We start from the raw sequence: 59,599 nt of genomic DNA, 5'->3' as shown, positions 1-59,599 counted from the left end.
GAACTGCGAATTCCTTCGCGGAATTCCGTATCCGTGGAAGGGACGCGCAATGGCGGACGTCCGCCACGGAATTCCCGCACGCCGGAGGGAATTCCGCGTGGACGTCCGCCATTGCGGATGCTCTTAAAGCTATTGTGAAGAACTAAGACAAAGATTGATTATAAAGATAAAGTAACCTTTATGATGATGATCATGTGCACATGAACACAATAATTCAGTAGTACTCCATATGATATCATTTCAAAAGAAATATAGAGAGACAGAGCAAAGATGGATGCAGAAAGCTAGCTATGGAAAAGTATAGGTTTCTGAAATATTAGAGTACATTTCATACATACATATATATCATGTAAAACCCCTCTGTCTTCTCTTTATTCATCAATTTTGATGACAGACCAAACAATTACACCCATTTTTGTGATACAAACCAAACTCCTGAAATGACATTCTTCACCCACTCTTGTTTCACTTGGACAGAGGGAGGGGCCAGGGCCCCCCTCAGTAATTCTTGATGGTAAAACACACCTAGCCAGGCTAGCGCACGGGTGCTTTCACTTTGTATTTCAATCTCGTATTTCATTATCATCATTGTACGTAGTGGACGAGACGCGAGATTGGAGCATAGTAAATGTTGCAGAAGCTATATATGTATAACAAGACATGCATGACAGTACCCACACACACACTTGTGTTAGTATAGTATTGTTGTCCTTAATTACTTAATTGGACTTTGTTATATGATATATAATGAATTTATTGTATACTATGAAGGACCCACTTAAATGAGAGACAAACACATAGGGTTGGGGTATACTTGTATGGTTAGTTCTTGAAAAGTTAACCTATCCTACTTGTATATATACATATGGTTATAAAATTGACCCAAGATAGGGTTGTTGCAAACAAACAACTAATAAAAATTGACCAATAAACATGTTTAAAAATTTTGCTGTGATAACCTAAATTGATGATTTTATTGCAAGAGCCCAGAGAAACAGATGGTTAAATCTTGGGGAAAAATCTAGCTGTGATATTTTTTGAAAAATCAGAAAATTAAGGTCTATTTATTTTGATACAAATGAAACATTAAGAAGTATAGTATATTTGACATAATTAAACCAGATGATGATCATCATCGATGATATGCTTCACTGCAGTTTTTGGGAGTTAATTCTGATGTTATAAATTCAAAGAAAATCACTTAGAATTTACAATAGTTAAATGATTTTGTAAATCTGAAGCATGACAATTAACTCAGAATTATGATAAGGAATGAAAATTCATAGAGTACTTGAAAACCGGAAGTGATTAAATAATTATGTACGTACATAGGTAAGTTTACTATTTATAAACCGAATTATGATATATAATTAAGAGATTAGTTTACAATAAGCATCAGGCTAGCAGATAAACAGAATTACGATTTATTATGAAAAACCCTTAAAAGAATTAAACACCAGATAAACACATTCACGTACTTACATCAAAATTAAGAAGCATTTTAATCATGAGAATCCAAAATTGAGACTTAAAACCATGAGAATATACAAATTTGAGGCTTAAACCAATCTCAATTGTGAACTAAAAAATGAGAATGAAAAATTGAGACTTAAAAATCATAAAGCAATCTTAATTATGTCATTAATTAAATGTAGATGCCTCACCAGAAAACTGATGAAGTAAACAAAACACATAATCATGTTGATAAAAGCTCTTTTTCACCAATTAATAACTATGAAAATTGTACATTTTCTCTGAACTAAAGCAGATATATACTAATAACGCAATATGTTCCATAAAAATACAGGAAAAATGTACAAAACCACAGTAAAAATGTGAAAAAAGAGAATTACCATGTCTGAAGATGGTTGGTCGGAATCCATGTCTGTGTAATTCTCCACTTGTCTCATGAACTTAGAAAATTGAGATGAATTGAGCTTTTTTGAAAAAAAAAGGCACAAAATCCAGACTTTGGCATGTCTTCCCACAGTTTTCTTGAACTTCACTAATTCTTGAAATATTCATCATAAAAGAAGTTCAAGAAAGCTGTGGAAAAGCATGACACGGATTCATTCTCATCATCTACATAAGAAAGAGAGAGAAATAAGCTTCAAGAATTGATTAATCTGCAGAAAGAAAAGGAAAACCCTTGTTTCTTGAAAGGGAGGAGCAAGAAAACAATGGTATTTATAAAAACCAAAAGAAGTGATTTTTAATTAACTGAATATTATTATTATTATTAATATTCTGTAATTTCTGAAAATTATATACTATTATTTATTGAGAGTGAAAATAAATAAAATGGGAGGACCACTCTATATAATTCAGCAAACAATATCTGTTTTAAAAATGCAGCTTTAGCAGAGCGTGGGGAGAAAGGTAGGGTTACCCTTCACGTTCTAGGTATAATGCATACAAAATAGTGAGTGGGGAGGTAGGGTATATTTATATTTAAGAAAATATATTAATTTATTTTTAAAGATATTAAATTTTATATTTTTGAAAAAAAACAAGTTGATAATTTGACACCCCATCACATGTTGACACTTTTGATCTTTGTGCTTGGGAATATGACTACGTGAAGCCACTGTTATTCTCTGTGTGATTGGAACCTCTAATTTTAGTTCAAATTGTGTTTTTACTAATTCGCTTTTATGTGTTTGTAGTTTTCTGCATTTATATTCATCTTACTTTGTTCCTCTCCCAATTATTTCTACTTGTTGTGATTGTGTGATGTGAACTTCACCTAAAAAAAGGAAACAAAGAGCTAGCTCCAATTGCTTCCAGCTAGCTATATTATGATCTAATAAATGTTAAGTGTATGTATTGGTAGATCAAAAACAGAACTTGTGGGGTCGAAGTGCTGGCCTCAGAAGGTAGAGACGGTGCAACAACGTCGCTAACAATGGATGGCAGATGAACACGGGTAAATCCCAACTCTAAAGTTATTCAAATAAATTCAAACCCAATTAGTAAAGAAAGTTATTTTTGCTGTAAAAAAAAGGATATGAAAAAAGATTTACAATAGGTTAACCTACTATTTAAAAGCTTATTGATATTATAATGTATAAAATATTTTAGGACACATACACATCATAACAACTACGTTTGAAAAGTTTAACTAAACGAATAACTAAATAAACTTGATAGTGCAGTACTTCCAAATACCTCATGTCACAGTTATGTCCCATTGTTCATTTCTCTTCTCTCTCTCCTTTTTTTTACCTTTTTTACAAAGTGTCTTCTAATTAACTGCTAGGATTCTTAGAGTACCAGTTACTTTATGAATATTCGAACATATAATGCCACTTGTAGCACAACTAAATTTTAAGATTTTCAGATAATTGCTAGTTATATATCTTTCGATTTTTAAATATTTGGGAATGTTCTATGCCTAATGTTAATAGATTTGCATGGGTGAAATAGGGCGGTAGAACCTTAATTATAGTGTCAACGATGGTCGATGGATATATATCTTTGACACTAATCATACTATTGAGGATTAATTAGTTTAGATGGATAAAAATAGTAATATAGCTATCTATTCTTTTACTAAAAAAGATTGGGAAAATACCATAAACTACTTGACTTCGTATGTGAATATACAGTTATACACTAATACCTTTTACACAAACCCTCCGCTAGACGTGCCATCATGCCCTACTATGCACGGGGTCGGGTTGGCTTGGGACCGACCTGAACCCGCTCCCAACACATTCGCTGCCCAAATTTGACACAAACTCAGTTCATGACTATTTTTCATAACAATAACACTTGTTATGAATAAAAAGACATTCATAATAAACAAGATTACAATTGCGTAGTGAGTTGTACGCTGTTATGAATAAAAGTTATTGTCGTTATAAAGAGAAGTGATGAGCTTAAAATAATTGTTTTTATAAAAAAATGACTATATTATTGAATAAAAGTTACTACGTCAGATCGACTCGATCAGAACTATAGTGTAGCATAGCACACTTGAGTGTGCCTCTACCTTTTTAATTGATAGTAATAAACCATTGAAACATTTTTTTTTCTTTTTAAAGATCAATTATATACTGTCAAAAAAAGTTTTAGTTATATCTAGATTCAAATATTAGTGTGCAACTTATTTTAGAGATTGACATAAATATGAAGGAGTAATTTCTGAAATTGGTGGACAAACTTCGTACTCATGTTGTTGAAGATTCCAATGAACTTGTAATGATAGGCCAACAAAGGATAACACAATTACTAGTACTAGAGTGGGGACTGAAAGAAGACACACAAAACCATGTTTGTTAAAGAAAGAAACAACATATCTGAAAATAGAATGTGATCTCAAGGCTCCCGTTTCATTCATTAATAACTTGCAGCGAGATCCTATTACATATACTACATATTGGAATGATCTAGAATCTCTCCTTAATCTTCATAGTACAAGACTAATCATACTTTATCAACGTTAATCAAAACCAACTATGTTAATCAAAACTAACTTTGCAACGATTCCTTCTTCTTTAATCCACGCATCAACACGTCTCTCCAAGTACAAGTGTGGTCCTCCATCTTAGCTGTCTTGCTTGGCTTGTCCTTAGCTTCAGCTCGTGGCTCTCCTTGTACAACACGTGCTTCAATCTTCTTTGTCGCATTCGCATCGATGCAACGTACAGTGAGGTCCAGTGGCTTGACACCTCGGCCCACAGCTTGATCAACTTGGCCGCCATTACGACCACGATCAACACGCTTGATCGATGGCGTGATCTAGCCATCTCGTTCAACACACTTGATCGATGGCTTGATCAAGCCATCTCTTTCTTGGTTGATCAAGCCAATCTTCTTCTCATGCATCTCTTCAATTTCAACACACTTGATCGATGGCTTGATCAAGCCATCTCTTTCTTGGTTGATCAAGGCAATCTTCTTTCTCCTGCATCTCTTCAATCTTGAAACTTCTAACGGGACAACATAATTTCGTGACTTTGTTCAATTTGATTGTCTTGTCTTGTGACACATAATTTCATCTTTTCAAATTTATCATACTAGTATGCAACAACATGATAAAAATCTTTGAAATATTTATGTGCCCTTAAAAAATCTCAAATGCATAAATAACTAGAACAAATTAAAACTATTCTAATAACACAGGTGGGGACAAAAGAAAATACGATTGAAAAGTTGGACTCATTTATTATAAACAAATCTCATATTTTAGAACGAAAGAATTTGGGAAAATGGATCTAGAAATTTTATTGCCTCGTGCTTGATTAGTTTTTGAGTCGGTAATGAACCAACTTAACAATGATATAACTAATATTTGAAATTTAAATTCATAACGCGTTATTAGGCTCGATCATGTTCAAGTAAGCTCGTGAGCCTCGATGTAAATAAAGCTTGTGGCTCAGCTCGGTAATAGACAAACCAAGCTTGAGCGTGACAATATTCAACCCAGCTTAATTTGATTCCCATTTTTTTTTATTCTTCAAAAGTTTCAATCATTTTGGGAGAGTTCAATTTTACCCACAGTAAATCATAGTTGGTTCGGGTTTATTTGTATTAGGGTTTACCATAGAAAAAGAAAGAGAGAGAAATGGCATATGAAGGGATGTTATGATTGTGATACATATTTTAGTTTTTTAGACTCGCATATATAGTACATTAATCTTTTTAGTGATTCGAACATTCAATGAAAAATAGGGGATTATGATACGAGCCTTTTTTCTATTAAGTATTAATTAGTTTAGATATATTAGGGATTTGCATATCCTTTCTTATATTTGTTTCTTGTTCCCTAAGCTAGTATTCTAGTATTATAAATAGGAGAGCTTGTTATCATATTTATTCATCCAACAATGAATCAATGAATATATTATTTTGGCCAAATGCCTCGAGTTATGCTTTGAATCCGTAATTCCCTACGCTACCTGCTGCCCGACGGAAGGTCTCCGCGCACAGCCGGAACGTATATCTGATCTATAGTCGTTGCCCGACGGGTTGGAACCCGCGCACAGCCGCCCAGATCTTTATCTCCGCCGACCCTCACGGGCGCCGGATTATCTTTATCTCGTTATTGTCCGTTTTATCGGATCGTTAGGGATTTAGGTCCTTAACAGATTACCAACTAATATGCGCTTCATCGTATGTTGTTACTCAAATTCAGAGAAAACAAATAAACTTGTACAATTGAATTAAATACTTAGTTAGGAATAACGTGTGTATATATAAACATATCGTTTTAAATAATAATGAAAAATGGAAATGAGAAAAATAGGATATGATGAATGATGAATGGTGATGGATGGGGATTGGAAGGGATAGTATATGGAAGTGTATGATAACGCAAGCAAAGAATGGGATTGTCAGGAAATGTATAGCCGTTTTAAAACACATTGCATATGCAATTGTGTAATGTACAACCTAACCTTGCTAATCATTATTCTCTGCGTCGCCCCACTTTTCCAACCAAGCGTGCACCTTCTCCATGGTTAATCGGAACCATTGGTTCGACCTAATATTGTAACTGTCTCTCACGTATTGAATAAAAAACCGGCATACTAGTTCTCCCGGTCCGTTTGGGTTCCAAACTGCCAATTTTGGCCCAAAATTGTGGCAATTTAAAAAGAAATTGCCAAATCTTGCAATATTGAGAAAATTTATGATAAAAAAAAATCATTGAAAAATCAGGAAAACAGACCAAATTTGTTGAAAGTCCCTCGAGTAAATCAAAGTAAAATGAAAATAATAAGAGTTGAAGTAATAACGAATATAACAAGATAAGGACATAAATTGTTTGAGCAATGTTAAGCCAATGATTTCACACAATTTCAAGATACAATTTACAATGAGAAAGTAGATATATACAAGCAAAGACAACAAACTCTAATTCAAATAAGAATAAGAATCGCATGCCTAGATATACATTGTTTGAATTACATGTCCCGGTTCACTTTCATTTCGGACTCAATACTCTTATCAACAATCCTAAAAAAGCAGCAATCCAGAAAATAAAGTTTGTTACTATATGGAATCTTTGTTACCAAAATATTTATTCATAAATACACAAGTTATATATCGTATGGGCTACGGTAATGGACTAATGGGCCTAAGCTGCTCATCTGGGCTTTCTTAAGATAGCACAATATTTTATACATACTTCTTCTGGCCCAAAAAATTAGCCCATTAACGTTCATAGGCCAACTTTATTGGTTATCATAAAACTAAAACAAAAAATGGTGCGACATTAAAAGGCTTGCTAAACTGCAACCATTTCAACAAATACCAGTAAAAAAATTAATATGCACTCTAACTTTGTAACACCCCGACTTTTTCTACTCTTTTTATTGTGTTCTTGAAAGGACCGTCGTTTGTACACTTGAAAATTTTTTCGACCTGGTTTCTTTTGTCGAGAGAATAATTTTACAATTTGGCTTTGGGCTATTAATTTTAAGAGTGTTGGGTCATCCAAATTTTCTTATTCTTTAATCAACTTAGCCAAACTCTACAATTTACATGTTGGGCCCAATTTCATCAAAGAACTTTAAGTTTCCAAGCCCAATTCATTTTATTTGGAAACCACACTTTGAAGCCCAAGAGATTAATGATTTCTATACATGCATCCTTTCCTCAACCCCACGACACCTTCCACCCTTCATCTTCCACCTTCCAACTCCCTCAATTAATCCTACAACCAAAAGACACCCCATTTAAACATCCACCCTTTCACTTCTCTTCTCACTTTATACTTTACAACAAGAACAAAGAGAGAGAGGAGAAGAAACCGAGAGATGAGGGGAGAAGAAGAGTGAGGCAGCGGCGATGAGGAAGAGAAATGGCGACGTTAGAAGCGTGAGGGCTCCGGTTCAATCGAACGCAGCAACGTCAGTTCAGCGGCAACGATCCAGCAGTGGCGACGAACAGTGGCCCCCTTGCTGCGTTTTGAAAACTGAAACGAAAGAACATATTTTTGAAGGAGAACTTATCTTTCGGGGCGGTTCGGAGTTGGTTCGGGGCTGTTCGGAGATGTTTCAGGGGCTGCCGTGTCGTTTCGAGGTTGAATCGGTGAGGAACGATGGCTGTCCGAACAGCAAACAGACAATGCAGTGGCTTATTGCGAATGACGGCGACGCTGCGAGACCTTCGACTGCACAGCAGCGACGACGCAGCAGCGCCGAGCGTCTGTGGTGGACACGGGTGACGAATCGGAGTCAGCAGCGGCGACGTCGGCGGCGAACAGGCTGACCAACGGGCAGTAGCCGACGACGACCGATCTGGACCGTGAGTTGCAGAGTTTACAGTGATGGAACAAAACGAATTGATAGAGAGATGAGTGATGGTGGTCGAAAGAGGAAAGGGAGCGACGGCGGAGCAGCAACATTCGTACAGCAGCGTCTCCCGGCTCTGTGCAGCAGCCAACAACAGCAACAACGTGCAGCAACGGGCCGAACAGCGATGGCACCGCTCGTCTGCTCGACGAATTCCGAACAGTAAGTTCCGACACGTTTTTGACTGACCAAATGAACTCCGATTTGCCCAATTCTTTTTCCTGAGTAAACTTCATGATGTATTCTATGTTGTGTGTAAATTTCAACCCTTTTGGATTAAAGATGAATTTTTGGTGAATTTTTGAAGTTAACTGCGCAACTCTGCCGAAAATGTTTTCTCGACCAGTAGGTTACGTGGTTGTTTTGACTGACCTAAAAGGGGTATTTGGACATGAAATTTTAACTGGAAGTCCTTTGATGAGTCTTCTGTATTGTGGTAAAGTTTTAGCCCCAACGGAAGTCGGATGATTTTTAAATGATTTTTATAAAATCGTTGCGCAGTGCTGCCAGTTTTCAAATGAAATTATATATGTGATGAAGTGATAGGATATGCAAAGTTATGATGTGATTTATGTGATTGGAAAATATGTTGATATATGTGCTATGTAAATTTTTTAAAGGTGAAACATCGCAAGTGAATCGTGATCGCAAGGGAAAGAAAGTGTTTTCGGATTAAGCACTCGAGGTGGGCTTTCTAACTAAGTATTTTGTGAGCATTCGAACTAATTTATTTTCAAGAGCTTGCGATTTATTATATCCGGTTTGAGCATCTTTTAAAGTGATGAATTGCTTTCTAAGTGTGATTGCCAAGTATTATTTCATTCCATGACGATGTGATATATGTGTTTAAGGTGTGAAAGTGATGGTCATATGTTGTGAATTGATTGTGAAAGTGATAGCTTTTGAGTGGTTGTGAATTGCTCAACTTTGTGGATGTGATATGATGATGCTCGACCTTGACAGAAAAATGAGTTATGTTTTAAATATGTTTTTGAGGAAAAATAAAGTTTGTAAAAGGAATATCATGCCATGTTTTGTTTTGAGAAATGCCTATCTGTTTGTTTAGCAAGGGAGTTGTCCCTACTAGACCTATTGAAATCGAATTCGGGTCTGACTAGGGAGTGAGTCCCTACTCAGGCTAGTGTACACCAATGGGGATCGTGAGCCGTCTTTTGGGTCGGCCGGTCCAGTGATCGAGTTTGCGGCCACATTCTCGTTCACAGGATGTTGATGTTGATGAGATTGATGTTGATGAGATTGATGTTGATGAGATTGATGATGATGTTGATGATTGCTTAGTGGGGAGTGAGTCCCTACTATGCATTTAATCGAATTCGGGTCCTAGCAAGGGTACGTCCCTACTCGGACTAGTGTACACGATGAGGACCGTGAGTCATCGAATGGGTTGGCCGGTTTTCGTGCTCGTGGAAAGTGGCCCTTACACGGCACCCTAAAGAACATATATGGCAGTTTCTTAAATAAATCAAGGAGAAATGGTTGTGTTTTGAAATGATGAGGAAAAATGATTGGAGGATGAGTTGAAAGGTTGTGATTGAGATATTTTTAGTGTCTCGGGCCTTTTCAAGTTAAAACCCCGAGGTCACACAATGGTGGCATGATATAACTGTTTTGGCATGAGTTCACTGAGTGCATCAAGTACTCAGCCCCTGCATATGTTTTCCCTATGTGCAGGTTGAGCGTGGACGGGGGACGGAGGATGTTGAGCATTGGACAGATACAGTATTCAATAAATGATCCGGTTGCTATTGTGTCTTCATACATAGTAGTAGCTAACTCTCAAATGCTTCCGCTATGCCAAGTTTAGGAATTTCTTTGATTTCCTTTGAATTGTCAAACTATGTCATTCACGTTATGTACCTTCGGGATTTGAAACCTTGTTGATAAACGAAATTTCGTATTTTGATCGATAAGTCGTACTTCTTTGATTGTTTCCCTTTCTTCCCCGCTTCTTAATTCCCCCACTAGTCACGATTCCCCGTGCTTCCTATCCTTAGGAAACGCGGTCGTGACAAACTTAATACTAATACTTATTAATATGTTACTTATTTCGAATTAATAAACTAACACAATCGGCAATCTTTCATCTTTCTTAAAACATATTGCTGCTCATCGTTATGCCATCAGCACAAACATGTCACATAGGAGTATTTTATTGTGCCCTAACAAACAACACCGTTGATGATGTTTTTGGTATTAATTGTTCTATAGTTAGTGTGGGTTGCAAAAAAATTTGGTTTGTCGGTGTAATGTTAAATGTGTATGGATTTTGAGTGATTTTTTTTATTTTATCTGCTTGCTAAAAATAGGAACTTTAGAAACTGCACTAGTTTTAATGCAAATTGGTAAAGTAAGAGTGAAGATTGAAAAAAACTGGACAAAGTAAGAAAGAGAAGAGAAAGAGGTAAAATTAATATTAGTGGATTGTAGGGTCTGTTTTCTAAAATGGAGTTTCAAGAACCAAAAAAGAAAGAATTTTTATTTTTTAGGAAACGGTTGGAGTTTTTTTTATCCATTACTTTTGTTTTTGTTTTATCATATGGTAGAAAGAGCAAGTTTAGATTTCAACCAGTGTTGTTAAGAGCATGGTGCGCACCGAGGCGATAAAAAGAAATTTTGAAATTTCAACCAATGTTGTTAGGAGCGTAGGGTGCTTTGAGACGATCAGAAAAACTTAGGGGGGTAGGATGATCGGCGCAGTAACAACCAAATTCTTTTTTTATCTATCCCCTAGTTAAAATTACTAAAATTAAAATTTAAAATAAATATGATGTAGACATTAAAACTTAAAAAATGAAAAATTGCAAAATTAAATTAATAATTTTAAAATGAAACTAAGAAATCTAAAGTCATCTATGAGATATAAAGAAACAAAAGTATAAAGTCACATAGAAAATATAAAGAGATGTAAATTCACTTAAAGGATATAAAGAGATATAAAGTCACCTAGAAGATATAAAGAGATAATATAAAAAGATGTAAAGTCATTAGAGAATATAAAGCGGAGATAAGTCACTCAAGAAAAAATTGGTATACGGTGGTGAAAAACGTATAATGCAAGGCTAACTCAATTGCGGATCATCTGAGACAGGATGGGACATATATGCTATACATACTTGAGGAGCCACCAATTATGGTATGAAAGAGTGATCGCTTGAGAATTGCACAAGTTCGAATTGGCTAGACTTATAACTAATTTCATATATATGCCATCTCTTATACAAAGAAGGAAAAATTAAACCAAACACACCCTAAATTAAGATTCTTTATTCGAGATGAAGATAAAAAATGAAGAGAAAAAGATGAGATAGGTCGAGATAAAAGGATTGGCACCAAACTCTTGTCGTCAATATACTAATAGCTGTATTTCTTCAACTTAGATTCTAACAGACCTTTGTAATTATTGCAAGAACCATTCACCAACCCCTTTATAAAGTAGGAGAGCCAACCTAACTCAGTCCCTCCCCACCTCCGCCGCTGCCCATTTCTACGCCACTCCACACACAGTTTTGTTTTCAGGTAACAAATTTCTTTCTCTTCACCATGTGATTAATCAATTGACATGTGCTAGCACTACTGCATTGTTCTTGCACAGAATCTTTGTCAAAGATGGTAGTTCTTGAATCCTTGTCATGCATGTAATGAATTCTAATAATAATCTTTAAATTAAAGATCATGTCAACTTCAAATGTTAGTGTTGGAAATAGGAGTCCAGAGGGCGTTTGTGAATGTTTAGCCTTTCTTGATTCAGTGAAGTCATGACGTTTGCCTAAGATTTCTGATTATGTTATTACATCCACATATATTCACTTGACAATTGACATTCCATAAATTTATTCTCTCTCTTGTTTTTCCAGCAAGAAAAGATGTTTGCAGATGCCAAAAAAATCATGGTGTTCATTCCATTACCTATAGTAAGCCACCTGGTGTCAGCTGTAGACACTGCCAAGCTCCTCGCCGATCGAGACGACAGTCTCTTCATTAGCATCCTAATTATGAAACGGACCCCAGATACCAAGATCAGTTCCTACATTACCAAATCACCCCACCCTCGGATTAACTTCCTACCCCTGCAAGAAAACAATTCCATCGCATCAGGGTCGATGGGAGACAAGAACTGGGTGCTTGCTTTGGCGGAGAGCCATAAGTGTCTGGCCAGAGATGTTGTGGTGGAGATGATGGAGAGCCAGAAGGGGAGACTTGCTGGAATTGTGCTCGACATGTTCTTCACTCCCATGATTGATGTGGCGAACGAGCTCGGCGCCCCAGCTTACATCAACTTTACCAGTGGATCGGCTGTTCTTGGGCTTTTGTTGCATCTGCAGAGCTTGAGAGACGATGATGGCAAAAACTTGAAAGAGTATAAGGATTCAGATGTGAAGATCTCTATCCCAACTTATGTTAATCCTGTACCTGCAAAGGTGTGGCCTGGTAAAGTATTCGAAAAGGAAACTGGTTTTCTAGAATGTGCCAGAAGGTACAGAGAGACCAGAGGGATCATCGTAAACACCTTTCTTGAATTCGAGCACCACGCAATTAGCTCGCTCTCTGCTGATGCCAAAATCCCACCAGTTTATCCAGTAGGGCCGATGATTCAAGGGGGAGGTGAAGAAAGTGATGAGAACAAGCGGAAGCGTGAGGAGATCATCGCGTGGCTGGATAAACAACCACATTCATCAGTTGTGTTTATCTGCTTTGGCACCCGTGGAAGTTTCGAGGGCGATCAGGTGAAGGAAATTGCTACTGCGCTGGAGAATAGTGGAGTCCGGTTTCTGTGGTCAATGAGAAAGGCGTCTCCCAAGGAGTCAGTTGCGTTTCCAGGGGAATATGAGAACCTGGAACAAGAATTGCCTGAAGGATTCCTCAGAAATACTAATGGAATCGGGAAGGTGATCGGGTGGGCACCCCAGATGGCGGTGCTGTCTCACCCTGCTGTTGGAGGATTTGTGTCGCACTGTGGATGGAACTCGATTCTGGAAAGTGTGTGGTGCGGAGTGCCTGTAGCAGCATGGCCGCTGTTTGCAGAGCAGCAGGCGAATGCATTCCAGCTAGTCAAAGAGTATGAAATGGCGGTTGAGATCAAGATAGACTACAGGAAGGATAGTGGTGTGATTTTGTCTGCAGGAAAGATAGAGAGTGCAATTAGGCAGCTGATGGAGCCGAAGAACAAGGTCCGAGTTAAGGTGAAAGAGGTGCACGACAAGGCTAGAGCGGCCGTAGTAGAAGGAGGGTCGTCCTATAACTTCTTAGGCCGTCTACTCCAAGATATCATGGATAATGCTCATTGAAGTTTAGCCTGTCTGGTGAAGTGAGAGTTCCCAATAATAGCTTTTGCAAGAAGCTAAAACACTATTTCCTGAATCTCAAGTCTTGTTTTAAATTGATATGAATTGAAGCGAACTTGTTTCTTTTGATTGTCGTATTACTAGTAGAGAGAGAGAGAGTGTGAAAGAGGGTATATCTAACTAAACAAAACAGAAAAAATGAATTAATCGAAGGAGAGAAAGGCGGCGGATGGGGAATTTTCACAAACATGGTTGACATATATATGACATTGATGGGATACGAACTAAACAACTAAACAATAATTGCGAGCCCAATAGCAGTGACGGCCCATCAGCCCAAAACCCAAGAAAGAGTATCAGTTCGGCACAACCAAAGAGTTCGGTCACAGCCTATAGCTCGGTAAAAGCCGACCAATCGAGCTCAACTCTCAGATCGGCAAAAGCTGATCGGAAAAGTCAGTTCGGCACAACCAAAGAGTTCGGTCACAGCCTATAGCTCGGTAAAAGCCGACCAATCGAGCTCAACTCTCAGATCGGCAAAAGCTGATCGGCAAAGTTCAGCAGTTCGGTCTCAGTATTCGACCGAACAAGGAGATAGTGGACCCATGCAGGATCTCCACGACCTCCATTACACCCACGATCTATTTAGTGGTATTAAGCAGTTATCAACCCCCCTACCAGGGCTGCAAACCACGATCTTAGTTCGAATGTATAAATAGAACTTAGATCAGATAGACCAGGGTTAAGTTCTCTAGATCCTGAATCTCATATAGCAAATCAGTATTGTAATCTGTAAGCTAGATCAAGCAATACAAATTTGCCCTCTATTCTTCCCGTGGACGTAGATTTACCTCAGTAAATCGAACCACGTAATTTTCAGTGTTGTGATCTTCATTTATTACTTGCATTTATTCCCATCAAAAATTCGCTAAATCATCACTGGCGCCGTCTGTGGGAAAACAGAAAACCAAAACTGTGATAAAAGCGAGTTTTTGATCCTCTTCCACCAAAAAATGCGTACCAGATCACATAATACCCATACTTCCGTCCGTGATGAACGTGAGGAAGCTAGTCCAGCCCGTAGGTCTGGAAAACAGCCTATGGAGAAATCTGCCTCCAGTTCTCACGGTGAAAGAACAAACCACTCAAAAAGTCATCGCACCGAGCCTCCCCAGCAGCTCGATTTGAATGAAGCTGTCAAGTTGTTCTTGGCTGAGAAGCAGGATGAGTTCTTAACATTCCTGCAAAAGAGCCAGAAGCCGGAGAAGAAAACGGCGGATTCTCCCTCCCCCTCCAGACATGAAAGTCACTACCGCAGTAGTGTCGTATCTTCCAGGAGAAAGAATCCTCACCACCGATATGTTCCTTCTCCTCCTTGTTACCGAAATCACAGGAGAACTCCATCTCCACCATACCGTAGAGATGTCGGATTCGCTATGTATGGAGCGCTGAAGACTCCATTTTCGGATGATATCACCAGAACTCCGTTGCCACAGAATTACCGAACTCCGTCAGTGACTTATGACGGGTTAGTGGATCCTCATGATTTCCTGGGACGCTATCAGTATAATATGGCGAACCAAGGTCTCAATGAGGTTCATATGTGTAAGCTGTTTCCCGAGCTGCTCATCGGGAACGCAAGAAGGTGGTTTGATAGCCTCCCTCAAGGCAGCATTAGATCTTACAGAGATCTAATGGATGCTTTTCATAGGAGGTTCTTCCAGAAAGCTGAAACCCGAATCACTTCGGCTCAGCTGCTTTCTATACGTCAAGGTCGCGATGAAAAGATTAGCGACTTCATGACAAGATTCCACAAGGAATGCCTACAAGTAGATGATCTCAATGATCTACTTGTCATTTCGGCATTCCAAAATGGAATTCTGCCAGGAGCTCTCTACAGAAAGCTCGTTGAATGCAGTCCGCAAACAGCTCAAGAGATGTGGGACATTGCGGACCAGTTTTCTCGTGCTGATGAGGCAGACCGTCGAAAACGGTCTTTAGACAGCTCTTCCAGAGGAGACAAGAGGAAGCCCGATCATAGCGATCAGGGACATCCTCGCCGAACTCCTTTTGAAAGAATTCAAAGGGCACCGGTACAAGACAGATTGGGACCACGTCTCAATCCTGAGAAACCACCCGCTCAGTTCGTACCATTGAACAAGTCGAGAGCGGAAATTTTCAAACTGCATTCTGATATGTTCGAAAAACCAAAGCCGATGACGAAATAGGCCACGCGCCGAAGTCAGGATAAATATTGCTCCTTCCATCAAGACCACGGTCACGATACCGAGGAGTGCCGAAATTTGGCAGCAGATATTGATGTTCTTGTGAAAGCAGGGACGTTAAAAAAATACCAAAGCAAGCCGCCGAAAAAGAATAAGAAACAGAGAAGTGCGAACTGCGCTCCTCAAGATCCTAAAAGGCAACAGGATCCCGAAGACGATGACGAGCCGCAATATGATGGAGTAATCCAGACTATTGACGCTCTCCCAGCCGGGAAGACTAAATCGTCCCTAAAATCAGAGCGCAGAGGCTTCAATCGAGAGGAGCCAACACATAAAAGGCTGAAGAAGGAGGAAGTAATTACATTTTCAGATGCAGATCCCGTCCCGGCCATTTCTCCTCATCAAGACGCTATTGTCATTCAAGCTGGAGTGGCAAACAAACTGATCCACAGAGTGTTTGTGGATACAGGAGCGTCGGTTAGCATTCTTTTTAAAGAATGTTTTGATAAACTGGAAGTGGATCCAGCTCGGCTCAGTCCGGCCCCACTTCCTCTGAAAAGTTTCGCCCAGGAGGACACCCGCCCTGAAGGTATTATCAGCCTTCCGATTACGGTAGGAAGAGCGCCTACTAGCTCCAGTACGGTTATCGAGTTTTTTGTGGTAAAAGCTCGATCCCCGTATAACATTATACTGGGAAGAGACTGGCTCAACACAGTTCGGGCCATTTGCTCTACTTATCACCTCACAATCAAGATCCCCACTAAAGGAGGGATAGCAGTCATCCGAGGTGATCAAAAGAGAGCAAAAGAATGTTTGCAGATTGCGCTTAAAAGTGCCGAACAATCAGATCGGCACCATCAAGCATAGCAATCACAGCAGCCGGAGTCAGAGGCAGGCGAAATGAACGAAGTCACACCGGAGCCGAACTCGATGAAAGTTCAGTTATACGAAGATGATCCATCCAGAACGGTCAAGATCGGTTTCGCGGGAACACCTCTACTCCGGGAAAAGACCATCCAGCTCCTCAAAGAGTACAAAGATGTCTTTGCGTGGTCTCCGTTGGACATGACTGGAGTGTCTCCCGAGGTAATTACACATCGGTTAAATATTGATCCTTCAGTCCGGCCTATAAAACAGAAGCAAAGACTCTTTGCGGCAGAAAGAAATCAAGTCATCCATGACGAAGTCCGCCAATTACTGAAAGCGGATGTATTATTTGAAGTAAAATATCCTTCTTGGGTGGCCAATCCTGTGATGATCAAGAAAAAAGAAGGAGGATGGCGGATGTGCATAGATTTTACGGATCTAAATAAGCATTGTCCTAAAGATTGCTACCCCCTTCCCAACATAGATAAAAAAGTAGAAGCTCTGATAGGCTTCGAAATTTTCTGTTTTCTTGATTTGTATAAAGGATACCACCAAGTTTTAATGGATGACAATGATGCTTCAAAAACGGCTTTCATTACTGACTTCGGTATTTTTGCTTATAAAAAGATGCCATTTGGTTTAAACAATGCCGGAGCCACATATCAAAGGATGGTAGATAAGCTATTTCGGCACCTGATCGGAAAAGAGGTTGAAGTATATGTTGACGACATAGTTGTTAAAAGCAGAAGCACTTCGGAGTACGAAAACAATCTCAAATCCACTCTCGACGTGCTCAAAAAAGCCAACCTCAAACTCAATCCCCAAAAATGTACCTTTTTGGTAGAATCGGGAAAATTTCTGGGTTGTTGGGTTTCAAAGGAAGGACTCAAGGCAAATCCCCTAAAGGTTCAAGTTGTTCAGAACATGGCAATGCCGAAGTCCATACATGATGTGCAAAGGCTAACTGGATGTCTAGCCGCACTGAATAGATTCCTTTCCCAAGCAGCCGAAAAGCAAATGCCGTTCTTCAATGTTTTGAAGAAGGCACCAAAGTTTGAGTGGGGAGCCGAACAGAAAAAGGCTTTTGACGAACTCAAAAGTTATTTAACCGAACTTCCTATTCTCTCTGCTCCAACAGATGCCGAAGTGATATTCTTATATTTAGCAGCATCAGATCAAACCATTAGCGCGGTGCTTGTACGAGAAGAAGGCCTAAAACAGCGTCCTATCTACTTTACAAGCCGAGCATTAAGAGGTCCCGAAACAAGGTATCAACCTCTGGAAAAAATTGCTCTGGCATTAGTAAATGCAGCAAGGAGACTGCGGCCATATTTCTATGCTCACAAAGTATGCGTCTTAACCGATCTTCCACTTCGGCAAGTTTTGACTAAGCCAGAAGCATCAGGCAGAATTGCCAAGTGGGCCATAGAGTTGGGAGAACATTCAATAGAATATCTACCTCGGAAAGCCATCAAGGGACAAGCCTTGGCAGATTTTCTTGTAGAGGCAAAGTTCGATCAGGCAATCCCTATTATTGCCGAACAGAAAAATCCTACCAATGATGAACTAACACAGCCCCAGAAACCCGAAGTAGAGCCGCCGGACTGTGGGATTGGATTCGTAGATGGAGCTTCGAATAAGACAGGAAGTGGAGCTGGTATTCTACTTATCGCTCCCGACGGACACGAAGTAACTTATTCACTTCGGTTCTTATTCCCAACCACTAATAACGAAGCCGAATACGAAGCCCTTCTTGCCGGACTTCAGTTAGCGCAACGTCTACTTGTCAAATCTCTCAAAATTCATTGTGATTCACAAGTCATAGTGAATCACATGCTGGGTACAAGTGAAGCCCGTGGTGAAAGGATGAAAAAATACTTGGACAAAGCGCAAAGTATTAGCCGAAATTTCTCTTATTTTCGGATAATCCGCATTCCCAGAGCGGGAAATAGCCGAGCAGATACTTTAAGTAAGTTGGCCTCATATCCGAGCTCAAAGGTGGAGGAATTACCGCACAGAAGCATTGATGAAGCTGAAGTACACTCAGTAACCAGTTCACCAAACTGGATGACGCCAATATTAAAGTATCTAGATCAAGGACAACTGCCCGAGGATAAGAGAGAAGCAAGGAAAATCACATGCCGAGCACGTCGGTATGAACTTCATGAAGGAGTCCTATATAGAAAGTCCTACCTTCAACCGTTATTGCGATGTGTAGGACCAGAAGAGACGGATTACATCCTTAGAGAAGTTCATGAAGGATCTTGCGGTAGCCACATCGGAGCTAGAGCATTAGCTAAAAAAATTCTGAGATGGGGATATTATTGGCCAACTTTGGTACAAGAAGCAGTACAGCTAGTTAAGAAATGTACAAAATGCCAAATCCATGCAAATATCCCAAGGACGCCGCAGACTGATCTATGTGCTATGCAAAGCCCTTGGCCTTTTATGCAATGGGGCATAGACATAGTAGGACCACTACCACAAGCTCCCCGGCAAATGAAATTCTTGATCGTTGCCGTGGATTACTTCACAAAGTGGGTGGAGGCTGAACCATTAGCTACGATAACAAGCTCAAAGGCATTAGATTTTGTCTGGAAGAACATAGTTTGCCGATTTGGCATACCCCATATCCTCATTTCAGATAATGGGACTCAGTTTACTGACAAAACATTCAAGAATTGGTGCCAAGAGTTGAATATTCAACAGCGGTTCACTTCAGTCTCTCACCCACAAGCAAACGGACAAACGGAAGTAACAAACCGTACTTTGGTGAAAGGATTAAAAACTCGGTTAGAACAAGCCAAAGGACAATGGGTAGAAAATCTTCCTCAAGTCCTATGGTCTTACCGAACTACACCAAAAACCTCCAACGGTGAAACTCCGTACAGTCTAGTGTACGGCACTGAAGCCGTAATTCCGGTTGAGATCGGCATACCCAGCCCCCGAACCCTTAATTTCTCAACAGAACTGAATGGCGACGGACTGAGAGCCGAACTAGATCTTGCCGAAGAAAGAAGAGAATTGGCCTTCATAAAAGAAGCCAAGTATAAGGAGCAAGTAACCCGGTATTATAACCAAAGGGTGAAAAAGCTGCAGTTTCAAGTGGGAGATCTCGTATTGAGAAACAATGAAGTAAGCCGAGCAGAAAAGCTGGGCAAACTTGAACCCACATGGGAAGGTCCGTATCGGGTGTCAGAAGTCCTGGGAAAAGGGTCTTATAAATTAACTCACATGTCAGGAGAACAAGTACCCCGAACATGGCATATTTCCAACCTCAAGAAGTTCTATTTGTAAGAGACAAGGTCCGGTCAGTCTTGTGTCTAGTTCGGTCCTAGGGTTATGTGCTTTCATATTTTTATTGTTCTTTATACTTGTCGTTTTTTAAAGATTAAAATCTTTTTCGTCCTTTTTATTTGTCTCTCTATGTGCGTTTTGTCTCTTATAAATGTTACTGAGGTATATTGTTCCTTAAAGGCTGATCCCCTTTTTTTAGATCATGTATTAAAGACAATTGTGAGTCCAAGCTTCTAAGGAAGATACAAGATTCCACAATTCAGCTTAAGAAACAAGCAATTCGTCTGAAACGAACTGCAATAAGCCGAAAACCACTCCGGTTAACTAGGGAAAGTCCAATCCAAGCGATAAAACTCGCCAAATAAGGACACTAACTAAGTCCGGTCAAAGAAGAGTTTACTTCATAAGACCGAGGACGAGTACAATAAATGAAATAAAAAATCGCTGAACTGTAAATACGCAGTGATAGAAGCGAAATGAAAAAATTTCATTTACTAAGTCTTGTTGGGCATACAATTCCGCTGCCCTACGAGAATGCGTTACACCATTACAAAGGACTATTCTACTGTCTACGATTGCTAAAGTTGAGCCACCTATCCGAAAAATCCTCATGATGCTGAGTTCGGGCGTTCCGAGCAGTTGAAGAATAAGTAGGTGGACGAGATGCTCTGATCGACCTACCGCCTCTTCCCTGAGTCCGGGAAGTTCTAGCACCTCGGCGGCGAAGAGTCTCTTCACGAAGCATTCGCTGATCTTGCTCACTCATATTCACAACTCCTCTACGAACTTCAGGGCGTTCTTGTCTTGACGTTTCCGGTTGCTCCTGAGTCCGTTGCTGGTTTGGAGTAGAATTTTGAGTAAGTGGATTAGAGGTTTGAGTTGGAGTGTGAGCATCTGTTAGAGGTTTCAGATATAGTCATTCCCCCGCGCCCGCAGATGAAATCTTCATATGCAGTCCTCTCAGCGATGACAGTATTCAGCTCGGCCTCCAGATCTTTCTTTATGCACTCTAAGTCCTTATTGTTGGACTCCAGCTCCACTAAACGAGCCAAGAGTTCATCATACTTCATCTGGTCATCTATAGCTTTTTTCTCAGCTTCATTTAAAGCCAAAGAGTATAGCCGCTTCCAGTGAAGTACCTCCAGCTCCTTAGAGTTAAGAATACGAAGCAGCTATGTCAGTTCGGCATTTCAGTTTACCGAGCAGGCAGTAAACCACAATAGGAGTAAAAGAGATTAAGAAAAGCTATAAGGAAGACACGAGTGTAGAAAGAAGAATTTTTTTCATTCACAAGAAAAAATTTACACAAGGAGGGCTTCAAGGCCATTTTACAAATAGAAAGAAAGAAACTAAACTAAGAGAAGGGAGACGAAATCATACTCCGCCAGTTTCGTCTCCGGCTTCCCTGTGGGTTTCAGCTTCTTTCTCCTTGTCGACCTCGGTCTCAGCCTCGACCTCCCTCCTCCCTCCCTCCTGCTCGGCGCCCCCATCGCCGATCTGCTGCACCTCTTGCTCGGCGTGCCCGTCGCCGGTCTGCTGATCCTTCTGCTCGGTCTCCTTGCCGGCCTCATTTTCCTGCTCACCCTCTTCTTTGAAAATTGAAGCGGGTGAAACAGGCCCCAAGGAGGCAAAGATGGCCTCCATGTTCTCGTCACGGTCAGCACGGCAATTACGGACTCGTTCAGCAGAAAGCAGGACCGATGAAGACGCAAGCTCCTCAAGGAGCGGCAGACTCTGGAGACGCGCTGCAATCTCTCGGCCATACAGCGGGAAGACGACTTCGGGTTCCTGCTCAACATTATCGGTCATCAATTTCAGCAGATCACCGATAAGGGCCGAAAATTGATTGCTCAAAAAGAGTTTCTCCGTGTAAACACGGAGAGCCTCCCCCTGAGCAACCACGGCAGCCGCTTCCCTCTGTTTCGACCGCTCTCTCTGGATGATGAGCTGGTCTTTGGCACGCTGGGCTTCATCCTGAGCCGAGATCATAGCGGCCCTTGCCCTCTCAAAGTCTGCCCGAGCCTGTTCGGCCTGGTGACGAGCAGCATTCAAATTCCTCTGCATCTCATCATAATCGCTGGACGCTTTAGAGAGTTCAACTGTGACGAGTTTGCAGAGCATATTGTTCCTCTGAAAATGGAAAAAGGAAAAAGTCAACAGAGGGGCCACAAAAAAAATATAGGAAAAAAGCAAAGCCAGAAAATCAAGAAGAAAATTCACCTCTACAAAGTCCTTTGGCCATAAAAAGGGCTCAGAGATATGTTCCGAAGTGGCCGTAACCACTCCTGATCCATAACCCCCCTGGACAATGTCTCTCTCTGGCGCTTTTGGGGGTTTCTGAGTCTTCGCCTTCCCCCTTGCCGAGGTCGATACCGGTTTTTTTGGATCCGAAGACTGACTCGAAGAGGTCTTCTGCCTCTTCGGATTCTTCTCGGCATCAGACGCCGAGCTGGTGGTTTTCTGTTTCTCCGGCTCCTTTGATTCGGAGGATTTGCGACCAAGCTTGCTTAGCATGTTCACTGCCAAAAAGCAAGAAAACAAAGTTAGTTTTCGCCGCTAAAGCAGTAAAGCATAAAAAAGAAATCCTCACCCTCAGTCTCTTCGTCCGAAGACGAGGAGTCGAACACGAAGTCACCCTTGACGAGCTCAGATTCCAAATACTGTTTCCTAATCATGGGAATCTTATTGAGCCCGCCCTCGAGCTCGTCCAACGGTTCTACCCGAGGATGAGGAATTACGGACTTCGGCCCTCTCCAGGAAAAGTCCGGAGCCGCTGTCCTATTGTAAAAAAAGAAGCGATTTTTCCACATCGGCCATTTGGTTTTACAGAAGGCTCTAAAGGGCTGTAAAGGGATCAAGTAAAACCAGGATCCCTTTCTCTTAAACTGAAAGAAATTAAGGATTGCCCTCAGAGACAGATCCTTTTCTAGTCTACGCAGCTCGGCAGCAAAGGCCGATAAGTGCCTCCAAGAATTTGGAGTCACCTGACCTAAAGGAAGTTGGAAAAAATCAAGAAGCTCTACAAAGGCGGGGGGAAGAGGGAAACGAAGCCCGCATTCTAAGCAGGCTTCGTAAACGGTGGCATAACCCTCCGGCGGCGAGTTAGCCCTATGAGTGTCGTCGGGAATCACCACTAACCCCCCAGGAAGAAAATATTTTCTGTGTAAGGATATCACAGTATCCTTACTCAAAATGCTGTGAAAATATTCTACCGTCTTCTCCCCGGACTTTTTCCGGCCAGAAGATCCCTTACCCCCCTTCCTACCACTACCTTATTCAGAAACAGTTTCAGAAGAAGAAGACATGATTCTTACTCTTTGATGGTCGAAAGTCTCTGAAGAAATTCTTGAGGAAGCGGAAGAAAATTTTACGAAAAAGAGAGAGAATGCAGAAGAAATAATCGCAAAAGTGTTCCAATGATGAAGAAAGGAAATATTTATCAGATCCGCAGAGGCGTTTCAAATTCGTCGCACCGTTTCAAATCCCACTTTTTCTGGATTCTCTGGCCGGATTTGCTGTCACATTTAATGCAGACACGTGCAGAGCACGTCCCCTGACGTCAGCCTCCCCCTTACACTTATCCAAAATGCCGAAGTGATTCACTTCGCTTTTCGGGGGGGGGTGGTGATGGGATACGAACTAAACAACTAAACAATAATTGCGAGCCCAATAGCAGTGACGGCCCATCAGCCCAAAACCCAAGAAAGAGTATCAGTTCGGCACAACCAAAGAGTTCGGTCACAGCCTATAGCTCGGTAAAAGCCGACCAATCGAGCTCAACTCTCAGATCGGCAAAAGCTGATCGGCAAAGTCAGTTCGGCACAACCAAAGAGTTCGGTCACAGCCTATAGCTCGGTAAAAGCCGACCAATCGAGCTCAACTCTCAGATCGGCAAAAGCTGATCGGCAAAGTTCAGCAGTTCGGTCTCAGTATTCGACCGAACAAGGAGATAGTGGACCCATGCAGGATCTCCACGACCTCCATTACACCCACGATCTATTTAGTGGTATTAAGCAGTTATCAACCCCCCTACCAGGGCTGCAAACCACGATCTTAGTTCGAATGTATAAATAGAACTTAGATCAGATAGACCAGGGTTAAGTTCTCTAGATCCTGAATCTCATATAGCAAATCAGTATTGTAATCTGTAAGCTAGATCAAGCAATACAAATTTGCCCTCTATTCTTCCCGTGGACGTAGATTTACCTCAGTAAATCGAACCACGTAATTTTCAGTGTTGTGATCTTCATTTATTACTTGCATTTATTCCCATCAAAAATTCGCTAAATCATCAGACATAATGCCAGAGAAACTTCCGATGAAATTACACCTGCAAGTGAAGCGAAATTGAGAGAGAGAGAGAGATACTATTATTATTTAATTCAATATTTAATCTATATTTTTAAAAACTAACTGTAAGATTAACTAAGCAGCTAACCTGAATTCGATCACACGGTTGCCAATTCTGAAACTAGAGCAAATTAACTCCACGAATTAGAGACTCGACATGTTGTGCACTCCCATGATTGATCAGCTTCTTTAGGGCATCTCCAGAGCTTGGATGATCATCGCAGCAGCGGGACATGAGAGAGTACGAGGATTCAGATGTGGAGGTCTCATGTCCAGTGGCGTATCCACCAAAACAGAAGGCTAATATTACCATTTATTGAGATATTTTTACATAAAGAGTTCTTTGGTCAAGTGGTTATGCTTTCCTATTTTCAAAGCAAAGCCGAGTTTCTGAGTTTGAAACCTGTTAGCAGTTGCTTAACTCAATTCTTTTTTTTTAAATTTCTATACCTTTTTTTCTCAATTCTTTTTTCTTTTGATATCTATACCATTTTTAATCAATTCTTTTATATTGTTTATTTCTATACCTTTTTTTCCAGTTTTATTTTATTGTAACAATTAATGTTTCTATATCATACGTATTACTTATTTCAAATCTATTTCTGTTTTGTTTTGTTAATACAATTTGTATACTTTTGTTCATATTTTATTTTATTCAAGCAATTAAAAGTTCAATAGCCTTTTACTTCTTTAAAATATTGGATTTACTTTTTTTGTTTAGTTTTATTCAAATAATTGAAAGAATAGATGTATTATTTTTTTTTGTTTACTAAAGCAATTGAAATAATAAATTTATATACTTTTTGATCAAATTCTCAAATAATAAAAAAATTACTTATAAACTATTTTATCAATTGTGTAGCAATTATATTGATATCTATATGAAACATTAATAATTAATAAAATATCTATATATTTTTTTTAAATAATTGACATTTTGCTTAAATATTTATGTTCACAAGATTTACTTCTAAAAACTAGTATTATCTTATAAAAAATAAATAAAACTTTACTCAAATATTTTATGTCAAACAGATTTATTTCTAAACTATATAATTTCTTTTTTAGTCGTCATATTTGCGTCTACGTATGACATTTGTATTTATGACAATGAAAGGATTGTTCGGATTTTCAAACTCATATAACTATTTTTCGTAGCCCAAATCCAAAATCCAGGATCCGCCAATGTTTCATGTCCATCCTGTACCTGCAAAAGTGTGGCCTGCTGGCCCAACTCAAAATCATTTGTAAGAAGGTACAAGGAGAGCAGAGGGTTTGTGATAAGTACGTTTCTTGTGATGATTAACTCACTCTCTGCTGATGGCCGTTGAGATGATGATGGAAGAATACTGATGTGATGATTGTGCCTGCAGGAACAATAGAGAATGCAATCAGGCAGGTGGACCCGGAGAACAAGATCCGACTTCAGGTGAAAGAGGTGCACACCCCTATACCTTCTTAGGTCGTCTACTCGAAAATGTCCTCGATGATTACTCTCGGAGATTCGCCTGTCATAGCAGCATGGTTGGTGAAGTGAAAGGCTTAATGATTGTAAGTTCTTGGCTATGAGTTTCATGAACTAGTTCTACTCAGAAATAACATTTACCAGATGCTAAAATAGCATTTTCTGTTCTACTGAAGGTGCTGCTATCTATATTCACAGCAACTGCATTTTGGTGTTGTAACTTTGGATTCATGAACTACTAGCTAGTAACTGGAGTGAAAGAGTGTGTATTTAATTACAGAAACTGATGCAAACCAAAATCTGTATAAGAAAACTAACCTAATAAATTTATTAAATTAAAAAATAATAATGTAAAAGTAACAGAAAAAGAGGAAAAAAGAAGATTACAGATTGGCATCACTCTGGGTCTGGCTGCTGCTCTCAAGATGTTCTGCGAAGGTGTTGGATTTAGATAAAGCAATAATTAAATAAATAGAGATAACCACTTCCCTTTGACCCCATCTCAGAAATGTGCAATAATACATATACAATGACTCCATTGACAGCAAATCCATGACGTTTATCCAATACTTTCTGCCTAAGAAATAAGAATTATGACTATTCAAATACTTAATACAGTATATTATTACACCTTATAACTACTCCATGTAATAATAACTTCAAACTTATTAACACTTAAAATTCCACCAAATTTGTTGTCAGCCAAGAAAAGATGTTTACAGATGCCAAAACAACCATGGTGTTCATTCCATTCCCTATAATGAGCCACCTGGTGTCAGCAGTAGACACTGCCAAGCTCCTCGCCGATCGAGACGACCGCCTCTCCATTACCATCCTACTTATGAAGCTTCCCGTGGACACCAAGATCAGTTCATACACTAAAAATTCTCCCCACCCTCGGATCAACTTCCTACACCTGCAAGAAAACAAGTCCGTCACATCAGGGTTGATCGGAGCCAAGAACCGGACGCTTCTGTTCGTGGAGAGCCAGAAAGGAAGACTTGCTGGTTTCGTGCTTGACATGTTCTGTACTCCCATGATTGATGTGGCTAATGAGCTCGGTGCCCCGGCTTACATCTTCTTCCCCAGTGGATCAGCTTTTCTTGGGCTTGTGTTGCACCTCCAGAGCTTGAGCGACGATCATGGCAAAAACTTGAAAGAGTACGAGGATTCAGATGTGGAGATCTCTATTCCAACTTATGTTAATCCAGTACCTGCAAAAGTGTGGCCTGCTAAAGTATTCGACAAGGAGACTGGTTTTCTAGATTTTATCAGAAGATACAGAGAGAGCAGAGGGATCATCGTGAACACCTTTCTTGAATTCGAGCACCACGCAATTAGCTCGCTCTCTGCTGATCCCAGAATTCCTCCAGTTTATCCATTAGGGCCAATGATTCAAGGGGGAGGTGAAGAAACTGATGAGAACAAGAGGAAGCGTGAGGAGATCATCGCGTGGCTGGACGAGCATCCCCATTCATCAGTTGTGTTTATCTGCTTTGGCACCAATGGAAGTTTTGAGGGCGATCAGGTGAAGGAAATTGCTACTGCGCTGGAGCAGAGTGGAGTCCGGTTTCTATGGTCGTTGAGAAAGCCACCTCCTGAAGGTACAATTGAGTTTCCAGGGGAATATGAGAACCCTGAACAAGTATTGCCTCAAGGGTTCCTCAGAAATACTAATGGAATCGGGAAGGTGATCGGGTGGGCCCCCCAGATGGCTGTGCTGTCTCACCCTGCTGTGGGAGGATTTGTGTCGCACTGTGGATGGAACTCGACTCTGGAAAGTCTGTGGTGTGGAGTGCCTGTGGCAGCATGGCCGCTGTCTGCAGAGCAGCAGACCAATGCATTCCTGCTAGTCAAAGAGTTCGAAATGGCGGTTGAGGTCAAAATTGACTACAGGAAGGAAAGTAATGTTATCGTGGCTGCAGGAACGATAGAGAGTGCAATTAGGCAGCTGATGGACCCGGAGAACAAGATCCGACTTAAGGTGAAAGAGCTGCACAACAAGAGTAGACTGGCCCTAGAAGAAGGAGGCTCGTCCTATAACTTCTTAGGTCATCTGATAGAAAATGTTATGGATAATACTCATTGAAGTCTAGCCTGTCTGGTGAAGTGAATGTACTAGATTGAGAGTTCCCAGTCATATCATTTGCAAGAAGCTAAAACAGCATTTCCTAAATCTCAGTCTTGTTTCTCTACACTTGTGTTAGAGCTTCTCATTGTATTATATTCATATGAATTGAATGCATTTTGGTTTTGGCAAACTTGTTTCTTTTGTTTGTTGATTTACTAGTAATTGGACATAAGTAGAGAGTAAAATAGGGTATATCTATCTACAGAAACTAACCCATGTTCGGGTCTGGATGAGCCCTGGTTAGGGTCGAGCCTGGAAGGAATCAGGTTAGAGTCGGGCCTAGGATGATCCAAACAATTGCGTTTTACTATTATGGCAAACTTTCGTGATGCTAATAATGTCAATGACTCATTCAAGATGATTATGTTTATGGAGGTTAAGACAATAACAATTCAGCCAATGTGTAAAGAAACTATTCTACGTATCATCAAGAACAAAGACAATCAATGTATATACAATTTGGCAAGAGTCTTGGTTCCAATTAGAGTTCCCATAAATAGCATCTGATTAAGCAGCATTTCATGAATCTCACTCTTTTTTTAAACTCAGGAATTGAATGCATTTTGGCGAACTTGTTTATTTTGATTGTTGAATTACTAGTAACTGGCAACAAGAAGAGTGTAAGAGAGGATATATCCAGCTAGAGAAACTAACCTAATATATATAAACAAAGCAGAAAAATAAATATATCCAAGGAGAGAGAGGATCTTACAGATGCGGAATTTTCACAAACATGTGGTTGGCAGATCACATACGCAGAAAATTCCGAATAAATTACAGCTTCAGTAAAGTGGGGAGTGGTTATTATTCAATATGTAATCTATATGGTTAAATGGAAACATGTTGTCGTTCATTGTTACCGTGCTTTAGGAGCCTTATGTCCTTCGTGAATTCGATCAAGGCTCGTTGTGCGCTCACATTGATGTTTTTTTAATATTAATTGATTTATAATTAGCGGCGAGTTGAGAAATTTTGCTTTGTCAATATAATATAATTATTAATGTGTATGAATTTTGATAGATTTATTTTCTATTATTGGTTTATTAGCCAACCGAATACTCATTATATTATTGTTGTTTTATCGTATAGTTTAAGTTTACCAACTTTCTTTTATTTATTTACATTGTAAATCTCTCTTATAATTTGTACTACTACGTATTACCAATTAAACTGTGTTTGATTCTTCAAATCATCAAGCTCGTTTTGTTAGCTCTATTTTATGATATTTTGCTCATCACAAGTCACAACCACCACCTTTCCAAATTCCAAACAAAACAAAATGATCAATAATAAGTAGATAAAACTGATCGTATTGTCTCAAATTCCGAACTTCAAAAATCGAACAAAACCGAAAAAACCAAAATTATATGAAAAAACCGAAAAATCGAAAACACACACACACACACACACATATATATATATATATTAGTGATCAAGATATAAATAATTTTAAGTGTATAACTAGAGAACAAATCTCAGCCACACATCTTAATGGAACAAATATTATTTATTTTAATTATGTAAAATAGGCCAAGGGCATTTTTAAAAATTACTTTATGAAATTCATAAGCTAGAATTGAGAAATTCATCCAATTTCACCGGATCTTCTTCCTCCTCTATCTGCGCCACCGCCACATCCGCCACCGTAGTCTCCGATTTTGGTGGTGCGCACGCTGCTCCGAAGATCCGTCTGGAAATTTCTCCTGCGTGACCGACGACTGCGGATCCGGAAAGGTCGAATGCGCCGACGCCGTCACGGCGGCGATTCCGATCACTCTGGCTGAGTTCGCACGAGGCAGCTTCAACGGGATGGACGTCTACGACCTGAGCCTCGTGAAAGGATACAACTTGCCGATCCTGGTGGCACCGGCACAAATTGCAGCAAGGCGGAGTGCGGTCACTATGCTGACAAATTTATACGAATTAATTATGTATGAGAAGTGGGGAATATCAATGCCATCCTTATATTACTAATAACTATCTTTGTCGGAAGTGGACCTTGGCATGCATTCTTAATTAATTATGCTATTTGTTTGGAATAAAACACCTTTTTCTGAATGGTATGAATTGCATTAGCGTAAAGAATGGTATTTAAAGAAGATATTTTTTTTAATTTGTGAAAATAAAGAAAATGAATGGTGATTAAGTGGGTGGAAATTTAACGTGGTGTCTATTTGCAGCGTGAAATGCGCACTATAAATTAATGTCTTTTTCTCGAAAATACTCTTCCATTCCCATCGTATATTCCACTTGATCATTTTACTTCACTCTTGTTTACAAAACACATCACTCTTATTCTGATTTTACTTCACTCTAGTTTACAAAATACATCACTCTTATTATGATTTTACTTCACTCTTGTTTACAAAACACATCACTCTTATTCCGATTTTACTTCACTCTTGTTTACAAAACACATCACTCTTATTCCGATTTTACTTCACTCTTGTTTACAAAACACATCACTCTTATTATGATTTTACTTCACTCTTGTTTACAAAACACATCACTCTTATTCCGATTTTACTTCACTCTTGTTTACAAAACACATCACTCTTATTCCGATTTTACTTCACTCTTGTTTACAAAACACATCACTCTTATTCCGATTTTACTTCACTCTTGTTTACAAAACACATCACTCTTATTCCGATTTTACTTCACTCTTGTTTACAAAACACGTCACTCTTATTCTGATTTTACTTCACTCTTGTTTACAAAACACATCACTCTTATTCCGATTTTACTTCACTCTTGTTTACAAAACACATCACTCTTATTCCGATTTTACTTCACTCTTGTTTACAAAACACATCACTCTTATTCCGATTTTACTTCACTCTTGTTTACAAATTACATCACTCTTATTCTGATTTTACTTCACTCTTGTTTACAAAACACATCACTCTTAGCTAGATTTTACTTCACTCTTGTTTACAAAACACATCACTCTTAGCATGATTTTACTTCACTCTTGTTTACAAAACACAAATTGTTGTTACACTACTGCTCCTCTTCATGCGTTTTTTCTCTCTATGAACTTAAATAAAAATGTTAAATATTTCTTCAATCATATGTGAAAAACTGATATTAATAGCCTCGAAATTTTGTTTTCCTATTTCCAATTGATTTACTTTAGTGGTATGTACAGATACCGAAGGTGACAATTTGCGCGATGATGTTCCTCAAGTATTTTATACTAATAGGTAACAAAATCCGTTCAGAAAATGGTGGAAATTTAATCTATATGAATCAAAAACTGAGTCTGGATGTGATGCATTGCAGGGATATGAAGATTCTTATATCAAAGGTCTTAAATGAGGAATAATATACTTGTGCTCCAACCAACTGAATTTTCTCTTCTGTTAAATCATTTATGGTTCAGCCGCCGATCTCGCAACAGACTGAAAATTAATAGCAACATACTGATATAATTCAGCCGCTGATCTCGCCGCCCTCCCTCACCCTCCTCGCCGTCCCCAACCCCCTCCTCCCCCAACCTCGCCGATGTCCTCCGCTACCACGTCCTCCTCGAATACCTCTCCCTCCCCGACCTCCGCTGCATCCCCCGCCGGCAAGCTCGTCGCCACTCTTCTCCAAACTTGATTTTGGCTATGCAATGACCATAATACCCTCGCTTTGTTATTATAGAGTAAATTTGTGATTGATGGAACTAATTTCTCCTTAAATTTGAAAATTAATACTAGCCATTGATTTTTTTGATTTTGTGGCTATGATTTATTCTCTAGTTATTTGGTTAAGGGTTATTTGCCATATATCACTACTATATATATATATATATATATATATATATATATATATATATATTAATATAGGGGTGTGATCAATTGCTAACTCTACATTTAATTGCTAACTACAACTAATTTTAAACCATTAGATTTGTAGAGATCTAGTGGTCCATAAATTGTCACGTGTAATTTTATTTTATTATTAATTAAATCTGAAAATATAAGAAAACTACCAAAATTAGGGTTTTGAATCAAATTGTCAATGTAGCGTAATAAACATATCAATATGATTCATTGAATATGTCAACACAATTTAACATTGACATTGTATATGTATTATATTGACATATTATGGTAGTTATATCGACATTAAACTGGTAGTTGATATTTACGAAAATTCAATAATTTTTTTCAAATTTTGACATCGGAACATATGCAAGTGAGATATCGTTGGAATCCTTATAAAATTATCTTGAGTTTGATATATTTTGTGTAAAAAATAATATAAATTGAGATAGTAATAATCATTTAAAGTTTTGAGATATTTTTTAAAAGTTAGTTATAACTACCTTTTCGTTTTTTTACACTAATACCTCTAATTGACATTTTTTGTGCTTTTCGTGGATGAATGATCTTGTACCTTGATTTAGCAATTTAAGAGTGAGTTAGCAATATAACACACCCCTATTAATATATATAATATATTTTATTTTATATAATAGAATATATATAAATGCATCTCAATTTTCAATTAAGCTAAAAAATATCAACCTAAAAGGACCCTATTAATATATATAATATATTTTATTTTATATAATAGAATATATATGTATAAAATATAAAATATAAAATTAATAGAATATATAATACATATTATATAGAATATATTAAAAGAATATATATATATTATATAATATAATATTAAAAGAATATATATATATATATATTATATAATATAATATAATATTAAATCAATAGAATATATATATAATATTATATTTAAAATATAATTCAGTTATTTGGTTTTTCGGTTTTTTTCGCCCGAACCGAACCAAACCGAAAAATTAAAATTTTTGTATTTTCAAAATCGAACCGAACCGAAAAACCGAACCGAATTATAGAATTTCGGTTTGGTTCACTTCAGATATTCGGTTTTCGATTTTTTTGCTCACCCATACTTCAGATAGATTTCATCAAAACACAAAAAAAAACATGACATGACAAACATACTTAACCTCATTTTCACATCAAAACATACTTATGACATAGTCCTTATTTAAAAAGAAAGTTCACCTTGTTTGTTTAAATCATCAAATTTCTGTTCCATTCTCAAATAGCGTACAAAAATCACCTTTTATTTGAAAAAACATAACATGCTAAATTAGAAAAATAAATTTAATTTAAAGCATCCTACATTACGTTAAATCTTACTCTTTGATCTTAGTTGGGAAATTGTGAAATTTTGTCGTGACTTTAGAACGTCATTTTCATCCTTGTATTGATTCATTTTCGCAGCTGCCCACCCAACACCTTTTTATCTTTCCATCCCAAAACATATTTTCCTTGGCCCACAAACTAGCTCCCTCCCCCTTTTTAATTTATATATCAGCCCAACTAATTTTAATACTCCAACTGCAGATCCAACCAGCCCAATCATTACTTGGCCCAAAATAAATAAAGAGCAGATCCTCATTGCCGTCGTCTACTCTTGTCTCTCTGTTTCTCATTCAAATAAAAAATCCTTAATCGGTGAAAGCTCCGCCTCGGTTCCTTGTCGGAGGAAATCAACACCAAATTGAGAATTCCTAACTCTCCATCAATTTCTCAATCAATGCCGTCCCCTTACTGACATTTTCCTTTCTCCTCCAAAATGGATGCCATGCAGCCTGCATTCCTTCTTCCCTCCTCTCTTTTCACTTTCCCGATTGATCTCTAAATATCAGAGAAGTCTCCTCCTTTCCTCTATCTCATTTCTCATGCCGTAGCCGGGTCCGTTTCCGACTGCTGTCAGCGTCTCCAATCGGTCTCGAAGTCTCCCAGTCGTCCCGATCGGAGCACGAGTCGTCGCCGTTCAGCCCCGCTGTCAGCGCCAATCTCAAATTTCGTTTCTCTGCACTCTCCTCTAATTCCTCAATTCTTTGATATTGAATGAATGTGGTGCCTGAAATATGTAATATTGTTGAGATTTTGAAGAATAATTTAGCGGGATTGAAAGTCAAAAATAAAATGGGCTAGTAAAAGAATAAAATAGATCTTGGCCATTTAATGCTTGTTACGAATAATTTAGCATCATTTGATCAACCACACCAAGGACATTCATCGACCAATGACGAGGACATGTCTTTTGGAGTCATCCGCGTTTCAATGCACGACTTTCGTATAATGACCATAACTCACTCATCCGGACTCCGATGGGGGCGTGCAAGATACTCACGCGAAGCCCTTTCAAAGACGAAGACAATGTTTTTGGAGGATTCCAGAGAAGACGCATGTGTGTCATGCGTTTTACCCTAAGACGCATGTCCGTCATGCGCCGTTCAATTAAAAATGGGGGCGTGAAAGACGCATTAAGGTCATACGTCTTACACTAAAACGCATCGCGGTCATGCGTTTCATTAACGCGCGACGCATGTGGGTCATGCGTCTCTCCCAAAGCCGGAATTTAAAAAAAGCCAAGTACACTTATGGAATGTAAAAAACGCCATAGAACTAAAAAAGAATTAACCCATTATGTGTATCATCAAGAACGAAGACGATCAATGTATATACAATTTGGCAAGATTTAATGACTTCCCTATATTGCTAGTCTACACTACACAGGTTTCTCTGCAGCAAGCCTTACCTTATTGAGCGATTCCTTAAATGCTTGCCAGGCAACCATATGATGCTCTCGCGAAGCCATTCCTTCCGCAACCACGTGCATGGCGCGCCTGTACAGATGCTCGCGCCATTGCACAGGATTGCTTATGTCTATATTGTTGGAGCCAATATTAGGAATGTATAGGCGTTTCACGTCCTTCCTCCACCGCGTCAAGATGTACTGGCCGGGGATCTCCTCCGCACTGTTGTAATTGAGGACGGTCAATGCATGCCTGCATAAATATCCTCTGAAACTGAAGCAGCAACAAATGCAGCGAACCTCCATCCCAACTTTATCATATACAACTTCAAAGTTATGAGCCTCCATTGCATCTCCTCCACCATTTCGTTCTTTAACCATATATGTTATTATTGGCCCATTCACATGGATGTGAGTCACACTGAAACAACCATGCATCAGCGCCACCTCTTCTTGGAACTTCAAGAATATCTCTTTGGTATACAGGTCACAGACCTGTGTCTCATAACTGCATCTCGTGCTTAACACGGGTCTAAACTCTCTCGACTCAATATCATCAAGAGCCTCCCTCTGGATCATTTTTTGTTGAAGTGATTCGTATACCTTGAAGAATTCAGTCCAGCTCGTTTGATCATCTAAATAGCCATGGAAAAACGGATTTGTGTATTCACCGGGCTGATAAGTAAATATTCCGGCAAAAATGGAGTTTTTAAAGTAAACCGGGGCCCATCTTTCTCGGTCTTCATACAAGCTGTTGAGCCATTCATGATCTCTCATGGAAAAATGTTGAATCATCTCCTCCCAGCCTGTTTCAAATTCTTCTATCTTTGTTGTGTTGTACACTGTTAGGTTTAATACTGTTTGAAACACTTGCGACTCCCCCACCTGCTCCCCTAACCTTTCGTGAATGCTCTGCATCACAAAGGGTAAATGGAGACAATGATGAGCCCTTGGGAAAACTTCAGAGATTGCACCCTGCAGTGCCTTGCATTGGTCCGTGATTATAGTTTGTGGACGACGTCCAAACATACATGTCAGCCATGCTCTCATCAGCCAAACATAAGTCTCAAAGGTTTCTTCAGCGAGCAACCCACAACCCATTAACACAGATTGACCATGGTGATTCAGTCCACTGAATGAGAGCAGCGGAATATTGTGCTTTTTTGACAGGCATGTTGAGTCAACAACTACCACGTCACTAAAATAGCCATAGGCAGCCCTTGACCTGGAATCGATCCAGAAAACATTCCTTACATATCCTTCATCGTTTAAATCCATAACATAAAAGAAGTTCGGGTCAGCAAGCTGTGCCTGATGAAAATAATTTTGCATAACTTCAAGATCACCATTTCCAAATTTTAAATGTTTCAACTGGTCTGTATGGTGACTGAAATCTCGTTCACTTGAGCTTCCATAATTTACTGCATCGAGAGCTGGAGTTCGATAAAGCTTAATTGTTTTCACTTCCACATCAACAGCAGAACTCGACTTCCTCTTGATCCCTGCTTCTATCTTCTTATTTGACCGGGAGTTTTGAGCCTTTTGATGATCAAATAAATGGTTATGTTCTAGTTTTACTTCATCCAATCTCCATCTGTTTGACTCCACCAACCTCAACCTTATCATTGCCAGACATCCTGTCCTTGTTTCCTTTCTTCGAGTACACGCTTCTTTCATTGTTTTGAAGCCCTCACAGTTGCAACAGAGTACTGCCCCACGCTTCTCTTTGCTATTACGTTTTGTCCATGAAGATTTGACCCTTATACCAAACCCAAGCTCCTTGGCATAGTAGTTGTAGAAGTTATAGGCATCATCATATGATTCAAACTCCATTCCCTCAACAGGTTGGAGATAAGACTTTCCTAGTGTATGATCATTTTGAGCACCATTGGCAGGAATACCAAGCATTTGGTCACTGCTGCTATCCCTGTCGTTGCTTTGGATCTCGAGCATTTGCTCATAGTTGCTCTCATGGTCATTCCTCTCAATTTCGATCACATGCTCACTCTCATCCACATTATGAATGCCGAGCACCTGCTTGCCATCATTTTCAAGGTCAGCTCTTTCACTTCCAAGCACTTGTTCAATGGCATTCTCGAGATCAGTGTTCTTGAGTTTAAGTATTTTGCTGTCTTCATTTCCAAGGTCGTGTGCTTCAATCTTGAAGCCTTCCTCTCCTTCATCCAGAAGGTCCTCACTGATTTCAGAAGTTTCATCCACCTTCACAAATACACAACAGCAGCAGCAGCAAAAAAGTAAACTAAGCTGACACATTGAAAGAGAGACTACTTAGAGCAAGTCGTCACGCACCACAAGCAAGATAGTTTTTTTCTTATAAAGAGTACTTCGAAAAACAAAGGAGAAGTTAGGCTACTTCTGGATTCATTATTTTCACTATCACCCACGCATACAGAGTCACACACACACACACATATACGTATTGGCCGGAATACACCGTTTTTCTAAAAACAGCATCAACTGTATGTTAAGCTTATACACTACAGATTTCACAAAAACCACAAACTCTTATTGCAATATACATTATGATATCTAGCAAACAAACATGATAGTTTTCAACCTGTTACATTATTTCAAATTTTCTGTTTCTACAGAGATATGCAGCAGATAAAAGAATCAGAAACAAAAATTTCACAGCTCTGTAAAGAGAACATAAATGAGATTGATACGTCAAATTCACATTGATGAACCATACAGAAAATGCATGCATAAGAAAAGGTTAAAAGCTAGTAAAAAAATTATAAGTACTGAAAAACCAAGCAACAATATTTGGAATTCGTAGAGAAGGAAATAAGAAAAAAAAAATTAGGGCACCGAATTGGGGGTAAGTGAGAGGTGATACTGTCCTCGGGCGGTGAATGAATTGCAGTTAACGGCACAAAAATATAATGACTATTAAAACCTTATGATGATTTCGATGCCGGAATTAGACGATAGGCCGTCACCGGCGGGAGAAAATACGGCGGCGTCTGCCATTGGTGGAGGAGAGGTTGACGTTGGGTTGCGTCAAAGTCTGATAGGTTAGTATATTTTCCGTAGCTCGTGTGCTTAATTTATTTGCAGGCCATTGTATTTTAAATGCTTTCCAATTTTTCTACAAAATTTTGAATTTGTTTTTAATATCTCAAATCCCATAATTTGATGAAAGGTTAGAAAAGTACTGCTTAATTACCCTTAATTTGTTTAGAATCATTTCCATGTTTTTGGTTTGGTGTAGGGATGTCAAACGAGCTAGTCCAATAGTTTTGGGTTAATCCTACTCAGATTGTAGGTTAATTAGTCAGTCTTATTGAGTTGGAATGTAAAACATCTATTGTGATTTGTGAGAATAATGATAAAATTAACATGTGATCAAATCAACCCGCAATAATATAAATTAGTATATTTATAAAATGTAAAATAGTACTCAGTCTGTCTCATAATAGATGTCACACTTTCCTTTTTAGTTTGTTCCATAAAAGATGTCACATTTCCTTTATTGGAAAAAACTCTCTCTCGCATTACTATAAATATATTATTTTCTCTCTACATCTAACACACAAAACAACGTCACCTAAAATCTTGTGTCAATTTCTAAGTGTGTCATCTATTATGAGACGGAGGAAGTACTATGAGAATTTTGGGATATATGCTTGAACTAACATGAATAAATACTAATAGTGTGGCATATGATAAAGTTAAATTTAATAAATCTGGAGTCGTTCAATAATTTAATATATTACGATGGATCGTGATATCGAACATTTAAGCTACTAAGCTAGTCTATCAGATTCTTAGTCAGTCCTACTCAAGTTATAGACTAATTAGATTGTAGTTTAATCTGTCAAAATATGTTTAACCATATTCAAATAAATTTAACAAACTATTCAGATCATTCCATAAGTTTTGAGTTACACTAACATTCCTAATTTATAAATTTATTTTAATACTTTATCTTAGAACAATAGTATATAAAATTAGTCATGGCGTATGAGTAAAATCGGCAGTATACAAATTTTATTTTACGGACGAAATTGAAATTAAATAAAAACAGAAAAATAAAGTAGTTAGTGGTGGACTGGTGGTCGTTAAATTCCTAACTTCCTGCACCACTCGCCACACCTCTCCTGCTCTCCACCGCCGCCGCCGCTGCTATGCCTTTCTCTCTCCTCCCTCCTCCTCCTCCACTCATCTCACCAACAATTTCCACCTTCTCTTCCAGTAAATTATCCAATCAGAAACGATTCGCCCGTATAATCGTGGAGGCTTCTAAAAACGACGCCGAAGAACCCGCTTTCAATCCGTTTGGGTTCGTCACCGACAATCCTTCCAGCCGCAGCGCCATTCAGCTACCGGAATCCCCTGCGGAGGACGGGAATGTCGGCCAAATGCTCTATGTAATTATTACCATTTCTTCTATTATCGTTTTTCGATTAATTTCCAGTTTGAAGGAAGATAATTGAAACTTCATTCAATTGCTGTTCCATACCTTAATTGGAGGAAGATAGTTGTAATTTAATAAGTTGATGGATTATGAATTACTGGTGATTTTTTATTTGCAACTAAGAGAGGACTACTTCCGTTCATCTTACAATTTCAGATTACTTGCTATATTTTGGATCCATCTCTACTTTTCCATATAAAAGAAATAGGAGGAATTAAGTCCAATACTATTCTATTTATGAGTTTTCTTAATCTGTTGAAAAAATTATTCTTTTGCTTTTTATAGGGAAAACTAGGTCTATCTTAGTAGGATAGATGCAGTAATTCTTTAGACAGAGATGAAAATACCCGTGGACCTATCAACATGGGACGAAGGAAGTAGTTAAAGATATGAATTGAAATCATGTTTCAGATAGCCGTTAGTCTATCTTATGTTTTATAAATTGATGGTGTTATGTTTCAAATGGTGGCGCCATCCTCTTAAGAGTTTTGTGTGGTGATTTGGAGATGTGAACTAACATTTGCATGTCGTGTCATTTAATTCTTTTGAAAGAGAATTGAAGACAAGGGAATGGACTATGGCTCTTACATCAAATCTGGAGGTTTTCGATGGTTTGTAAGAGAAACAGGTAACAAATCGCATTAACATGTTTTCTCAGTTGAAATTTGATAATTTGGTTCCTTTGATTTGCAGGATCACGTGAAAGAGGGCGTGGAACCATCGTGTTTCTACACGGTGCTCCAACACAGTCATACAGCTATCGAGTTGTTATGTCTCAGGTACTGCTGGTGATCTACTAGCTGAGTTCATAGATTTTGCAACGTAGTGTTGCCAATGTTTGCTTGTTCAACTACAGCCACTAAATGAGTGTTGGGGTTAATGACTTTTTGTGACCATTGAATGCTGAACAAATCTTGTATGTCTTTATTGATTTCTATGGGCTATGATGCTGTAGATGTCAGATTCCGGGTTTCACTGCCTTGCACCTGACTGGATAGGATTTGGTTTTAGCGACAAGCCACAGCCTGGATATGGATTTGACTACACAGGTTTTGCAACTTACCGATCCTTTATTTCATTTTTTGATTGTGTGGAATTGTTGACAAGTATATCTGATAATTTAATTGGCAGAGAAAGAATTCCATGACGTGTTTGACAAATTACTGGATACTCTTGGGGTTACCGATCCCTTTTACCTAGTAGTTCAGGTTTGGACTTCCCAATCATTGTTTACAACATACTTAGCTGTCTATATCCTAATGAAGTTTCGTGTCTCAGTTGAATCTTGTCTTGTTTCCTCAATAAAACTCTTAGCGTGTCTTCAAATTTTACGTGAGTTCCTGCGTCTTGCAGGGATATGTAGTTGGATCGTATGGATTGACTTGGGCTTTGAAAAATCAAAGTAGAGTGTCAAAGCTTGCAATCCTGAACACGCCATTGACGACCTCATCACCGCTTCCAGGGCTATTTCAACAGCTCAGGTGTTGTGATTACGTGTGAACGATTAGGGCATCTTTCAAACCTTGTCTTTACTACCTAATCTTGGTGTGTTTTAATTTATTGGTTTTCTGATAGTAGATGTCATCTGCATCTTTGCTGATTTGCAGGATTCCACTTCTTGGCGAATTTACTTGCCAGAATGCAATTATGGCTGAGCGTTTTATTGAAGCAGGTAGCGCGTACGTATCAAGAAAGTTTTCTTCCATTTTATGTGATCTCAAACCTTTACTTTCAACAAAGATGCCTGCTTATGATTTGATTTATTTGGATATTAGATATACTTATGTTACTGTGTTTTCACTAATAAAGAACATGTTCATGGCAGCTATGCCTTGAAGCTGGAAAAGGCAGATGTATATCGGTTGCCGTATCTCTCTAGCAGTGGCCCTGGATTTGGTCTGTAATACCATCCCAAACCGATAGTAGCTTCTTGTCTTATCAAGCCGTTCGACACAGACAAATAGATTATAGGCTAAAGATATGCTTGGCTTCACTGATTTATTTCCTTTTGATGTTACAGCTCTGCTTGAGGCTACCAAAAGAGCTAACATTAAAGATATTAACAGCCGAGTATCAGCAGGATTCGCATCTGGAAGGTACATTACTACACGATTAACTAAACAACGTGTCGTCTCATACTTCCTGATTGGTTGCACTAACATTCAGTATATTAGATCATAAAAGTAAATTCTTCCAAGATCAACTCTCTCAAATATACTTCATATGGTGTCTTCAGCTGGGATAAGCCGATACTGGTTGCCTGGGGATTGTCGGACAAGTATCTGCCGCAGTCAGTTGCTGAAGAATTCCAGAAAGGGAATACAGATAGAGTAAAGCTTCAGATGATCGAAGGTGCAGGCCACATGCCGCAGGAGGACTGGTAAACAATCTCTCACGAGCTATTAGTTTCTGCAGACTGCAAACACGAACATTTCCCACCTCTCAACAACATTTCATATTTGCAGGCCGGAGAAAGTTGTCGGCGCCTTGAGAGTATTTTTATGAAGAGTAAAATGCCTCTTACAATTGAGTAAGGAGGGAGATGTTGGCATCCGTGTAAATCTGCTGTAGATGCAGCCCAGTCAGTATGATTGTTTGTAAATTGAGATAATATATGTGTAAGTATGAAACTGGAAAAAGAAGCAACTAGTAATCCATACATTCTTGTACAAATTATGTTATTCTGTCTGAGACAGCCAGGAAAATCGTACGTGGACGTTACCGACGATGAGTTAAACAATGTCATTTATTCATATATAAACAACACCGTTTGGTTTATAGACATCAACTATACGATCTTATTTTTTCGCATTGGGAAAACTGAAAAACAAATCCAAACGTCCCGGTTTTCCAATTGTATTTTAAAATTATGGGCCAAATCAGAATTTAACCAAGTTTCATAATTTTATTCAAAGTTTTTCCAATATTTTATGACCGGGCATAATACAACCAGATAGCACTAATCAAGTAGTGTTATAAACTGCCACCTGAGTTTTAATTATAATAAAGATTGCAGTATCTGATTGTTTTTGAAAAAAGGGAATAATATCTAGACTCCTAACTGTCAACTGTAATCTGGATTTCAAATTATTACATGGAGCCATAGCTTATTATTAATGCTACATTGTGTTTATTGCTTCTTTCCACTTCACAAAAAAAGGCAAATTGTAATCAAAGCAAAATATTATTAAATTGTAATAATATTTTAACGTAGTATCCCATTCCATATTAATTTAAAAAATTACAATGACCATGATATCGTCTCCTCAAACTGAACCAATTAGTATATTTTTATTTACCTAATTATTTTCGTCGAATCACAATTAATTCCATATTATAATAAAGTCCCTCTGACTACTAAATATATTGCTGAGCAACTGTTGGCTTTGACTTCTTATTAAGTAAAGCATCTCTCTTACTATCAAAATATTATTTTAAAATTAAGAAAACGCCAAGACTTCTTGGAATTTTTCATTTTAGAATATTTCATTGCTTGACCGCACGGTGCAAACAAAGTGATTTAGATTCCAAGTCAAACGATCATGATTAAATAAAAACAATAATAATGATGACTCTGCGATTGGTTTAAAAATTGAATATAAATAAAACTCAAGAATATTTTGGACATGGACTATCCAATGTTCGGCTATATTGTTACATGAGATATTGACAAATGCAAAATTTTAAATAATTAGCCTGTCTCCTTGAATTCTTTTTCATATTTGCTTGCCCAAGAGGTTGATTAATTTAGGAAAAATTGCTAGAAAAATTATGAATTTTGATCGGATTATAGTTCGTTTCACAAGTTTAAAAAATAGTCTTTAACACTATGGATTTTAACATTTTTTTTTTCAATTTTCTTGTGACGAAATGCTCCAGTTTCCTATTATAACCTGATGTTAATTTGATGCACACGTATTTCAAATTAATGGCGTTGAGTTTATTTGCTAAGTGTGTTGAGAATGATAAATTCACGGTCGATCTTCACCTCATTGAATTTTCATTTGCTACATTAAATAAAATTTCATCGAAGTTAGACTTTGTGGAAAATTTGAGAAAGTATAAAATTCTTGGTTTTTACTGTTGGTTTTAAAAGCCGAAGTACTAATCAAGAATTTGATCAAAATTCATAGCAATTTGCTCATTAATATTTTTTGTTTGATCACAAGTGTACTGAACCCGTCTTTGGCAGATTCCTACTAATCATGTTCGATCGAGTTTGCGGATTAAGGCCGATAGTCTCCTGGCTGATGGCGAGATTTGAACCCGTGACCTCAAAGACCAAGGTCACCATAGCTCCGTGTTGCCAACTGCGCTATGACCCATTGGTAATTTACCCATTAATTTAGTATGCTTGAAATGGTTATAATATAAGTGGTTCAATAATAATCAATCAAAATATTAACCTAAACTAGGCTAGCTAATAGTTGCCAAAAATCTTAATGTGGAAACTGCAGTAGTGCACCAGTTATACCGCGGTATATAAAAATTCATACATTTACCTTACCGAAATCGGTAAGGTATCATACCGTACCGAAAATTACGGTATACCAAAAATTCGTTATTTTCGATATTTTTTCGATAAGATAAAATCGATATTTTGGTATTTCGGTATTTTTCCCCTGCCCTACTCAAGGTCATCATAGCTCCGTGTTGCCAACTGCGCTATGACCCATTGGTAATTTACCCATTAATTTAGTATGCTTGAAATGGTTATAATATAAGTGGGTCAATAATAATCAATCAAAATATTAACCTAAACTAGGCTAGCTAATAGTTGCCAAAAATCTTAATGTGGAAACTGCAGTAGTGCACTAGTTATATAGGTGTGCAAATCTACAACCAAGATATTAAATTGTTAGATTGCTTATTTATATCGAATTGAAGTCACAGCCACCCTGTTTAAATTTATCAAAATTTGAAGGTATGGTATATAGCATGTACAGTATAATAATCTATAAAATATTGCATCTTCTTTCCTTGATAAATTAAAAAATATGATTTGTCTCATCTATGCACATTGCCATCATAATTAACTTTGTAGTAACTTAAATACAAGCATATTTAATGTCCCTAAACCAAAGTAAGACAAGCTTTAAATAAATATTTAAATGTATATCTCACATTGTTTAATACAGACCCATTTTGTAATAACTAATTTCAACTAATTATTTATACTCATTGAAATTTGATTTTAAGTAAATAACTAGTACTACTACGGAGTATAACGCAATTGATACTCTTCAACATAAAACTTTAGTAAATACTTTAAAATTTACAGATTCACCCCTTTATTGCGGTCATAGTAGTTTAAATTGGTGAAATGAAGCGTTCTTATTTTTTTAAAGTCCTATTTTTTTTTATAATTGTCACTTTAAATGGACTGAAATTGCAACTCCATTATTAATGAATTGGGCAATATCTGACATATTTTATACTTATTCTTCACCTAGAAGTTTATCGGCATTAAAATTGTGACGCCATCTCTGTACTTTAGGGGACTACAAATGAGTTACTTGATCATGGATCAATGATGCTTAACGAATTTCACTCTAGCTAACATTTTTATAAACTAGTAATATACTTAATATTTATTCACAGATAATTAGGTAATTTTTGTAGGCTTCTCATGTGCGTCACGTGACAAATTAACTACTATCAGGTTCAAATAATTGTAGGATTGTACACCTTAATTAATTTTGGCAGCAGTGTCTGTCATTTTTCAATTTTATTTATAGGGCTAAGTCATTCAATTTATTAATCTCAACCACAACCTATGCAAATTGACTTCATAATTGAATTTTGTTTTTTTTAATAGGAAAAAGCTGGCTTGTCATATTATAGTCATGAGTAAAAAATGGGGAAATATTCACAATTTTAAAATAATAGGAGTACTACTTTTGAGTAAATAAACCAGTTTATTTTTTATATATAACCTTCCCCACATTCTCATAAATAAAAAAGAATATTTATGGTTCAAAATTAAAAACCAAGTAGTAATGGCTTTTAAAAACTAGTACTATGCTCTAGTGCACAAGCACAAAACACGTTATGGGCAAGTGGCGATCCCTTTCATTGTTTACCAGCAATTAAAAACATTTAATGTTGTATAATCTTAAAAACTAGTATAAAATTATTTACAAATATTTATTTTAAAAAGCTAGATACCCTCTTTTGGAATGAAAATAAGAGATACCTAATAATGACATAAAAGGGTTTTACTTATAATTAATTACTATATCCATATGTATTATTACTAGCTACATAAAAATTAAATAAATAAAATCAAAACAAAATACTAGTCCGTCTACAAAAAATATAAAAAATAATAACTCACATGTTAATAGATAACAGATAATCTGATTCCAAGTTGACAACCAACACAAAATCTTCAATTGTCAATGAGCTTTTTGACTTGCAGAATTATTTTTATGTATCAGTCATAAATCCAAGTTAGTACTACTATATATTACGCATCGACTTTCATGTCATCGGTAAAATGGATGTTAATTTTGCAACTAATTGAAGAATAATGTTATTAGAGTAATGTTTGAATATACTTATTAAAATTACAAATTGCATGAAGGTTGGTGCATTGATTTGCTACCTAAATTAAATAGGGAACTCTATAAAAAGAAGTTCATTTTTGCCTACCCTACTATATATAGTGATATTTTGTCTAATAATATGATAAAACAGGAAAATTGTCCCATGTTGATGTCCTTAGCACTTGACTGATTGGGAAATTAGAGCTAAATCTTATGATTGGAATACTTTCAAATATTTTCCTACATTGGAGGATTCGAAACAACCATATATTTGTTGTTTCTAACTTGGATCGAGTTTCATTTGAGGAAACCAAATTTACATTAAGATCTAACATCTTGACATTTTCTCTTTTACTCTTAAGTTTCAATAATATTTAAACAATTTCGTGATTATTTAATTGCTTTAGGTTTAGGATTTGTGGAGAGGCAACTGTAGTGCGAATTTGCAGGCGCATTTGGGTTGAAGTGAAAAACCTATGTAAATATTTAAATAATGGAAACAATTTAATTCCAAAAGAACCAATTAATTTATATTGAATTGAATAAAAATAGTAGTACTAATATTTAAAATAATTCACATTACATATGAACTTTGAGGTCCAAATAAGTAATAGTAATAATTGTTTTTTGTGAAATTGTTATATTCACGGTGATTTTGAGATACAAATATAGACCTAAAACAAAACAAAACAAAAAATAACAGTTAAATATTAAAACAAATGAAATACTTTAATTAAATAATTCGAAGAAAATGATATATTTTGAAATAAATAAAAAATTAAGTCTTAAATACAAATTTTGGAGGAATTAATTAACCTATAGTTTATTCTCTAATGTAATTGGATATTACTAAAAATGTAGTACTTAGTAATTAGATATGGAACAATATAATTAATACATCCGATTTAAATAAAATCGGTGTAGTTCGAGCCAAATTTTAGAGATAAGTATACACATTCTGAAATCCTATCTGATTAGGAAACAAATTTAGTTCGTGAGAGGATTAAATATTTATTTTGGCAGTGAATAGTTTTATCAGCCAATTAATAGCTAATGGCTCTGCTGACTATTAATGAATTTTCCTAAGTAACTACAGTAAAAATATAGGCATCTTGTTCACATGATATTAGGATCTCAACGACTTGTCACATAATATCCCAATTTGTCAAAATACAAATAGTAAACACATGTGTACATTACACTGAAAAATCACCCAAAAATTTATTTTTAATTTGTCATTGATTTTTTCTACGTCCGCCATGTTTAGGATGATGTTAAATAATTGTCTATTTTCGTCAATTTTATGTTTCTGGCTATTTTGTGTTATTAAATCAATTTGATGAATGGAGATCACACGTAATATCAGGATGTGTGCTGTCTTTTTGTTTTCGATTTTGTGTTTCTTTTTTTGCTTTTCTTGTGTAATGATTTAAGATGGAGTTTTTGTTTTTGTTTGCATGTTGATTTTGTTTACCTTTTTCCTATTGATTATATTTTGAACCCGCTCTATCGCATGCCAATTTTTGGTTCTTAGCATTTCTTTTATATAAAAAGAAATTAAATCGGTGAATTCATTACAAGTTGTTAGAATAAATTGGATATAGCTAACTAAACCGACCTTGAATCGGGCAAAGAGAGGGGAATATGAAGATATGAGAGTTGTTTGAAGATAATTTTTTGAATGAATCTCAAGAACAAATGAGTGATGCAAACAGAATTACATTAACTTGAAAAAAATGAAATTGAAATTGCTAATTAAATTAACTATTCCTCGATCGCTTTACGATAAACAGTTCATATTATTTCAAATTTCTAGATGAGACATATGATAAAAACAACATTTTTTTAACTATTCATGATTATGTAGATTTGTCTTTAATTTGACATCTTATATACGCATCTAAGCTGTGTTACATTCGTAGATTTTATCGAACAGAAATTGCATATTAGTAAATTCGAATATGAATCGCTTAAAATAGCACTAGGGAAATACATATAGCTATTGTAAGTTTATCCTCATATTAATACCAATACTCATAGTTTCTTTATGAACATAATTTACATTAATTTTAACTGGATATGGGTTTAAGTCGGTCTAACCCCTCTCTAATTCTTGAAAGAGAATTTAGATTTCAACTTCTTACAAAATTCCACTATTCGAACTCCTTTCATCTTGCAAAAATAAAATTAAACATCCAAGGTACACTATAGTAAGTGACATCGATTGGTTGAGTAATTAAAAACAATGCTGCGGTCTAATTTAAATATAATACTAGTACTTTAGATGTCTAGACCATGAGTAAGTACGTAATTGTTATTGAGTTATTGGCTATATAAGTTCTGAAACTTACGTGGAAAAATGACATACACAATATTGAAGTCGATATGATAATTAAGTTGTGGTCTTTATGATCAATTTGAACAAATAAAAGAAGAATAGCATCTAAAGTCAGGTTCGTAATATTTGGTGTATCAACCGTGGTTAAAAATAGAAAATTTCTAAACTTTCTTTTTTAGGAATGAATAACATAATCTATTAACACTACTTCCTCTCCTTTTTCTCGCCTTTTTCTTGCTTTATCCATTCTTCTTTTTTTTCTCCCTCTTACTTTACACATTCTTCTTTCTTAATTGTGCATTAATACTCGTGCCATTTCAAAAGTTTTCTATTTTTCAAGGACAAAGATAGTATTTGATAGTGAGTGAAGCATAATTGCGTTATAATGCTAACTTGCTAACTCATCAACATAGGGGTGTTCGGTTTGCAAGATTATATCCGTGATTAAATTTATAGGTTGTTTGGTTCATGAGATTCAACCCCACAACTAATCTTAGATGGATAATTAGTCATAGCTAACCCCATATGACTAAAATAATCTCACAACTCAATTCTAGATTGTATCTTGATATTATTTTATCTTGGAAACCGAACACCACCGTAGTGTATTAAAAATGTTAGCACGATTACATTAAAATGTCAACACAAATTTGTATTGACATTTTAATATATTGTGTTGACATTTTAAATATCAATGTCAACATAGTGTATTAAAATATAACTAAGTTTATGTTAACATTTTTAATACATTGCATTGATGAGTTAGTAGAGATAACAACTTAAGAAAGTTTGCAAAAGAAAAAGAAAAAAAATCAAAGAAAGTTTACAACAGATCACACCTTGAGCGAAACATATATACTACTATAAGACTAATTTGATTGCAGATTATTTGACAAGTTTATCGTCGAGATGGGACAACCTATACATATATACTTGACGAGCTATGGACCATGCACCAGCTAGGGAACAAACTATTGCTTAGTGATGACTTGAGAACAACAAATATTCGAACTTTATGACCTCTCTTGTAACACAAAAAAAAAAAACTTAACCAATCACCCTCCCAATTTATATTCCTTATTCTTTCCCAAAACAATTATTACAAATGGAGGAAAAAATGAGAAAAGGTTTAGATTCTAAGTTGGCACTATGCGTAGTAATTACTGAGAAAAATACAACCGAGTAGGAAAACGATAAAATCTTGGAACCATTCACCAACTAATTAAAGTAGGAGACCTACAATAAAAACCTCGGTCAAAATTATAACAAGAAGGAAAATATTCAATTCATGCCTGTAATTTGCAATATAATTGTTTTTTTTTTATTTGAGATGAATGATGGTTTCGAGGTCGAAAGTTAATTTGGTCTTATCCATATTTGCAAATTTTTGATAGTATCATAGTAGTTTATTTGGGATCATAAGAGCATCCGCAGCGGTGCTCGCTGGCAAGGACGGCGTCCGTGCCATTGGCACGGTTGACCCCTGCTCGCCGCTGTGCTCTTGCCGCTGGCACGGCGCTGCTCGATGCATCGAGCACATCCGTGCCACTGAGCAGCTGACGTGGCGGCGCCTGATTGGCCAACGGCAATGCCGTTGGCAATTTCATTTTTCTCCTTTTAAAAAAAATCGGATTTAATTTAAAAATTTGAATTAAATATAAAAAAATATTTTCACACTTCCCAATAAATTATATCCGTTTTCTCCATACTTTTAATTTATTTTTCAATTTTTTTCCCCAAAATTCACATTTTCATCTATACATACCCCAACCTCCACACCAAAAATTTCACGCCACACTACACAATTCTCATCTAAATTCTCATCTTCTCTTATCAATTCTCAATCTTTCACTCTTACTTACAAAAAAAAATGTCTAACTCCGGCGATCACCCCTCCAACTCGTTGTGGACCCTTTTGGCCCAACTCAATTTGGACAATAGGTCAAATATGAACCCCGAGCAACTTGATTCACATTTGACAATGATACGGGGTCTCCGAAGAACATTGAGGATAGGGCCAGAGGAATAGTCTTCCACGGGGGTATTTTTTAGCCTTTAATTATGTATTTTTTATTTTTTAGGATTTTAATTATGTAATTTTAAATTTTTAGTATTTTAATTATGTAATTTTTTATTTTAGTATTTTAATTATGTAATTTTTTTATTTTTTTGTAATTTGTAATAGTATTCCAGATATTTTTAATGCATTTTAATTTTGTGGAAATGTTTTTATTTAAATTGAATAATAGAATGGTGAGACACTTGAGCATGTCCTTGCAGAAGAGCATGGATGTGAGTGTTGTGCTCTTACCTAAAAACATGGAGTAAAAAAGTAATAAAAGTGGGACCGGGACCATATCCGTGCTCTTTGGCAAGAGCACGGATGGAGATGCTCTAAAATGCAACTAATTCTTTGCTTTATTCAAATAAAATTAATGTTTAGCAGGTTTCTACTTTAAAACCTAAAACTCAAAATATTTATTTACATTTGACTACACAATGTATGTTAATTGAGGTAGCTTGTGTAGAAGATTTGACTTTGACTAGCATTAATTACTCGTTTTCTAACCATATTCAATAGATAAAGTTAATACATAATTCAAATTATATGTTCTTCGAGTCATGAAGTAATTGAGCGCTAAATAATGTACTTGATTATTAAAATTATTATACTTAATTTCAGATGTAAAATGATATTTTTCATACATCAAGGTAATAAAACTTCCTATTAAATCAAAATAATCTCAACATATTGAAATATAGATAAGAATGGTGTTTAAAATATAGAGTATTAATATTAAGAGGAATACACACTTTTATAATGGTAGTAATAGATAGTTATTTGATGAGGTAAAAAAAAGGCATTAATTAGTTTGGTAATTGCACACCATCAAATTTTTCACATGAACTTTGAAAGAAGTGAAAAATATAAAAACTAGACTGTAGCAATTTTCCCATGAAATTGGTTTGCGCTTAATCAAATCGAAGATTGCAAGTCAGAGTGTTTAGATGAAGTCACTAATGTTTAAATGAGTGACCTCGTTTACAAAACCTCTAACCGACACCGTTTCATGAGGATCCACATTGGCCCATCCGAAATCGATGGTGGGAACTCTCCCTGTTCTTAGGATGAGATGAAGGCGGGTGCATTGACGAGGCGACTGTCGAAGGAAGTTGTTCGCAGCAGCATGCCTAGCATTTATGCGTCATAATCTATTTCGAATATAATTATAAAGCCATCACATGTGCGCGTGAAAATAAATAACTACTTGATCACATATATAAAACTAGTGTTCGACAAACTAAGCACATACTACCACTTTGTTTACACGCATACGATAACTTAATATGAAAATCCACCATACAAGCAAAAATAACCAGGGTTGTTCACATCTCAAGTCGAATCAATACATATCGATTCACCAGCAAATTTAACTTAATCTCATAAAAACCAACTAACATCAATGCAAATGAGAGGTGGAAATTGAAGTTTGAAAGTCACCCACAATTAGAGCAATGACAAAAACACAATAGTAGAGAAGAGAAAAAACAAATGAAGAAAGATACAGAGGAAGAAATTAAGACCGGCCCATCCGCAACGCCACGTGGCGCCATACCATCGGTCGCCCTCTCTGCCCCACCCGTTTCTGCTCGGGTCCCGCTCCGATTTGTCCCTTAAAAAGGGCCTTCACATGTTTGGTTTTTACACAGAACAGAACAGAACAGAACAGAACAGAAGAGAAGAGAAGAAAGAGAAGTGACTTTGTGTGTGTTTCTAGAGAGAGGAAGAGAGAGTCCTTTGTTTGTGGGGGATACATAATCAGGAGAAAGCGAGAAGGAGAGGCCACAATTTACTTAGCAAAATCCTCATCCAAAGGCGAAATCAAAACCCTATCATCTCCCAAATCTTCGCCACTTTTCTATATCATCTCGCTTTTTGCATGGCTACCATTGTTTCTTAGCTTCTTCTCCCTTAAAACGATAATACAGAGTTTAATTCAATCAATTGTTCCGGAGAGAAGAAGGATTAGCAGAGAGGATGGCCCCAAGGCCAGGCAGGGGCAAGGGAAATAAATCGAAGAATGAGAAGAAGAAGAAGAAGAAAGAAGAGAAAGGTGAGAAATTAATCCCCAAATTCATATCCTCTATGTCTCGATTCATTCATCAATTGCATTTTCCCCTCTCATCAATTCTCACATCTCGCTTCTGCAGTTGTACCGAGTGTTGTTGACATAACCGTCATCACTCCATACGAAACTCAAGTTCTGCTCAAGGTACAATACAATACAGCTCTTCACTTCCCCCCTTTCACTCTCGGAATTAATTATACCAAATCAAAACTAATTCTCTCTCTCTATTCAATTCTGTTTACGAACGGAGCAGGGGATATCGACTGATAAAATTCTGGATGTGAAGAAGCTTTTGGCAGTTAACGTTGAAACATGCCACCTGACAGAGTACTCTCTATCTCATGAGGTGATTCAATTCAGCTGCAACGAAATCAGTGTCTCGTGATTTCGATTAAAAGCATTGAGAAAGTGACGGTGCATTGAATTGTATGTGGCAGGTTAAAGGACGTAATAAATTGAATGATAAGATGGAGGTTGTTGGACTGAAGCCATGTTTGCTGAGAATGGTTGAAGGTAGGTATCAATTTCTGTGCAAGTGGTACAACACTTTTAGGCACATCTCTGGGAACACACAATTTCTTTTCTTCTTCATCCTTTTTTTTTCTTATTTTTTCTTATTTTTATTTTTTGCGATTTTCAACTGGCTGTTAGTTTATTGGTTGTTATTTTGTTGCTTTCTTCACTCAAGAAATTTAAGAAACTAAAAACGTACTATTATAAGTAATTTAACTTACGGTTTTACAACTTACAACTATTTTTTAATTCATCGATAAAATTTAAATTTCTACAGCTAGTCGGATTTTCCAACAGTTTATTCAATTTATTTGTTTGTTTATTATTTTTGTGCAAGTAAAATGTTAAGGTAAAAAGGAATATACCTCACAGGGGTGGCAAGATTAGAAGAAGACATAACTATTTAATGTTTTTTGCTAGTCTGTTTTAAATTCAGTAAAAGAAACTCAGCTATAGGCTATAGGCTATAGCTATGCAAATACGATTGCGACATAATTACTTATTAATACTCACCTAAATTGCTATTATTGACAGATTAATTCACATGAAAAACGGGTTTGGATATTGGAATACACGATAGTCAGAGATTATTTGGCGTGACGCTCTTAATTAAGTTTTATTTTATTTTTGTGCTAAAACCGAGAACAAGATTTTTTTTAATTAACTAGACATGGTTCTGTAATCCTATTCTATGCCATTTTTCGAAGTTTTATTTCCATTTTCTTATTTATATTATGAATGAAAATAAATTACTGTATTACTTTTAACATAAAAAAAGTCTCAGCAGCAAAATATACTTTAGGAATGCTAATAATAGAACTTTATTTTATACTGACAGTTTTAAACTTTAGAGCGTCGTTACTAGTACTACTCGTTAGCTAGTGGTCCTGCTATGCATCTTTTGTCGCATTATTAACACCTCATGTTTTATAGCTTTAGATATTTTTATTCATTTTTTGTTAATCACCAAGCTGTGTTAGATAAATAATGGATGCATTGATTACATACTTTAATTATGCATTAACATTGATGAACGTCGAAATAATACTAATATTCAAACAATGTAGGAAACTCCTGTAGTCCAACATTTAAATATTGGCGCAAGTCAAAGTATAGAATGAAAAGATTCTATTTGTAAGTTGTATTTTAGTTGAATTTTGTTTTGCGATAGTCTATTTAATTTTCCATCTATTATTCTTAGATGGATGCTACAAATGATTTGTATAGGTACCCTTATCAGCATTAATTTTTTCGGGTATTTTGCAACTATTGTTATTATTTATTTAATATATATATATACATACATATCATTTTCGCAAAAAAAACTATGACGCTAAATAAATATATCTTGCATGTGGCCCTCTCTCTTTCTATAATTAAACAGGAGTATGTAATCTGAGTATCTATTTGAAAAGGTCTTGTTATGCGTGGGAATATTTAATAATCGCATTTCCAAATAGCGAAAAACATGTGCATATATATAGTGTACATCCACGTCATAATTAAACGAGCATATAATTGCCTAAAAAGTGCGCATTATTAACAGATATGCCATTGTGAATGCAGAGGACTATAGTGATGAGTCACGTGCCATGTCCCACGTGCGGAGGCTCCTTGATATCGTCGCATGCACTACGCGCTTCGCCAAGCCTAAGGGCGGTGCCGGCGGTGGTGGAGCGGAATCTCGTCCGAAGAAAAGTAAAGTGCAGCAAAGCACGGTAGTACCAGCGGCGCAAGATGGAGAATCTCGGCTGCCGGAGGCTACGGAGTCGGTGGTTAGGGGGAATTACGAAATGGTGGCGATTCACCCAATTCCGAAGCTGTCGGATTTCTACGAGTTCTTCTCTCTTTCGCACCTCTCTCCGCCTATACTACGTGAGATTATTTTCTTATTAATTTCTTTTCTGCTCTGTTATAGGCTTTCGTTTATTAGTCGTTATCTTCTTCTGCTTTTTAAAATTTTTTTGTTTTGCCATTTCAGATTTGAAAAGAGTGGAAAGTAAATACGGAGAAACAAGGCGAGATGGTGATTATTTCGAAATGCAGGTCATTTAATCAAAAGCTCGTTTATTTCTGTAACTGTCTGCGTTTTGGTGTCTATAAATTTGCCACATTATGAAACATTGGTGGCATTATTGTTTACAATAGGAAAATATTTTTTCTTAATCATTTATGGCACTTCTTACACGAAGTGAACTATATTCAGTTTTTCAAGTTAGTTTTATTCACAAAATGAATTATACGTGTTGGCACGCAGAACGATTGCTTATTTCAAATAGGAACTGTACTCTTGTAGCCATTGTATATTTTCATGGGCAACGAGGATTGATGATTTTGCAACGTGCTTGCAGATAAAGATATGCAATGGGAAGATCATACAAGTGATGGCATCTGCAAAAGGTTTCTATACTTTGGGGAAACAATACTTGCAGAACCATTCTCTGGTGGATCTACTGCAACAGCAAAGTCAAGCTTTTGCCAATGTGAGTAATTCCCTTATTGATCATACAAGTGTGTTTGCTTGGTGGTTGTTTTTATTTCTATAATTTTTCTTTTCTATAACTACATTCTTTTTTTGCTTAATCACATTGTACCTTCCTTGTTTTTGGAATCTTTCTGAATCTAGCAAATGGAATCTGATAGAAAGATTCACTAAAAGAAGCACATGGTGAAATGTGTTTCTATTTGTTTAACTGTTCAAGCAAACCTTGATGACTATTATCTGCGATATACTTAAATTTTTATTTTCACTATATAAATTCTAAAATCCAGAATCCAGAAACTCGTTGTCAAATAATTTTATAATTGGTCACAGTTGATTCTGATCACTATTATGTGCATCCTTGTTGCAAAACCTTGTTTCGTAACAAGACTAAAAATGTGATGTTTATTTGCAGGCATATGCATCCTTAATGAAAGCATTTGTCGAACACAATAAGGTAACCATCTCTAGTCTTTAGCTTAAGTAACTATCTTAACTTGAAGTTATTGAAAGGATAATGAATCACTATGATGCTTTGTACAGTTTGGTAACCTTCCATATGGTTTCCGTGCTAATACCTGGCTTGCTCCTCCATCAATGGCTGATTCTGCGTCTCACTATGTGCACTGGGGAGGAAATGGTGGAGGTCAGGGTAGAAAGGGAGAATACGATCATAGACCATGGGCGACGGATTTTGCAATATTGGCAAGCCTACCTTGCAAAACAGAGGAAGAGAGAGCTATTCGTGATAGAAAGGCTTTTTTGGTCCATAATCTATTTCTGGATGTCTCCATTTTCAAAGCAGTTTCTTCCATACAGAAAGTCGTAGACTCTGCTGCTAAGACTGCATCAAAAATTTCTCCAGGTTCGGTGGTGCAAGAGACACGTATTGGAGACCTATTTATTACAGTCAAACGAGATGAGCCAGATTCTAGCTCGAAAAGGGAACTTAAGATTATTGGCAGCAAAATGAATGAATCTGTGAAGGAAGTTTCCCAGAGAAATACACTAAAAGGAGTAACTGCCGATGAAAGTGTTGTTGTCCATGTGAGTAACAACTTCATTTTCAAACTGTTGTATGCAGATCTGCAGCTGTGTGTATGAAACAATCTTTCCCTGGTTTCAGGATACTTCTTCTTTGGGTGTGGTTGTTGTTCGGCATTGTGGCTACACAGCCACAGTAAAGGTTGTTGGTGATATAAAAAGCGGAAGGAACTTGAAAGATGTTGAGATTGAGGACCAACCTGATGGAGGGGCCAACGCTCTTAATATTAACAGGTTCTTACAACTACTGTCTTTCCTTGTCTGAATGCTTTCTTAAGGGCGTGACTACTTTTAACAAAAAAATGCTCCGTATTGTTTATTGATGAGTAAATATGGACGAATAATGCTAGCTCCTTTAAATTAGCAGTTTTTTTAGCGTCTCCGGTAATAGAAGTAAGTTATTTGTAGAACTGTAACAAGAATGCTATACATCGAGGGCTAGTTTTATGTACTTGGAACTTCTTATAGATATTTTCTGCCATTTTCTAGGAGAAGTATACAAACGCTATATGAACTGACTGAGGGTGTTTGTACAGTTTACGCGTATTGCTTAACATGCCTAGTGTGGAATCACCAGTCCGAGGACAAGCTCTTCATTCTGATTGCATGGATGTTGAGACTTCGAGATGCCTGGTCCAGGAAGTAATGAAAGATTGTCTTATAAAGCTCGACAAGAATCCTGCAACAGTAGTAAATTGTATCAGATGGGAACTTGGTTCTTGTTGGGTTCAGCATCTACAAAAGCAGGAAACACCAACAGATAATAACTCTGCAAGCCATAAAGATGGTGATAAGGTTGAGCCTGTGGTTAAGGGACTTGGGAAGCAATTTAAACTGCTAAAGGCAAGAGAAAAGAAATCTGCCAGTGATGGCAATGATGAACAAAATGCTGGATCCAGCAGTGTAAGCAAGGAAGACAATTCAGAAAATGGGAAATTCTGTATGTCTGATTGTGAGTTGCTAAAATTTGTTTGTGAAGATGCTTTCTTGCGATTGAAAGATACTGGGACTGGGCTTCATACAAAGGTAACAGAGTACCCTAATACCAATACCCCTAGCATGTTTGATTTCTTAACTTTTGGCGGTTACACAAAATTGATTCACTACTTCGATATGCAGTCAATGGATGAACTGGTCAAGATGGCTTTTGCGTATTACGATGATGTTGCTTTACCCAAGCTGGTAATAATTTCACTAAGATCCTAAATTATAGTGGACTATTAGAATGTCTCCATGGCTTATTCCCATTCTCCTTTTTTATCTACTATCTTTTTTTTTCAGGTTGCAGACTTTGCATCACTTGAACTTTCTCCGGTCGATGGCCGTACACTGACTGATTTCATGCATCTTAGAGGATTACAGATGCGTTCTTTGGGTCGTGTGGTGGGTAAACAAATTCTGATTCTTTTTGGGTGAAAAGACTGTTTTCCATTAACATTCTCAAACTTTTTATTAGGTAGAGATTAATTTGATTTTGCTTGAATCAGGTCGAACTTGCAGATAAGCTTCCGCATATAGAGTCTCTTTGTATACATGAAATGGTTACTCGAGCTTATAAGCATGTAGTTCGAGCTGTTATTGCTTCTGTCGAGAGCATGGATAACATGTCTACTGCTATAGCCACAACTTTAAATTTCTTACTGGGATCTTACAATGCTGAAAGCAGTGATCAAACTCTTAAATTCCAATGGTTGCGGGCAATTTTGGACAAAAGATTTGGTTGGAAATTGAAAGATGAAGTACAACATTTGAGAAAGTTATCAATTCTGAGGGGCATTTGTCATAAGGTACTATTTCTTGTTTATTTTTTTAAACTTGGAACGTTTTATTGAGTTTTTCTTTTACAGGTTGGGTTAGAACTGGTGCCTAAGGACTATGATTTGGAAAGCTCCACCCCGTTTACAAAATCTGATATTATCAGCATAGTGCCCATTTGCAAGGTAGTAGCATAATCATGCAGCAAATGAATGCGTAGTTTCCAAAGGTTGTCTTCCTATTTACTTTTTTTACTTCGTGTTTACAGCATGTGGGTTGCTCTTCTGCTGATGGGCGAACTCTCCTTGAATCATCGAAGATTGCTCTAGATAAAGGGAAGCTGGAAGATGCTGTTAATTATGGAACAAAGGTATATAACATAGTGGTCTACAATACAATTTAACGCATGTTATTATGACTCAACATTGAATTGCATTATGTAAAACTGAAGGCTCTTGCAAAGATGATAGCTGTCTGTGGTCCTTACCATCGTACAACTGCTGGTGCTTACAGTCTTCTTGCTGTTGTCCTGTATCACACTGGAGACTTTAATCAGGTACATGAGAAATAAAATAGTTGTGTATATAGTATTTTAAATAGACATGTCTTTGGTGCCTTTAAGCAGACATTAGAGATTTTGCTACTTTATTATCATATGATGCTTGCTCCCTATGAATGCAGGTTCCTTGGTGTGGTTACATATTGATTGTGTGTTTACTTAGATGATTTTTAAAACCCTTCAAGTTCACTGTTATTGAAGTTCTCTTGTATAGGCAACTATATATCAGCAGAAGGCATTGGATATCAATGAAAGAGAGCTGGGGCTTGACCATCCAGATACGATGAAGAGCTATGGGGATTTATCTGTATTTTATTATCGCCTTCAGCATATTGAATTGGCTCTGAAGTGAGTTGATATGATCCTAATATTGTTCTTTCTTGTCTTTATCTTTAACTTAGTATCCAACAGTGGGCTGTCTTTCAAATACAGCAAATTCAGTTTAGAAATGAATCTCATTATTTATACAGCAAATTCAGTTTAGAAACTGACAGATTTGGATTTGTTCGTACAGGTATGTCAACCGAGCATTGTATCTTCTCCATTTCACATGTGGGCTTTCTCACCCAAATACAGCAGCTACTTACATAAATGTAGCTATGATGGAAGAAGGAATGGGAAATGTTCATGTTGCTCTCAGATATCTACATGAAGCCCTTAAGTGCAACCAAAGACTATTAGGAACGGACCACATACAGGTCTATTTTGCTCCTTTCTATATCTCAATACTGAACACCATTTGACATATATTAACATGAATATTCCTTGACTGGTATAGCATAAATGAACAACTTATTTACATGCATGTGATATTTCAACCTTGTTACTGGAAACTGATTGACCTTACACTGAAAACATACTTGCTCTGTCTTGCAGACTGCTGCTAGTTATCATGCCATAGCCATAGCTCTTTCATTGATGGAAGCATATACTCTCAGTGTGCAGCACGAGCAAACTACTTTACAAATTCTTCAGGCTAAACTAGGAGCAGAGGATCTTCGCACTCAGGTTCACAAACATTTCTTAATTTTTGCTTATGCAGTAGATTGAGACTGTTATGATAACACTTTTAGTAAATTTGAGTTTTTTTGGACATGTTTGAACTTTTGTAACTACTCACTCACTGCTGATTGTCAGTTGATTAAGCGGGTTAAAATACTTTTGCGTCATAATCTTCATTACAAAAATTCCGTATTCTAAGTTACATTCTCTTCCGTTGATGTTTATTGTCCTAACATATTTGTTCTATCTCTTTGATCTTTG

The 59,599-nt window shown here is 37.2% G+C and overlaps 6 protein-coding genes across 8 annotated transcripts in view; 4 read left to right on the top strand and 2 right to left on the bottom strand.

Annotated features, from left to right (window-relative positions):
• The first annotated feature begins 11,723 nt into the window (after positions 1–11,723).
• On the top strand, positions 11,724–13,727 carry LOC121794010 (anthocyanidin 3-O-glucosyltransferase 2-like). The gene is made up of 2 exons (XM_042192021.1): positions 11,724–11,837; positions 12,176–13,727. The coding sequence occupies exon 2, from the start codon at positions 12,185–12,187 to the stop codon at positions 13,604–13,606; it is 1,422 nt and encodes a 473-aa protein (XP_042047955.1). The 5' UTR covers positions 11,724–11,837; positions 12,176–12,184; the 3' UTR covers positions 13,607–13,727.
• An 11,691-nt stretch (positions 13,728–25,418) lies between these two features.
• LOC121797411 lies at positions 25,419–26,361 on the bottom strand. Of its 3 annotated transcripts, none has more exons than XM_042196165.1 (4): positions 26,195–26,361; positions 25,797–25,850; positions 25,631–25,709; positions 25,419–25,564 (listed from the first exon to the last, which is right to left on the bottom strand). In XM_042196165.1, exons 1-4 carry the CDS (start codon positions 26,359–26,361, stop codon positions 25,445–25,447), a joined length of 420 nt encoding a protein of 139 aa, XP_042052099.1. In that variant the 3' UTR covers positions 25,419–25,444. The 3 variants fall into 3 exon arrangements, with proteins under 3 accessions (XP_042052099.1, XP_042052100.1, XP_042052101.1); XM_042196166.1 differs by having other exon boundaries at positions 25,419–25,567; positions 25,654–25,709; XM_042196167.1 differs by having other exon boundaries at positions 25,654–25,709.
• On the top strand, positions 25,756–28,068 carry LOC121797410 (anthocyanidin 3-O-glucosyltransferase 2-like). The gene is made up of 2 exons (XM_042196164.1): positions 25,756–25,893; positions 26,510–28,068. The coding sequence occupies exon 2, from the start codon at positions 26,520–26,522 to the stop codon at positions 27,894–27,896; it is 1,377 nt and encodes a 458-aa protein (XP_042052098.1). The 5' UTR covers positions 25,756–25,893; positions 26,510–26,519; the 3' UTR covers positions 27,897–28,068.
• Positions 28,069–33,107: 5,039 nt separating this feature from the next.
• On the bottom strand, positions 33,108–37,573 carry LOC121795032 (protein FAR1-RELATED SEQUENCE 8-like). Its single transcript, XM_042193467.1, has 2 exons — positions 34,530–37,573; positions 33,108–33,848 (listed from the first exon to the last, which is right to left on the bottom strand). The coding sequence occupies exons 1-2, from the start codon at positions 36,798–36,800 to the stop codon at positions 33,810–33,812; spliced, it is 2,310 nt and encodes a 769-aa protein (XP_042049401.1). The 5' UTR covers positions 36,801–37,573; the 3' UTR covers positions 33,108–33,809.
• A 1,035-nt stretch (positions 37,574–38,608) lies between these two features.
• LOC121797273 (cis-3-alkyl-4-alkyloxetan-2-one decarboxylase-like) lies at positions 38,609–41,749 on the top strand. Its single transcript, XM_042196032.1, has 11 exons — positions 38,609–38,920; positions 39,520–39,595; positions 39,661–39,746; positions 39,923–40,016; positions 40,099–40,175; positions 40,321–40,448; positions 40,575–40,646; positions 40,793–40,863; positions 40,988–41,063; positions 41,204–41,347; positions 41,433–41,749. Exons 1-11 carry the CDS (start codon positions 38,678–38,680, stop codon positions 41,470–41,472), a joined length of 1,107 nt encoding a protein of 368 aa, XP_042051966.1. The 5' UTR covers positions 38,609–38,677; the 3' UTR covers positions 41,473–41,749.
• A 9,815-nt stretch (positions 41,750–51,564) lies between these two features.
• The window catches only part of LOC121795031 (protein TSS-like), a 10,693-nt gene continuing 2,658 nt past the window's right edge, over positions 51,565–59,599 (top strand). Inside the window, exons 1-20 of the mRNA XM_042193466.1 lie at positions 51,565–51,968; positions 52,066–52,127; positions 52,237–52,329; positions 52,421–52,496; positions 54,063–54,371; positions 54,478–54,542; positions 54,848–54,979; positions 55,394–55,435; positions 55,522–56,025; positions 56,105–56,256; positions 56,559–57,048; positions 57,142–57,204; positions 57,304–57,405; positions 57,510–57,809; positions 57,870–57,962; positions 58,046–58,147; positions 58,229–58,333; positions 58,551–58,684; positions 58,851–59,034; positions 59,213–59,344. Coding sequence (XP_042049400.1) covers positions 51,893–51,968; positions 52,066–52,127; positions 52,237–52,329; positions 52,421–52,496; positions 54,063–54,371; positions 54,478–54,542; positions 54,848–54,979; positions 55,394–55,435; positions 55,522–56,025; positions 56,105–56,256; positions 56,559–57,048; positions 57,142–57,204; positions 57,304–57,405; positions 57,510–57,809; positions 57,870–57,962; positions 58,046–58,147; positions 58,229–58,333; positions 58,551–58,684; positions 58,851–59,034; positions 59,213–59,344 — 3,216 coding nt within the window. The 5' untranslated portion in view covers positions 51,565–51,892. The remainder of the gene's footprint in view (positions 51,969–52,065; positions 52,128–52,236; positions 52,330–52,420; positions 52,497–54,062; positions 54,372–54,477; positions 54,543–54,847; positions 54,980–55,393; positions 55,436–55,521; positions 56,026–56,104; positions 56,257–56,558; positions 57,049–57,141; positions 57,205–57,303; positions 57,406–57,509; positions 57,810–57,869; positions 57,963–58,045; positions 58,148–58,228; positions 58,334–58,550; positions 58,685–58,850; positions 59,035–59,212; positions 59,345–59,599) is intronic.

This window comes from Salvia splendens, chromosome 3 (assembly GCF_004379255.2).
Source record: "Salvia splendens isolate huo1 chromosome 3, SspV2, whole genome shotgun sequence".
Classification (NCBI taxonomy): Eukaryota; Viridiplantae; Streptophyta; class Magnoliopsida; order Lamiales; family Lamiaceae; genus Salvia; species Salvia splendens.
The sequence above is the reverse complement of the archived record's forward strand: the minus strand, read 5'-3'. Positions and strand labels throughout refer to the sequence as shown.

Bases quoted from the DNA above. Each gene is read 5' to 3' on its own strand.
- LOC121794010 (XM_042192021.1), top strand. From the start codon at position 12,185: ATGTTTGCAGATGCCAAAAAAATCATGGTGTTCATTCCATTACCTATA.
- LOC121797411 (XM_042196165.1), bottom strand. From the start codon at position 26,361: ATGGATTTGCTGTCAATGGAGTCATTGTATATGTATTATTGCACATTT. The intron at 25,710-25,796 runs GTATAGGGGTGT...TTGTTCCTGCAG, and splicing joins CGAGTAGACGACCTAAGAAG to GCACAATCATCACATCAGTA. The intron at 25,565-25,630 runs GTACTTATCACA...TTGGGCCAGCAG, and splicing joins AGTTAATCATCACAAGAAAC to GCCACACTTTTGCAGGTACA.
- LOC121797410 (XM_042196164.1), top strand. From the start codon at position 26,520: ATGTTTACAGATGCCAAAACAACCATGGTGTTCATTCCATTCCCTATA.
- LOC121795032 (XM_042193467.1), bottom strand. From the start codon at position 36,800: ATGTGTCAGCTTAGTTTACTTTTTTGCTGCTGCTGCTGTTGTGTATTT. The intron at 33,849-34,529 runs GTAAGGCTTGCT...TACATATTTCAG, and splicing joins TTAAGGAATCGCTCAATAAG to GCACCACATTCATTCAATAT.
- LOC121797273 (XM_042196032.1), top strand. From the start codon at position 38,678: ATGCCTTTCTCTCTCCTCCCTCCTCCTCCTCCACTCATCTCACCAACA. The intron at 39,596-39,660 runs GTAACAAATCGC...TTTGATTTGCAG, and splicing joins ATGGTTTGTAAGAGAAACAG to GATCACGTGAAAGAGGGCGT. The intron at 41,064-41,203 runs GTACATTACTAC...TGGTGTCTTCAG, and splicing joins GCAGGATTCGCATCTGGAAG to CTGGGATAAGCCGATACTGG.